The sequence below is a fragment of the Caretta caretta genome, chromosome 11, assembly GCF_965140235.1.
Source record: "Caretta caretta isolate rCarCar2 chromosome 11, rCarCar1.hap1, whole genome shotgun sequence".
NCBI lineage: Eukaryota > Metazoa > Chordata > Testudines > Cheloniidae > Caretta > Caretta caretta.
Window position 1 is genome coordinate 66041715 of NC_134216.1, and position 72089 is coordinate 66113803.

Sequence of the window (72089 nt, forward strand, 5' to 3'; positions counted from 1 at the left end):
TCTCCTGCTGGCAATAGCTCATCTAAACTGACCACTCTCCAAGTTTAAATCCAAGTTAAACCAGAACGTCGGGGGGGGGGGGGGTAGGAAAAAACAAGGGGAAATAGGCTACCATGCCCCTCTGCCATTTACATTGGTCAAACTGGACAGTCTCTACGTAAAAGAATAAATGGACACAAATCAGATGTCAAGAATTATAACATTCATAAACCGGTCGGAGAACACTTCAATCTCTCTGGTCATGCAATCACAGAAATGAAGGTCGCTATCTTAAAACAAAAAAACTTCAAATCCAGACTCCAGCGAGAAACTGCTGAATTGTAATTCATTTGCAAATTGGATACTATTAATTTAGGCTTAAATAGAGACTGGGAGTGGCTAAGTCATTATGCAAGGTAGCCTATTTCCCCTTGTTTTTTCCTACCCCCCCCCCCCCCCCCCCGACGTTCTGGTTTAACTTGGATTTAAACTTGGAGAGTGGTCAGTTTGGATGAGCTATTGCCAGCAGGAGAGTGAGTTTGTGTGTGTGTGTGTGTCCCTGGGAAAAAAAAAAAGGGGCGGGGGGAGGGTGAGAAAGCCTGGATTTGTGCTGGACATGGCCCACCTTGATTACCATGCACATTGTAGGGAGAGTGGTCACTTTGGATGAGCTATTACCAGCAGGAGAGTGAGTTTGTGTGTGTGTTTTTTGGAGGGGGGTGAGGGGGTGAGAGAACCTGGATTTGTGCAGGAAATGGCCCAACTTGATTATCATGCACATTGTGTAGAGAGTTGTCACTTTGGATGGGCTATTACAAGCAGGAGAGTGAATTTGTGTGTGTGGGGGGGGGGCGGAGGGTGAGAAAACCTGGATTTGTGCTGGAAATGGCCCAACTTGATGATCACTTTAGATAAGCTATTACCAGCAGGACAGTGGGGTGGGAGGAGGTATTGTTTCATATTCTCTGTGTGTATATAAAGTCTGCTGCAGTTTCCACGGTATGCATCCGATGAAGTGAGCTGTAGCTCACGAAAGCTCATGCTCAAATAAATTGGTTAGTCTCTAAGGTGCCACAAGTACTCCTTTTCTTTTTGCGAATACAGACTAACACGGCTGTTACTCTGAAATCTCCCTACAATGTGCATGATAATGAAGGTGGGCCATTTCCAGCACAAATCCAGGTTTTCTCACCTCCCCACCCCCCTACACACACAAACTCACTCTCCTGCTGGTAATAGCTCATCCAAAATGACCACTCTCCTTACAATGTGCATGGTAATCAAGCTGGGCCATGTCCAGCACAAATCCAGGCTCTCTCACCCCCCTCCCTTGCTCCTACTTAACACGGCACTCTTAGCTTTACCGTGAAACCCACAGCTTGAGTACCCATCTGTATTCATTTTTTCCTCCTGAAGTATAAATCCTGCTTATCCCGTTGCCATAACCTCACTAAGTCTATTTATTTACAGATTAGCTCTCAGCTTGATTATTCCCTTTGAGTGCCCGCAGGATGGGTTCAAAACAAAGTGTACACATGGCATATTCTAGATATAACATAATTATTAAGGAAATGCTGTGAAAAATCCAGGACACAGCTCTGAAGATGTAAGCAGGGGGAGAGATCATATTTGTTCATAGCTTCTGTTATTCAGGCTAATGAGGGGTAAATTTGGGTTGTAATATGGGAAGGTTGAGAAATATAGGTTCCAATAGACGTGGGGTCAGATCCTCAGCTGGAATAAACTGAGGAAACTCCACTGACTTCAGTGAAGTTATCTATGCTGCTTTACATGAGCTCAGAATCTGGCCCCTGGGTTGTAAAATTCATGTTCCAACAGCAGATAAGTGTTGCCGATGGTTCAGTTTCTGAAAAGGTCTGAGATGTCAACTAGATATACTCAGCCATTTAAAATTCCTCTAGAAGGACCAATTACAGGAGAACCCAGGAGTTTCACAGAGTTGCAGATTTTAAGGCCAGAAAGGGACTGTTATGATCATCTAGTCTAACGTCCTGTAAAACACAAGTCATAGAATTTCACCCAGTAATTATTCATGTGCTATGTCCATAACCTCTGGTTGCGTATATTTTAGACAGACGTCCAGGGCTGATTTAAAAGACTTCATGTGATACAGAATCCATCAAATCCCTTGGTAAATTGTTCCAATCATTACTTACCTTCACTGTTAAAATGTTCTGCCTTCATTCTAGCCCAAATTTGTCTAGCTTTAGTTCTCAGCCATTGGATCTTGTTTTGCCTTTAGCTGCTAGAATAGAAAGCCCTCTGCTCTCTGAATTGTTCCCCCACATATAGGCAGTTAGGGGTCAGTCATGACCCTTCCCTCATGCTCACACAAGGCCCGAAAAGCAGCTGAGCCACCATGGTTCTACTCTGCTGGGAGGTAAGACCATGGGAAGACAGCACAGACTCTGGGAAACTCTGCATCTCCTGTACATTGCCCATCAATGGTCATTGGTGGCACACTCCACAGCAACCGGGAGGGGGTGAAGGGGTGGCATTTTGCTTCTGCGCAGAAGGTCTGCAAAGGGCATCCCACAGTGTGTTCCCTCTGCTCTATGGTGATCTCCCTTTGGCTTGCAAAACTAGCCTTTCAGAGGACACAGTGGACTGCACATCTAGTCTTACTGCTCTGCTCACTGGCGCTTGGTTAAGTCCTCAAGGTCTGACTGTGGGTTCCTTACTAACGTTGTGTAGTACCTTACTTCTCCAATAGCAATAGCCCCATTGATTTCTCTAGGAGTATTAGTGGAATGATGTTCTACTCAATCTGAATAAGGGTCTGGTCCAAAGAGAATAATTTAAACAGGTTTTTGTATTTAATTTACTTGTTACTATTTTTAGTCATCATGGACAAACAATACATAAAATCAGTTAATGAGAATGGACACTCACAGTACAAAAGTGATATATTAACATAATGAACAGTGCTACAAACATAGTGATCCTGTTAATACAGAAGGCAAAAATCTCTAATGGAAGTCTTTTGATATGTGAACTGTTGTTAATATGTTTAACATAATAGTAAGATTTAATGTAACAATATACATACATGTTGTGATGGTGCCCCCCTAAGGCTTTATGTAAATATGCTTATGGATATATATGACATAACTGGAATATGTTCTGTGCTACATATGCTATGTAACATATCTATGTAAAGGTTATGCTCTACTGAATCTATTAATCCTATTTGTATGCATGTATCATTTTTGTATTTGAAGTTACGAATATTGGCCGTGTACTGGCTTGATTTCTAAATAACCTTCGTAGAGCATTTGGTCAGTTCCTGGAGAAAGGAATTCGCAAAGTTAAGTGCCCAGTCAAGACGCACTTAAGGAACAATGCATCTTGGAATGCTCCAATCCACATAAGAAGTCTTCCTGGAGACATTCAGGATACCATGTGGGCAATGGCTTCTGCCTGTAAAAACTGGGAGTCATGCATGGACATGTGACTTGCCCCGGTGACTCCAGAACTCCATGTTGGAGCTGGACTTTGCATAGGGGAGAGGAGGGGGTCTCCACCCACAAGAGAGAGTCTATTTAAGACCATGGGAGACCCCTCTATTTGGTCTTCAGCTGGCTAAGGAGATAGCCTCTCCACCCACAAGGATACATGAAAGAAACTGGAACAAAGGACAGTAACTACAGGGGGTGTGAGTGATTGCTAGACACAGACTAGAAAGAGACAAGTCTGTAAAAGAGAGCTTATTGGAACTGGTGAGGATTTTATCTGTATTCAGTTTGATTAGACATAGACTTGTGTGTTTTATTTTATTTTGCTTGGTAATTATTTTGTTCTGTCTGTCACTACTTGGAACCACTTAAATCCTACTTTCTGTACTTAATAAAATCACTTTTTACTTATTAATTAACCCAGAGTATGTATTAATGCTTGGTAGGGCAAACAGCTGTGCATATCTCTCTATCAGCGTTATAGAAGGCAAACAGTTTATGAGTTTACCCTGTATAAGCTTTATACAGGGTAAAATGGATTTATTCAGGGTTTGGACCCCACTGGGAATTGGGCATCTGAGTGTCAAGGACAGGAACACTTCTGTAAGTTGCTTTCAGTTAAGCCTACAGCCGTTAGGGGACGTGGTTCAAACCTGGGTCTGGGTTTGCAGCAGGCTAGCAGGTCTGGCTTAAACCAGACAGGGCACTGAAGTCCTAAGCTGACAGGCAGGAAAGCAGGAGCAGAAGTAGTCTTGGCACATCAGGTGGCAGCTCCCAAGGGGTTTCTGTGATCTAACCCATCATACATGTTTTCTGCCCAAGAGGCTTTCTTTCATTTTCTGCTGCTCTGGTAACTTAGATAAATGCTTACATACAATGACTGGAACAACTACAATCTGATCCATCTAGTTAAGGTGGGTTTACAGCTACTTCGCATTGGTGAAGCTCACAATCTGTGTATCTGGCCCGCTAAACTAACGTTACACAGTTCTCTAAGGCAATTAGCATGGTTTTTGGGATGACCAATGCATATGATGCTTCTTTTAAAATTAGGACCCAAGTCTATTCCCACTGAGATCAATAAGAATTTTGCCACCGACTTCCTTGAGGGCAGGATCAAACTCACTGTTGTAGAGCAAAAGTTGGACATCCACCTTATCTTTCCTTTTTTCCTCTCCATAATTCCAATAAGTTAATTGTTTACAGTTTTCAAATTAAAGTACTTTCTGACTCAAAAGAATGGGAAACATGTCGTTGGTTGTTTTTTTATCTCCCCTCCCCCCGGCTCCAACTTCCATCATTTTAAAATGGCCAAACTGATCCTTTGGACAATTTTGCCTTGTAGAAAAGGTATCTTTGTAGGTCGAGATGTTGACCATCAAGATTCATCCCCAGGGAAGTATGGGTCTGTAATGAGAACAGACACAGAGCACGGGTATGGAGAAAGTTTAGGACACATCCAGAAGGTATGTTGTGACACCCCCTGCATGGGCTGTCCAGACCTTGGATCTAGGCATACAGGAGTAAGGGGCTCTGTGGCCTGTCTACTCTTTCCTACATGAAGGGAGATGGCTGGAGGCTTGTCTCGATCCCTGCCAGTCTGCTGGGGGTAATAATTCACTGCTAGCATAGGCCAATGAGTTGAGGGTAGGAGCAAGGGAGGGAGATATTTTGGTTGCCTGAGTGCATTTGGTTCTTTGTTCGCCCCCTGGCATTTCTAGAAAGCTTCCAGTTAATAAATACCCCAATGGACTATGAGTCAAATATGTGTTGGTCCGCTCCAAATGTGTGTGTGGGGTGGAAGGGTAGTGTATTTCCCATACTGGACTAATTTCCCTAGTGTGTGTTGGAAGCAAATATTTTATGGATAGAGAATGGCCTCTCTAGCGTGGACCCTGTATAGCATAGGAATCTCACTAAAATGACCTTTGAATTTGAATTACAAAAAGACCTGGTCCCACGCACCTCCATGCAGACAAAGCTCGTGTTAAGGGACAGATTGTGCCTCCCTCACTCATGTTGAGTAATACAATCACTTTACTCTGCAATTAGACCCTGATTCTGCTCCCACTGAAGGTCATCCCAAAACTCCCACTGACTTCAATGGGGACAGGAATGGGCCTTTAATTCCCTTGGAATCGAATGCACGACTTGCAGCTAAGGTATCACTTGGCATAAGTATCGGTGGCTAAAACTGTTCCTGAATGAGATATGCAAGTCCAGGACCTAAGTCCCATTCATGATATAGCCATTCAAGTTTGAAAAGCTAACAATCTCCTTGTGATGGGTTCAATCACAGATACCTCCTCAGGACTGTCACCTGATGTGCTGAGACTATCTCTGAGCCTGTTTTCCGTGCAGTTTGGGCCTCCAGAACCCTGTCTTGTTGAGCCAGATATGGTAATCTACTGCAACACAGACCCAGGGTCTGACACACACCCCCAAAGCTGCAGACTTAACTGAAAATGGCTTAGCAAGTGCTCCTGTCTCTAGCTCCCAGATACCCAGCTCCCAATGGGATCCAAACTCCAAATAAATCCATTTTACTCTGTATAAAGCTTATACAGGCTAAACACATAAATTGTCCGCCCTCTATAACACTGATAGAGAGATATGCACAGCTGTTTGCTCCCTTGGGTTAATTAATAAGCAAAAGTGATTTTATTAATATAAAAAGTAGGATTTAAGTGGTTCCAAGTAATAACAGACAGAACAAGTAAATTACCAAGCAAAATAAAGAAAAAACACAAAAATCTAAGCCTAATACATTTAAGAAACTAATTACAGATGAAATCTCACCCCCACAGATGTTCCAATAAGCTTCTTTCACAGACTGGAGTCTTTCCTGTCTGGGTCCAGCAATCACTCACATCCCTGTAGCTACTGTCCTTTGTTCCAGTTTCTTTCAGGCATCTCTTGGTGGTGGAGAGGACATTTCTTGAGCCAGCTGAAAACAAAATGGAGAGGCTTCCAGGGCCTTTTATATTCTCTCTCTTGTGGGTGGGAACCCCTTTGTTCTTCTGTGCAAAGTCACAGCAACAAGATGGAGTTTGTAGCCACCTGGGCAAGTCACATGTCCATGAATGATTCAGCTTTTTGCAGGCTGATGCCATTGTTTACATGTTGTTTGAATGTTCCCAGGAAAGCTCAGATGTGGACTGGCATTTCTCAAAGTCCATTGTCAGTTAAGTATTTCTTAATTGGGCACTTACTGAGAATAGTCCTTTCTCAAGAAGCTGACCAAATGCTTCACTGAGGCTACTTAGAATCAAACACACTGAGATACAAGTACATAGCCAATATTCATAACTTCAAATACAAAAATGGTGCACGCAGACAGACAGCATAATCATAACCAGCAAACTACAGCCTTTCCATAGACACCCCACTTGACCGCCTCGGTACAAGACCTGCTGCAACCACAGGACCCTGGTTGCAACAATGATCTATATAGTCACAGTTCATGTCAATAACGTCACAGTCATGTTCTCTCTTTGATGAATCCCATCCTTTATTCTGGTAGCATCACAAATCAGTTTATAGTTTGGCTTCCTGCCATACTTAAACTCCTCCTAACTCCTAACAATGCAGTGCATAATAATTGTGAGTGCTAACTCCTGACATCACCTAAATTATGGAATCATAAACAGAGAACATTTGCTATCATAGGCAATATTATTTACAGTACAACAGTGTGTGAATGCTGAACTCTGTGAGTGATTTCTGATTGGATTTCACATTTTACTTAGGATAACTACCTTGATAAAAGCCCTGAGAGAATAGTACCGTCTTGTAGCTTTTACATGATTGCTATTGTATGCCATTATAAATCTTACATTCTTCATTTAGATATGCTAAGTAGGCTTTTTCTTCCCTTCCTAATGAAAAAATCCCCCCTTTTTATACAGTATTCAAAATTAAAATTAATATTAATGTTGCTCAGCTCTGTGGTTGGGGAGGGAATTTCAATGACTTTAATAAGAAAGTTAATTTCATTTTTGGAAGTGAAATGTTTGAAAAAAGAATACAAAGGAGAGTGCTTAACCTTTTCTCTGGTAGGTTTCAGAGTGGTCTGCAATAAATGGGACTTTTTTTTTTCCTTTTCAGGAAAAATCTTTCAGGAAGACAAAACCAGCACCTCCGAGATCTGGTAAGTTCTTGTTCTGTTAAATTCTTCTTACCTTGGGGTACAGATTTAAATACAATGGAACAGATCTGTCCTCGTAGAATCATTAAATGATTTGAGGGTTATCAGAGTTTGAAGGACTAAATCCTGCATTGATTTAGTTAGTTCATTCTTCTACATCATGGCAGAATTAATTTAGTTATCTTTAAATCATCTCTGCTAGATGATGTCAAGTCTAGTTCTGAATATTTCCAGTGATGGTGAATTATCTCCTGTGGTTTCACATCCACACTTGGCAGTTTATTCCATTGCTTAATTGCTCTTTTTGTCCCTGTCCACAATCGGAGAAGAATCATGCTGTCTAGATTCATGTTACAACCACTATCAAGCATCATTCTGGGTGCTTGACAGTCATTTTTGAAAACAGCTGTAACTAGCAATGTTCCAGCACATCTTGAGTGTCTCTTCCCTTCTCTGAAGAGAGATACTCTGAGAGAAGGAAATGAGGGCCACCCTTAACTTGAACCAATAAAACAGCAGGGAAAATGTACAGAGATGGAATGCCTAATTTTGATTAACTCTTTACACACCATATACAGCCTGAATTCTGGGAAACACAGGGTTTCCCACTGCATCTCCAGTGCCTCAAGAAAGTTCAGTGGAACACAACAGAGTTTGGAACAACTCCATTGTGGTGTCATTTTTCTGAACAGGTGGATAACTGTGTGCTCATCTGAAGTGCTCATCAGCCAGGGGAGTCTGAGCTGCTTACACTAGGGCTGGATTTGCTCCCAAGCATGTACCTGCTAGTAAATGATACTCAATGTCCAGTTTAAACCAGATATATTTATCTTAATTCCCATTTCCTTTTTTCCCCCAGTGAGTGAACCTGGGATTAGAGCTGTGGGTTCAGAGAAGTGGACCCTGGTGACGCCGGTGCCACATGTGAGTAATGGGGACAACTTTCTAAATATTGCCATTTGACAGGGGCAGAAGAGTGGTCGTGCGGCTGAAGTCCAGGACTCTGAGTCTGGAGGCCCATGATGTCTGTTCCCGGATCAACCAGATTTCTGGGGTGACCTAGCCCAGTCTCTCAGTGGAACATTTGCACCAAGGTCATGGTCCGCTTCCCTTTTTGCTTCCATTTTGGCACCCACACCATGAATGATGGGATACAAATCTGAGGGCTTGTGCCTCAGCCTGATTTCAAGGGGTATAATTCATAGGCACCTGCAGAAGGAAGGCTGCTCTTTAGAAAATATGGTGCTTGTTTTGTCTCTCTGCCTCAATTTCCTCCTCTGTAAAGAAGACCAGGAGTGTTGCTGCTGTCACTAATGGCTGCAGAGTGCTTTGAGATTCCCCAATGGAAGGGCTGTGTGGGAAAGTCATATTAGTATAACGATGATTATGTACGGTAGTGGCACAATATGGATCACTCACTGAATTATTCAGCTTTCCCTTCTCTCTCTCCCTTCTACTCCCCAAAGTGACATAAACAAACTCTGGTTTTAACTGGAGACTTTCATTTCTACCAAATGGATGTTACACTGGAGTTCAAACCCAGCAGCAGTGTTTAGGAAGTGGTGCGAGCTTGTTTCAAATCAATCGGTATATACTTGGGATGTTTTTCTACATTTTCAAATATATCAATTTCAGTTACAACACAGAATACAAAGTGTATAGTGTTCACTGTATATTATTTTTTATTACAAATACTTGCACTGTAAAAATGATAGACAAAAGAAATAGTATTTTTCAATTCACCTCATACAAGTACTGTCGTGCAACCTCTTCATCGTGAAAGTTGAACTTACAAATGTAGAATTATGTACAAAAAATACCTGCATTCAAAAATAAAACAGTGTAAAACTTTAGAGCCTACAAGTCCACTCAGTCCTACTTCTTGTTCAGCCAATCGCTCAGGCAAACAAGTTTGTTTACATTTATGGGAGATAATGCTGCCTGCTTCTTATTTACAATATCACCTGAAAGTGAGAACAGGCGTTTGCATTGCACAATTGTAGTATAATTGAAAATGCAGAAAACATCCAAAAATATTTAAATAAATGGTATTCTATTATTGTTTAATTTTTTTAATTGCTTGACAGTTCTAGTACATTTTGTTCTGTGTTAAAAAGGGGAAGTCTCTTTGTTCTTTAAGCTAGAGAAGAGCACGCTAAACATTGTTTGGGAACTGTTTACACCCCTCTCTCCAATACCATGCAGTACGTTAACTGGAAGAGCTTTGCTGAATTGTTGACTGGTACTGGGGATGAGCATGATGTAGCTAATGGTCTCTGCTGAGGAAAATACACCACTTTTGTATGCTGAACCCCACCCCATCCTACCCCACCCCACTGCTGCGGTTTACTCTGTGGATTTTGCTAGTATTTAAATTTCATTGCTTTGACTGTTCGCTCTTCTGGAGAATACAGAGAGAATTGGGACAGGAAGTCAATTGTTACTGTTGTGGTATGAGTTTAAGGGTTGACAATTGTCAGCCACCTTTCTTCTTGTGTAGTCGGGAGTGTTCTGCCCTTTCAGTGAGAATTTTCTGTGCAGAGCTTAAAGATTTGGTTAAGAAATTGTTCTTTAGGTAATTCTACTTCTACTCTGTTTCCCCTTAGTAGCTATAACTATTTAACTTGCAGTGAGGAGTCAATCATTTATATATTTAGATTTTAAAACTGTCCTGAGCAATAACCTCAAATGTCATTAGTACCGCTACTGTTATTTCTCACTTCTATTACATTAGTACCTGCAGGTTCAAACCGCTTTGATAGGTGCTGTACATACCCATAGCCAGTGACAGTCCCTGCCCCAGACTGTCCACAGTCTGTAATAATGCGTGATTGGCAAAATGCTGACACAGGGCTAGCTGTTCCAAGATCCCACTCCACTCCCACCCTGTTCACAGTTAGTCCTGGGGGGAAACCCAGGCCTTCCAATATGGGCCTCAGTGGACCAAGGATTAAAATAAACACTGGTGTCCCCAAGAAAGCCCAGTCATGATCCACCTATCATTTAAACCAGGGAGGTACTAGCTTGAGCACCTCTTCTCAGTCATAGTCATCGAGGATAAGGCCAGCAGAGACCACCAGATCATCTAGTTTGATTTCCTGTATATATCACAGGATATATACCAGCCCCATTTGGCTGCTGCACGCGAAACCTAACCTGCTACAGGAGAAAAGAGGTTGCTCCTCAGGTAATAGAGGGCCAAAGCCGTCAAAGAATGATAGGTCAAAATGAACACCTTCCCCATCCCCCTGGAAATCGGATGCTGGCTGCTGTGCATTGTGCTTGCGGCAAGACAACCCACATTAGTGTAGGCAACTGCAGTCCTCATGCACTTACGTTTTGGAATGACCATAAGGCATAATCTCTGGCAGTAATACGGTGTTGATCTGATGAACTGTAGGGCAAGGGCCACAGCTTTCTTGACAAGTGCTCTCTCTTTGTTTTCAAGACCCTGTGCCTAGCCTTGCATACTCTTGCTTGCTGCTCTTCTAGGTAGTGGTCTACAGAGATTTGCTCTGATCTATCCTTCCTACGACCGGTGAGGCAAATCCAGCCACCACCTCCACAGTCACAGACTACCTTGGGTGCAACAGAAGTCAACGGCATTCTGCTGTGCAGGGTGGGAAGGAAGGATCTGGGGAAATGGCCTGGCAGGATGGCAGTTCTTGAGCACCCCAACGTTCCGCTCTTTGTGGCCTGCCTGACTACTCCAGTGCAACAAGGGAAGATTGCGGATGGAATTCTGGGTTCTCCAGCATTCCATGCTAACAATCTCTTATCTAGCACGCTTTATCTGGAGATCTCTCTATGCTTTCCAAAAGAGGCCAGGATCATTATCCCCATTTTACAGGTGGGGAAATTGAGGCATAAAGGGGCAGTGAATTGTCAAAGGTCACCAAGCAGGGCAGGGAATAGAACCCAGGTTTCCTGAGTCCCAGTCTGGTGCTCTGTCCATTAGGAAACACTGCCTCTAGGGTTGTCCTCACACTGTCTCTACCACTGCTCCAGGGCTGCGGGACAGTGTTCCATTGCTCCCGCCATAACCCCGTCTTCTTTCCAAACTCAGCTACCCAGAAGAAAAGATGAGAATCTATCCTTTTGCCAACAGCCACCTACTTCCTGGGAAGTTTGTAAATTACAGAGGAATAAACAGACACTAATGTGCGCTTGCATGATAATGTGTTTGATGGAAATATAATCTAAAGGGGAAGAGGTTGCTATATTCATAGCACATCTCAGTAAACAAGTGCCATATTCTGTTAGTGGCAGGCTTCCTTACCCCTTCTAAAGCTTACTTCATGCTTTTCATTCTCTGAATGCTCTGTGCTAACCCAGCATGCTCATCAGTGAATTAGATGCTGTCTTTCAGATATCACCTCAGAGACCCAGCTGGCTCCATCTCTAGGTTTTGAGAAAGTGGCTGAAATGCCACTGATCAAAATGACTTTTTGAAGGATAACACTACATGTTTTCAGCTCCCTCAGTGATGGTAGATAAATAAAATAAATTCTGCCTCTAGCAAAGTGGACAAAACAGAGTAAAAAAAGGGTCTAAATGGGGAGAGCAGAATGATCAAGATCAAGACTGGTAAGATGGTGGAGCCTGCATTGTATTTGTTGGCTTTGTGTAATATCTGGCCTGTTGACGGCATTACATCACTCCTGGCTCGGTCTATTTATGTTGGGTGTAGTGATAAAGATCAACACATCCTGTGGCTTCTTATTTTCAGAAGTTCCCTGGGGTTCCTAGGGCTAATAAAAATAATCCACAGTAGGCAGTGGGATGTTGGAAAAGTTTGCAGGTTGTTAACTGGCACCACTAGTCTAAACACTCTTCTGCTGTTCAAAATCCCAGTGATTCCAGATTCCATAAGTGTCACACTGTTTGTGTGTCACTCCGAAGCCTAGAATGTCTGTTGAGTCAGCCTGAAGCGATGGAAACAGCTGCAAGCAGGCAGAGAGTTCTTGTTGTCTGGAATATCACAAGGTTCAATCATTGCTGGGATTCACCATCTGTTACTGCCTACAACTTTAAAACTGGGCAGAGTTATTGTAGCCATGTCGGTCCCAGGATATTAGAGACACAAGGTGGGTGAGGTAATATCTTTTATTGGACCGACTTCTGTTGGTGTGAGAGACAAACTTTGAAGTTACTCAGAGCTCTTCTTCAGATCTAGGAAAGGTACTGAGGCTGTCACAACTAAATACCAGAGTTACTCCCAGGGGAATTCTGCACCACTGCGCATGCAGAATTTGCACAGAAATTAATGTTTTTTGCACAGAATTTCCTTTTCCTCCACAGAAAGGGGCTGCAGAGCTGCTGTCCGTCATTAGGGGCCACTGGGCCTGGCCGAGTGCAGCTCACAAGTAGAAGACACTGCCAGAGGGAGCGGGAGGGGGAGGGTTCCCGGCAGCTGCAGTTCTCAGTACGCCCTGAAGGAAGGAGGCCACGTGCAGGAAACTTCACACAAGCCCGGGACCCAGCATCAGGCTATTTCTCCCTCTGGATCCCTGGGCTCTGGGAGGGGAGGGGGTGTGAGTTTCTGGGCTGGGGGGGCTGCAGCTGGGGCCTGGGAGTAAGGTGACCGGATGTCCCGATTTTATAGGGACAGTCCCTATTTTTGGGTCTTTTTCTTATATAGGCTCCTATTACCCCCCACCCTCTGTCCCGATTTTTTCATATTTGCTGTCTGGTCACCCTACCGGGGGGGGGGGGGGAGGTGTAAGTGTCTGGACTGGGGGCTGCCCACGGCTGAGCACTGTGGGACAGTGGGTGTGAGTGTCTGGGCTCGGGGGGCACAGCTGGGGTTTGGGGATGTGAGTGTCTGGGCTAGGGGGTGCCCCGCGGCTGGCCTCTGGAGGAGAGGGGGTGCGTGCAAGTGTCTGGGCTGGGGGTGCTCTGCGGCTGGGCTCTGGGGTGGAGGTGGTGTGAGTGTCTGACCCTCTTACTGGGCAGAGAAACAGGGTTTTACTGGGTTGTCGTACTCTACTCATGGAGGAATTTTTGTGGGTCTGTATTGTTACAGACATAGTTGCTGATAGGTATTTTGAAGTAAATTACCAAAATAATTGAAACGGGTGTGATTATATTGTGTTATTTTGACAAATGAACTATGCAAAATTTTAAAATATTGTGTGCTGAATTTTTAATTTTTTGGTGCAGAATTCCCCCAGGAGTAAAGATTGAACAGCTAGTTTAGAATAAGTAGTTAGTTTAGTCCCTTAGACTAGGTGCTATCTTTTCAATCTTGTATTTAGCTATGGCACTCTTAGTACCTTTCCCAGTCTTGAAGAAAAGCTCCGTGTAGCTCAAAACCTTCTCTCTCTCACCACCAGAAGTTTTGATAAAATATATTACCCCCGCTTCTTTCTCCAATTTTAAAGTTCTTGGCCATGTTGGCTTATTTACACTTTATGAAGTACGCCCATATGACAACATGGGTTGGGAAATGTTGTTACGAGGGTGGGAAAGTTTTCTGCTCCCTTTTCTGCAGCTTGTGACTCACCTATTGTGGGATGACTGGAGGCTTGTGAGCCCTTTAGCACAAGTTAGAGCAACCCTTGGAACTTCCCTAAATTGCACTGCGGCTTCAGTGGCCCCTATGGGCCGTTGCAGGAGCACTGAATCACTAGAGTACAGGCTGACCCCAAACATGCCCATCCCTGCTCTGCCCCTCCCATGACATGCTGAATGACAGCATCATAGGAAGGCAAGAGCAGAGCTGGCTGGACCCAAGGTCTGGGGAGGTAATGGAGGAGGTGCCAGTGGGTACATCTTCTTCCCCTTTTTGTCCATGTCCAGCCAAAGGACAGTTTAGCCCTGACGTAACAATGTTCAGCCACTCAAGAAATACTCAAGATGGAGATTACATTTCAATTCATTTAAGACAATTAATTATGAACTATAATCACTACAGTTAAAAAAAAACCCACACAAGTGGCTTGTCCATGCTGTGCTTGTCATAGAGAGGAGGAGAGGAATCTGAAGCAATCAAAGTCTGTGTTTAGCTCATGCTCGGTCAATATTTCGCTCTGCACATCACTGATCAGTGTACTGCTGGGTTAGCAACAAAACAAAAGCCAAAGCCCTTATTCAGCACAATTTTCAAGTGTAGCAGAAGTTTTTCATCCTGTTTCCTTTCTTGTTCATACATTTCCCCTAATGAATCATGGTGGACCTGTTTGTGCTTTTAAATGAGACAGGACAGCAGATAGGTAAATCCTCTCCTCTCTGGTTTCCTGAACTGCATCTCCATGTTCTGGCAGCATCTCTGGAAAGTAACAAAATAAATAGTGTTGACTTGTTGTTTTCCCCCCTTTGTTGCAAGTTGAATTTACGCTCAGAGAGCCACTGTAGGATTTTTCTATTAACAGTTAAAAGCTTAAATTTCACATCTCTCCTAAAGATAATGCTGATGTTCACAGCCTCTGAAAGCCCTTAGATCAATATACCGTGTCCATGTTACCAGCACTGAATCCAAAACATTACGGTACAAAGCTCATCCGCTACAAGGCTATTAGTTATATCCCTGCTACAATATAGTCTTGTTGTGGGTATAATTAGCTTCACCCTTGATTCATGAAAACTCCGACTATAAAGCACTTGAAACACAGGCGCTACTGCGTCTCCCTTGCATATTCAGCTCCGGTTTTCCCACTCCTGTAGCATGTAGTTGACAGAAAGAGAGCAAGTTATACCCCATCCTGTCAGAACAGGGCATATTCTCCTCTCAGCAGAGGCAAGTCCAGCCCTGTAGAACCAGCTCAGGGGAATACAGGCTCTGGAACATTTTTCCCATGCATCTTATTTTGCTGATTGGACTTTATATAGGTTTGGGTTGGGGCTGGAGACCCAGCTGTTCTCCACAACATGCTTCCCAGCAGACATACTGGATTTACAGTGGGATATCCATCAAGCATCATTAACTCCCACTGGGTCACCTGTCCTGAGCTGCTGTCAAGGTAGATGGAGGGGCAGGAATCAGCATGGCACATGGCTGTGGGCCGCTGTGTATGTCATGAGACATCTGCTTGTTTAGCTGCCAGACTTCCTGCCCAGTCCACAAGGGGTGACAACCAGTGATGAGCTGGCAGAAGCTCAAGAACCGGTTCCTTCACTTGCTCTGGGTCTTCGGCGGCACTGAAGGACCCGCCGCCGAAATGCTGCTGAAGACCCGGAGTGAGTGAAGGACCCACCCCTGAAGTGCCGCCAAAGGCTTGGAGTGCCGCCGGGTCAGTAAAAATTCACATGGGAGCCTCCCCAGCCGAGAGCTCAGGCGGGACGGACAGGATGGTCCTGCGGGCCACATCCTGTCTGTCCCGCCTGAGCTTCCCCACCCCTTTAACAACCGGTTCTAAACCGGCGTCAAAATTTAACAACCGGTTCACGTGTGCTGGTGCGAACCGGCTCCAGCTCACCACTGGTGACAACCCCTCGCCCCCTATCCCATGACAGACCTGGGAGAAAGAAACTCTGTAAATAGAAACCCTCACGGTTCCTGCTCCCTGCACAGATATTTCTCACACAAAGGAGGACGTGGCCCAATGAGTGTAAATGATAAAATACAGACTGTGCTCTTTTGCCATCATGAGCAAGGGACCACGGGCTAATGTCAGGCACGTGCCTTGCTCACTTTTCACTGGCCTTTTAGAAATACTGGGTGTGGCCTCCTGAAATTAAGAGTCATAGTCAGAGCCAAATCCCTTACTCTTGCTCCCCTCCAAGAGCAGCTTTAAAGAGGGAGACTAAGTGATTTAAAGCCACCCCAAGCCCAGTATAGATCACTTTTGTTGCCTTCCTCAAAGCCAGCTCTGTGAGAATGCTGCCCACGCTGCTGTGAGTGTGCTGTTATTGCTCCTTCGGGAGCAATATATCTGTGGACAAGACGGATGGTAAAGTGAAATGATGGCTTATTGGTGACATTTCACACTAACAGTCTGCAGCCTGTTTGTATAACCTGTTTGCCTTGTTCCGAATGCTGTTTCGTGTACAAGTTTACATGACTGAGTGTTGGGGCACTGTATCAGAGGGGTAGCCGTGTTAGTCTGTATCCACAGAAACGAGGAGACCGGTGGCACGTTAAAGACTAACAGATTTATTTGGGCATGAGCTTTTGTGGGTAAACTGCGGCACTGTGTCAGTCTAGATCAACCTACCTATTCATTTATCTAGCCACCTATCTCGTCTCCTACCACAGCCATACCCCGTTGGGGTGCTATGCTTTGGAGATGACCTCACTTCCTTTTAACATGTTGCTGATTAGTTTGACTAAATGTACCCTCTTCATATCTCGACTACCATTGTAACCAGTATAATGATCTGACTAGTTAAATGGGGAATCTAGACTTGCTGCTTAAACCAATATTCTGGTTATACTAGGAAATCAAGCAGAACAAGAATCTGTTTCTTGTTATAATCAGTATAACCAATATACCAGCTTCTCAGAGAAATCAGCTTCCTTGGCTTTTAATGCAACCAGTTCCCCATGATAAGAAGCTTATCATTTCCCTAGTAAACCAAAAATATATCTCCCAGTATAGCCAGTGTATTATTTCCCCCCACTATAAGAAACCAAATCACCTCATTTGGTTCCCACTAAACTGATGCCAGCTTCCCTTTATCCATATAGAGTATATAGCTAGATGAGTGTCACAGTGTTGCTGTTTGGGTATTGCCCATTTAAACATCTAGAAGCCTGCTGAGGCAGCTCTGATTTTTCCCAAGGAGACTTTACTTTTATTGTTTTTTCCTTCATCTAAAACCGAAGTTATTCATATTGAAGGTACATGGTTGCTTTTTCTATGCACAGAAAAACAGCAGTTGGGGTAACTAGTAATGCCAATTTCCAGTGTAACCAGTGCAGCCAGTGTGCCAGAGCAAGATCCCCATTTAGCACCTCTTAGTCGTCCACTACTTCAGTGCTTAGCAAAATGAGGGTCTCTCTCAGTGGAGCTGATTGCTATGGTTACAAGCCCTGTGCTGCTCATTGGTCTCCAGGTGCTGTAAACAAGGAAGCATTTATACTATTTGTGGAAATTCTGCCTCTTTCTAATGTGGCACATCTCTGAGCCTTTAAACTACACTTTTTGCATTGGTCCTCCCATTGCAAACTCACATGGTTTTGGTGGGAGAATACAGGGTTCAATTTTCATTGTGATGTTTGGACAAAGGTTTTGCAAGTAATCCCCCTCCCCATCTCCATAATGTTTTAAAGAGTGAATCTGGCCAGATTGTGCACCACCAGCCTCTGTATGGCTGCTTAAAAGGGTGGAACAAGGAGCAACCTCTTTTCCCTCCACAGGACAGCCACAATTTCTGTCCATGAGCTCACCTTAACACAATGACTGTTCAGATCTAGCATTGTTAGCAGGACCAGTGCCCCCAAAATGAACAAGAGTAGGAGGACCATAATAGTGGTCTGTAGTTTGAGGAGATCTAAAATCAGAGAAGATTAGAGTTGGAAGAGACCTCAGGAGGTCATCTAGTCCAACCCCCTGCTCAAAGCAGGACCAATCCCCAACTAAATCATCCCAGCCAGGCCTTTGTCAAGCCAGGCCTTAAAAACCTCTAAGGATGGAGATTCCATCATCTCCCTAGGTAACCCATTCCAGTGCTTCACCAACCTCCTAGTGAAATAATTTTTCCTAATATCCAACCTAGCTCTCCCGCACTGTGACTTAAGACCATTCCTCCTTGTTCTGTCATCTGCCACCACTGAGAACAGCCGAGCTTCATCCTCTTTGGAACCCACCTTCAGGTAGTTGAAGGCTGCTATCAAATCCCCCCTCATTCTTCTCTTCTGCAGACTAAATAAGCCCAGTTCTCTCAGTCTCTCCTCATAAGGCATGTGCCTCAGACCCCTAATCATTTTCATTGTCCTTCGTTGGACTCTCTCCAATTTGTCACGTATCTTCTGTAGTGGGGGCCCCAAAACTGGACCCAGTACTCCAGATGTGGCCTCACCAGTGCCGAATAGAGGGGAATAATCACTTCCCTCAATCTGCTGGCAGTGCTCCTATTAATATAGCCCAATATGTTGTTGGCCTTCTTGGCAACAAGGGAACACTGTTGACTCATATCCAGCTCCTTGGCCACTGTAATCCCCAGGTCCTTTTCTGCAGAACTGCCACTTAGCCAGGCAGTCTCCAGCCTGTAGCGGTGCACGGGATTCTTCCATCCTAAGTGCCGGACTCTGTATTTGTCCTTGTTGAACCTCATCAGATTTCTTTTTGCCCAATCCTCCAATTTGTCTAGGTCACTCTGGACCCTATTCCTACCCTCCAGCATGTCTACCTCTCCCTGCAGTTTAGAGTCACCTGCGAACATGCTGAGGGTGCAATCCATCCCATCATCCAGATCATCAATGAAGATGTTGAACAAAACTGGCCCCTGGATTGACCCCTGGGGCACTCTGCTTGATACCAGCTGCCAACTAAACATCAAGCTGTTGATCACTACCCATTGAGCCCAACGATCTAGCCAGCTTTCTATCCACCTTATAGTCCATTCATCCACTCCATACTTTTTTAACTTGCTGGCAAAAATACTGTGGGAGACCGTATCAAAAGCGTTGCTAAAGTCAAGATATATCACATCCACTGCTTTCCCCATATCCACAGAGCCAGTTATCTCACCATAGAAGGCTATTAGGTCGGCAGCATCAAGTGCCTGGAATTGTACTAGCTGGATCCAGTTGTGACACAGGCAGCATAATATCAAATAAAGGGGTTTATTTGATCCTCCTGGCTTGTGTCTGTGTTGTAGCTACCTCTGTGTCCATCATAAATATAAAGGGAAGGGTAAACACCTTTAAAATCCCTCCTGGCCAGAGGAGAAACCCTTTAACCTGTAAAGGGTTAAGAAGCTAGGATAACCTTGCTGGCATCTGACCAAAATGACCAATGAGGAGACAAGAGACTGTCAAAGCTGGAGGGGGGGGGAAACAAAGGTTCTCTCTGTCTGTGTGATGCTTTTGCTGAAACAGAAAAGGAATGGAGTCTTAGAACTTAGTAAGTAATCTAGCTAGATATGCGTTAGATTCTGTTTGTTTAAATGGCTGAGAAAATAAGTTGTGCTGAATGGAATGTATATTCCTGTTTTTGTGTCTTTTTGTAACTTAAGGTTTTGCCTAGAGGGATTCTCTGTGTTTTGAATCTGATTACCCTGTGCAGGTATTTACCATCCTGATTTTACAGAGGTGGTTCTTTTACTTTTTCTTCTATTAAAATTCTTCTTTTAAGAACCTGATTGCTTTTTCATTGTTCTTAAGATCCAAGGGTTTGGGTCTGTGTTCACCTGTGCAAATTGGTGAGGATTTTTATCAAGCTTTCCCCAGGAAAGGGTGTGTAAGGTTTGGGAGGATTTTGGGGGGAAAGACGTTTCCAAACGGGCTCTTTCCCTGTTATATATTTGTTAGATGCTTGGTGGTGGCAGCAATAAAGTCCAAGGGCAAAAGGTAAAATAGTTTGTACCTTGGGGAAGTTTTAACCTAAGCTGGTAAAAATAAGCTTAGGGGGTTTTTCATGCAGGTCCCCACATCTGTACCCTAGAGTTCAGAGTGGGGAAGGAACCTTGACAGTGTCCGATACAAAAGCATGGACATATTGCAGCTATGACCGCCCCCAGCTCAGCACCGGGCAGTAGGGCTAGATGACCATAAAGTAGAATCCACGCACTCTTAAGAAGTGTGTCGATGAACGTGTTCCCCACAGATGCCTAGAAGACAGCTGGTTGATTTTTTTTCTCTTTTTTGTTTTTTGCAAAAAATGCCATAAAATGCCCACTTCTCTCTCTCTCTCTTTAGGGGGTGGGGGGAAGGAGCAGTTAAAATGATCAAAAAGCTGAATGCCCCAAATTTTCTGTATGTCAAAAAAACGTTTTCCCTGTCATCCCCCCCACCCCAAAAAAAATCTGTGAAAATTTTTGCCCCAAACAAAAATACTTTGTTTCTTTTGAAAACTTTAATGGGAAATAAAATGTATTTGACTAGGGGCCATTGCCTCGCAGGGCTCTCCCCTATGGGGCAGTACAGCTTCACACTACTTGGATTTACCAGGTACGTCTATGCTGCAATCAAACACCCGCAGCTGGCCCATAGCAGCTGGCTTGGGCTTGGGCTATGGGGCTGTAAAATTGTGATGTAGACATTCGGGCTCAGGCCCTGTGCTAAATGAAGGAAAGTTACTGCAATACTGAGAGGCACAAAAAGAGCAGAAGTAACTGCAACAGGAGGAGTAAATTAGCTGTTTGGATGATTAACTCCTTGGTCACAAAAGGACACTTTTACATATTTTTGTCGGTCCTGGGGTGGCTGGCCCTTTAAGCAGAGTCAGGCCCCAGTGCTGTGTGATGGGCTGCTTTAGGGGGGAAAACAAGCCCACCTGTAAGCAATTAGCTCCTAGGCAGTCAATTGACTAATGAGCACCTGGTCCTGAAAAGACTACAGAGCTCAGATGGAAAGAGGTGCTCTTAGAGACAGGCTGCTCCTAAGTGCCCTGAGACCCCAGTCAAGGAATGCCGTTGTCTGCTGAGCAATCCTAACCCAGGGAGAAAAGGACTATGGTAAAAAAAGGGGCCAGCTGAGGTGCTGCTTGGAGGCCAGAATTAATGGGCATGACCCAACAGAGAGGGCTGGGTGTCCTGTGCCAAGATGGGAAAAGCTGAGTGGGAAATCCCCTCAGCCCCAAAGGAGGGCTGGGAAGTCCCCTGCACCTGAGGGAGAATCTACTGGCTGTGGATGCCAGGACTGAAAACCGTTGGGCTGGGAACTCCTGAACCTAGAGGGAGGGTTTTTTGGGGGAAGTGGATTAAATCAGCTAGACTTCAGGAGAAGGGCAGTATTGTGTAGAGACTCTGGATGACTGATTTATTTGTGAATCCCGGAAGAAGGAGGAACTTTGTGGAATGTGTGTGTACAGCCTTGTCACGCCATGAGGGGGCGCACTGGCGTCTCCCTGATGCAGCACATAATGAAATTTAACAGATTCCCCACTCTGGTCTTTCTGGGGTTAAAACATGCTGTTATATAGTGCTTGGGCAGCTCCAAGATCTGCAGTACAAACATCCCACAAGAGCCCTCTATAACTCCAGAGAGAGAGAGAGAGAGAAGGGATGGCAGTAGGGGAGAGGAACCCCCCTTATTTGTTGTTCATTAGCTGGCCACTGGGGCTGGTGCAGCTCTCTCACATGAGGTTTCTCACTGCCATTTTCCTATCCCATATCTCCTCATGTCAGTCTCTTTCTCCTCCCTTCTATTATCCCTGCCCTCTTTATGTATTGCTGAGGTACCTGTCCTAGTGACTCATTGTCTCTGTGGTGACCGATAGCAGTGTTACCAAATCTTGTGACTTTTTATCCTGAGTCTTACAATATTTGGTGGGTGGTTGGTTGGTTGGCGGTGATGGTGGTTTTTTTTTTTTTTTTTTTTTTTTAAGCTTCAGCTTCTACAGTCATCTGAATATGTGAAAACTCAACTCCTCAGACTTGCTGAGGAAAGCTTGGGAATATGACCTGAATTCACCCTAAAGGTTCAAACACCACAATGCAAATAAAGAGTCCCCAATATATTTTTTTTTTAATGAACTCTCCTGTTTCTAAGCAAATCTCATAATATTTGTGGGCCTTACTTGTGATCTTGGAATGCTTGGGTATGTATTGCAATATGCCTCTGGAGTTATGGTCACATTGTATGTGTCTGTTGTCCTTTCCAGTTAATGGTGTTTGTTTTTTATGTGGACATTACTAAAGACATCTGTTCAATGTGTAGCAGTGGTAATAATAATATTAATAAAAAAGGATGTATTAGAAAGGGGATAGTGTCATTTAGAATATTTTCCATATTACATTGCAGAATTGAGTGACACATCTGTCCCTGCAATACCATCTGTAGGCTTGGCCTATAGCTTTCATCACTGCCTGGGCACATCCTTTCAAAAAGGGCATATCCATTTCTTAAATGATGAAGCCAGTTTATGTATGTTTTACAGCAGGCCCTAGAAGCCCCAGCCATGATCAGGGCACTGTTGTGTTAGGCTCTGTAAGAGACAGTCCCTCTTCCAAACAGCTGTCAATCTAAATGGACAAGCCAGACGAAGGAGGTACTTCTCTGCGCTCTTCAGAGAGGTTAAGTGACTTGCCCAAGGTCACACAGGAAGTCTGTGGTGGAGTTAGGAACTGAACCCAGGTCTCTGGAATCTCAGTCCTGTGTCTTAATAACAAAACCATCCTTCCTCCCATTTCAAAATCCCTAGTGCTGGCGTGGAGGGTGGGAGATCCTAGTTCTCTTCACTGGTTGCAAGCTAGGAGCTAGAAGGCAGCCTGCCATTTCATATAGTCAGCCTGCTGTTGCCCTGATCTAGCATGACAAATTGGTGTTCCCAGAGTGGCAGCAAAGTAATCAGACTGTGACAAATGGTTTACTTAGAGCAATTTGTTTTCATTTTACTGAAAATTTCCGCAGTCTTAACAAAAGGATTTTTTTTTCTTTTAATGATATTTGAGCGCTGTTGGAAATGAAGGGCTATGACTAGCCCGGAGATGATAGAACAGCCCTGGGACTCAGGGGAGAGCTGTGTTCTGGAGCCTCATGGGATCTCTTGGTCCACTTGAGCCAATGATCTGGAGGGGCTGGGGCAGGTTATACTGCTCCCCCCCCATTACAAAGGGTGCAGTAGATTTACTTTTGTCTGCCTTCCTCCTGGAAACTGCGCTACTTGCCCCTAGAAGAGATCCACCTAGGCATGGATGAAGTGATGGGGGAGGGGAGGATACATAAAGGCCTTTATTTTCCTGTGCTGTCAGTCTGGTGCCTTTCACAATTTCTCCACAATTAAGCAGCCAAATTAAAATAAAGAAGCTGTTTCAAGTGATCATGAATGAAAGTGCAATGTTCCCAAAGTGAATCGGGAATGTCCCGGTTCTAGCCAAGACTCTGCCATTGCCTGCCTCTGTGACCTGAGTAACTTCACCCTATCTTCTTGTCCCTACCCATAACCCAACTACTGAATTGTATGAAAAACAGTAAGAGCCAGTTAGGCCTTCTCCAGGCTAGAATTTAAAGGGGGAGGGGAGGTAGATCCCGTTATCTAGTTTAATCAAATTAACACCTTCTAAAACCCCAGTGAAAACAAAGCAACTGTATGTTAGCCTGTTGCTAAACTGAGTTAGGCCTAGGAGGATCTCGAGGCATATTTAATACATACTAAAGCATAATTGCTTTGCCTTGACTAGACTTTTAGGTGGTAACATGATCTAACATCTTTAAATCCTAACGTAGAGGGGGCCTTAGGGCATGCCTGTGGTACAGTGGCACAACTGCAGATGTAGTGCCATAATGCATCTGATGAAGTGGGCTGTAGCTCACGAAAGCTTATGCTCAAATACATTTGTTAGTCTCTAAGGTGCCACAAGTATTCCTGTTCTTTTTGCGAATACAGACTTACACGGCTGCTACTCTGAATAGTGTCAATGTTTCCCATATCAATGGGAGGGTTTTGTCCATCGATGTAGTTAATTCCCCCTCCCTGAGCAGCGGTAGGTAGGTCGACAGAAGAATTTTGTCTGTCGACCTAGCTACATCTCCACTGGGGGTTACGTCTGACTTGATTTGCAGCACTCAGGATGTGTAATCTTTAAGCATAGACCAGGGGTGAGAGGATCAAAAGCTGCCACTGGGAGTTGAAACACAGGAATACAGGATTTTCCATGCTATGGCAGGATGCTGTACCCATGAAGCCTCCTATTCTAATTCTGGCAGTAATGGAGACTGAGGCTCAAGAAGAAGCGGGAAAATCTCCCCACGCCTTCCCAATTGTTCCCTACTAGTGGATAATTCCTTCTGATCCCTGTAATGATCATTTTATGCCCCGAAGCATGAAAATTCATTTCCCCTGCGGTTGCACAAAATGGTCTGTATATAGCCCCAGGTTAGGTCAGCCCCCGCACCAGCAAGTCTACCCATCAGCACGGGAGGCTTACGGTGGCGCTAGGGCAGTCACAACCCTACTCTGTGGGGGCGGGGCGGGGGCGGGGCGGGGGTTAAAGCTGGCCCGTGCTGCTCGGGGAAGTAGTTGGAACAGTGAAAGGAAGGACATGGCCACAGCCCCCGTTCAATATCTCTCTCACATGGCCTCATTACTCGTATGCCAGCAGCCATGATCAAAAACCGTATAGAGCACCAGCCATAAGCTAAACATGCCATCCCCTAGAAGAACCCTCAGGGCCAGGAGATGATGCAAGCACCACCTGCCCTCCCTCACAAGCAGCTGCCCCTAGGGTACAGTCTGCGACCCCTTCAGTGGCAGGGCTGCATCTAGCCCAGTAACTACAAATGTTCTATTCGTCATTAAATAAGCCCGATCCAGGAGAAAATGAGGCGTGAATAAGTATAAAAAAGCACCATTCCCTGTCCCCCACAGAGCCTGTGTAAGTGGCCGCGGAGTGATTGCACCGTTCAGGGAGAATCTTGTGGTGGCAGAGGGACTCCGACCCCACTGCCAACGTAGGGGTGTGGCCCGTAGAAGTGGGCTAATCTGTGCCTTTAAACACAGGCTAACTAGATGACCACCTGGGAGACATCAGTTAAAGCTATTCTAGGGAGACACACATAAGGGGGCCCTAGAATAGGACTGGGACCACTGTGGTCCTTTGCTGACAGGCCAGTGCCAAACCGAGCTCTTTCAGCTGTGGGTTTTCTGCTTCCTTCCCCCTCCAGAAGAGCATCTGTTTCTTAGTTCTGAGTCTCAGGTGTGCTCAGATACTGGATTTGTAGAGACTCCCATCGCACCAAAGCGACACTATAGCCAGAGCGCAGGATTCTGGGGTGTATTGGGGGAGCTAACAGCACCTTCTGAGGAAGCAGTTATGCCAAGCATGGCCCTGGTAGGTTGGTGGAAGGGAGATGCAAGTGACTGGGGGTAGTGCTGGGTACCTCAGCATCTTTCTACCATCTTGCAGATTGCTGCTAGTCAGAGCTGGTCAGAACCTTTCTCCCCTTTCCCCCCCCCCCCAAAAAAAAACAAAACAAAACAAAACAAAAAGAAAGTCTTTTGGAAAATGCCTTTGAGACTAAACCAAAACTTTTCACCAAAAAAAAAAAAATTGATTTTGATGAAAATGCTAAGGCAAAAAATGGGGATGGAAGAAAATCAAAACTGCCGAAGTGTCCCATTTGGATGGTTTTAGAATGAAAAATTTAAATTCTTTTGTTTTTTTCAAAATGACATTTCATAATTTATGTTTTTAAAATTTATAAAATAAAAGGGTTGAAATGAAATGTTTTGATTAATGACATTTTTCAGAATTTCATTGGATAAAATAATTAATTTTTGATTTTGGAGGTGGTCTTCCCCCCCCCCCCCCGATTTGGGATGAACTTTCTTTTCTTAATCTCAATTTTTTTTCATGGGACAAAAAAAAAATCTTTTTCCAGCTACCTCTGCTGCCATTTCCCCCTTCCCCATCTCTTTGTCTGCTGTCACACCTATAGACATTCATTGGAACTGTTACACTCATAAGGTTTAAGATATTCATTGTTGGGCTCAATATAGTAGCAAATGGATGGCATCCTCTAGTCTGTGATGTGCAGAAAGTTAGAATAGGTGACCTAATGCAGTTGTTCCCAAGCCTTTAACTAAGGCCTCTGGCATCATGTTTTGTTGTTTGTTTTTTTTTCAGGGGGACCCCCTATTATGTCATTTACTATTGTAATTTGTTTAAAAAAAATTCAAACCTGGAAGACACCTCCCCCCCCCACGTTGTCCTTTCTGCACTGCAAATATCCTTCAGCCCCTTGTGCTTGGCTCCCCCCCCCCCACAATCCCTTGCTCTCCCAGCCCCACCGCTTATTATGGATAGAGAACTCTACTGGGGTTGTTGCTACACCCCTGTTGTTGGTCACCACTTTACTTGAAAGGGAAGTAAAAGACAGGCTTCAAAAACATGAAAGAAAACACCAAACCACTCCCTAGGCAGTCTCTGTCCTGGGAGAGGATTAACATCTCAAAGATCCTTTTATATCTGAGGGGGGCTAACTGAAAACAACAGAGATGCCCCCCCGAGCAAGGATGGCCACCTCTGTGTCAACGAGCGGAGAACTTCCCTTCTCTTCGGCCTTCAAGCCTCCTGCTTGGCTACCGCCAGCCCCATTGCTTTCTCTGTCTCTCCCAGCCCTGCCCCATCCTGCAGTCCCGGCTGGCTGGGAGGCCCCTATGGAGCGACTGTGGTTGGAAAGCAAGTCTGTCCGCCCTCCCACCGCAGCAATGGCACCTGTGTCTCAAGGCCAGGCCCGGCTCCATGCTCTGGGCATTGAGACCTGGTGCACCCGGTCACAGTGCCGCTCAGTTATGGCCCAGCTGATCCTCCCCTCGGGTTTGGCCCAGCCTGACAGAGGAGCAGCTGGGTGCTGGATGGTGTTGAGCTCCCAGGTGTCAGGTTGCAGTGCCACTTGGTTGGGGGCTCCAGAGCAAACTGCCTCTTTTATCTGCCCTGGGGGGCCCTCATTGGGGGCGAGCGCTTCTGGGGCACGTGTAGGGCACGGAGTGATGTGGGGGCAGTGACAGGCGGCCCACCTATGTAGACCCTTCCTGCGACCCACTGGTGGGCTGGGACTCACCATTTGGGAAACACTGGTCTAATGTTCTTTTCTGAGCTTCGCATCTGTGGATAACTGTTTGTAGCATCTGAATTGTAGTTAGTAGGCAACTTGCAATCGCTAGCTAGCTCAGGACTGGGGGGAAAGTAGCGTGGCTGAGAACTGAACCTCAGGATTCTGATTCTTTACTACCTTGCACTTCTTGTGCAGTCTCTAACACCTGTGCAAAAGGAGCGTGAACTTTCACCATTCTAATCGGAGAGCTTCTCTTGACTCCCACCCCCCTTTGTTCCCCTGTAAATAACTAAACAAGGTGCAAGGTCATGGAACTCAGGCCCCAGCAGTGAGGCTTCAAAGGCACGTAAGCCTGACCTGACAATACGTCCTGGGTGTACATCCCAGCCTGGCAGAAATAGTTGGTGTGGGGAAACTGTAGATAGTACTCCTGTCAGCCAGAAGACGGGTATGTATCAGCATATATTGGTGAAAATGGCCAAGGTTTCATCTATAAAAATCTGAGTTTGGGCAATTTAGACTGGTTGTGTCTGGATTACTGTTCAGTCTTACTCCTGGGGGAATTCTATGCCAAAAAATTAAAAATTCAACACACAATATTTTAAAATTCTTCATATCTTATTTGTCAGAATAACACAATATAATCACATCAGTTTCAATTATTTTCATAATATTATTTCAAAATACCTGCCAGCATGTATGTCTGTAACAATATAGACAACAAAATGATTCAGGAAATGTCTTTTGACAAATAGATTCCATGCTAGGGCTATTAATACAGAACTTTGAGTAATAATTCATTTAAACTACAATACAGATATGTGTTTCCTGCACCCCTCAGAAGCAGTGCAAAGGCTTGGGGGAGTCAGGGGTAATGGAGAAGCTGAGGGAGAGAGAAGCAACCTGGGAGGGAACCTGGAGGCTTGTTGGGTGTGGGTGAGAGAAGTAGGGAACAATAGTTTTTTGGGGGGGATTTTTAGGGAGTTGGGGAGCCTCCCCCATGCAGATCCTGGATGTCCCCTAGCTTCTCCCATTGTCAGGCACATCTGCCCCATCCCCATGTAGCCCTGCACCGCCACTCCCTATTCAGACCCTGCCCCAGACTGTTCCCACCACCAGCCCTTCTGAACCCCAGTCTGTGACACCCCCCCCCAGGAGTCCCATGTGCCCTGCTCTATGCATCCCCCCCATATCCCATGCCTCCTCACCTGGCCCCGCAGGCAGGGCGCGGCGAGGAATGCAGCCTCTTCTTCTCCCTATCCAGGAGCGGCTGTCCTATATTCTGGCACCACAGCAGCCCCTTGTGGGTGAAAGGCACATTCTGCTGGAGATGTGTTGCAGTTACATTTTCTGCAGAGGAAAATAATAATAATTCTGCAGGAGACATGAATTCTGCATGTGCGCCGTGGTGCGGAATTCTCCAAGGAGTACAACCTGTAAACAGAATAATGCACGTATAAACCCTTTTTTGCATTTTTGTTGCTTCTTCCTTTGCATTATCCTGTGTACCAAAGGCTTGCCACAAATAGTACCACGTTACATATAGAAATGCAACTATTCCAAACACTATCACAATGCTACTTGTAGCAGCTGAGAGAATTTGTCAAATCCACTGCAAAGGTATGACAAAGGGAATGCCTAAATGAGTAGGAAAATAGTCCTGATTCTGCTCCCCTTTTGAGGAGCATTAGCAAAACTTCACTGGCAGCAGGATGAAGCTCAATGTGGATAATTTATGAGGCTGCTTGGCAATTATTTAGAAAAACTAAAAGGGCCAAGCCAGTCGCGCATGGACAGCCTCATACTTTAGGGCTGGCTTCAGGTGAAGTAGAAATAATAAACCACTGCTTTTTCCTCTCTCTGATTTGTAGCTGAAGTGCCACTGTTACACCCAAAGGATATCCGCTCCTATTCTGTCTAAGGAAGAGATACAGGCTGTAGAGAGAGAGAAAAAAGATCTCCAGTACCAGATGCTCACTTTGGTAAGTGCTTTTTGTGTTGGTTGCTATGGGAGTGCCATATAAAAGAGAGAGAACTCTGTGTGTAAGTGTATATGTAACTAGAGAAGTAATATAAAGAGCACCATTTACTAGTGCATAATAATATGTAACATTGGCTGTAAGTCAGTAGTTCAATAAGGTGGTTGTTACGCACTGTAAATGGCTTCCTGAATCAAGTTCCTAGCAGTGGCAACAGCTTAAGGGCTATAATTAGCCAAAAGCAAGCACACACAAATATTCCCTCTGCATTGTTAAACTGGTCCAAAACTTGGTTCCAAAGCCTTAATTGGCATAAAATTGGACAGCTTCTAGGAAAGCAGTGGGTAGTCTGAATGGAGAGCTGCTTTGGATACACAAATAGTGGCTTGATTTTTTTTCCCATGCAATGTCACATTTATTATTTGGAAAAGCAAAGTAGCTTCCCAGTAACCGTGGCATTTCCTGCTTGCTCCCAAAAAAGAAAGTCTTCAGTTTATGGACAAGAGTCAGTCTGGCTCTACTTGTGTGGGAGAGAAGGAATGAATGGCTAAGGACTCGTACCCCAGCTGTGCTGCACATAGGCCTAGCATTGCTTTCCTCCTTGGGCTAGAGTCACAAAAGGACGGAGGTGCCTCACTGCCACTTTAGGTGCCAAAATCTCAGAATCAAGCCCCACCGGGATTCACGAAACCCCTGCTCAGCTTCTGTCGAGCCCTTCAGGCATCTAAATTTGCTCAGCACACAGATCTTTGCAGGAAAAGCTTCCCTAGGTACCTATGTTTCTGCCTCTGAGCATGCTCACGACAGCCTTACTCTAGGCATCCGGATCCCAAAGCCCCAGAGCGATTCACAAAGTGGGGGAAGATCAGTGTTCCTCTAACTCGCCTGCAGGGCCCGATCAGGGAAGCCTGCTCAGAGCTCACCTATAGGATCAGGCCCCATAGGTGAACTTACACAAAACAACTGCGAGAAGAAGATTCTCATTATACATCCACAGTGGAATAGCTTCAACAGACAAGATGGAGGAGCCCTGCATTAGAATAGCCCAGTGGTTAGGGCACCCACCTGAGATGGCAGACCCCTGTTCAGATCCCTTCTCCCCATCAGGCGGAGGCAGAGGCAGGTCTTGAACTGGGGTCTCCCAATGGGTTGTTCTGAGGGAGGTCCTCCTCCTTGCTAAAACAGCCTAGGTGCCTAACACCAAGAGAGGGTTTGCAGCTGAGAATCTCAAGCATAGAGGGGCTATTCCCTGCAGCCTGGATTTAGGCCCCAAACTCCCTATGAGGGGCAGGGCTTAGCACACACCCATTGGTGCAGCGTTTCCCATTGGCTGGATTAGGTGAGGTGCTGCCTTGTGTTCTGGCTATTGTTAATCCCATTGTAAAGCGTCTGTGCAAGGAGACAAGGTGCTGAATTCAGGCTTGGTGAATCCCAGTGATTTCCGCCCCCCCTTGGTGCCTAAAACGTTAGGAGTGGTGCCACTAAGCATCACCATGCTTAAGTCCCTTTGTGAATCTTGCTCTTTGAGTTTCCTGGGCCAGGTCCTGGCTCCAGTGAAGCCAATGGGAGTATTACCACCGCCATCAATGGGTCTAAGATTTGTCACCAAGCCCTGGGAAAATTAGCATTGTTGTCACCATTATTCTGCCCAAATAGGCTCTTCCCTGGCAGAGCTGGCCTGGTACATCGGGAGCGCGCATTGTAACCTGTCAAATGATGTATCAGTGTCTGCCCTTCCCAGTTGCCTGCTTCAAGAGTAACTCTCTCAGAAGCTCCCATTGGATGTTGCACCTTTGCTTAGCCCCCTGCCAAGAGCTGTGGCTTCAAACCACATTTTAACCCTAACGCTTTACCTGGCTGGGTCACATCATGTGGGAAGGTATAAAAATGTGGATTTGGATCAGCCTCAGTTCTAGACTCTGTCTGCACTAGAAAAATTCGTAAGCACCATGCTAGTATAGAGAGTTCGTAGCACTGTGTTTTGAAAACCTGGCCACAATTGCTGTAGTTTTTCTACTGTAGATGCACCTTTCTTGTGGGGGGGTCGTACTGGTGAAGAAAAGGCAGGGAATTTTCCTTCTCCATCTCTAGAAGAGTGGTGAATAAAGGGTTATTTTGCACCCTCTGAGAGGAACTGTGTAGTCAGAGTTCATGGTACATGTGCTTTGGGGAGAGAAATCAAAATGCTGGATTGGGATTAATAAACTCAGACCCTTTCTTTGCATCACTAAATACCAATCTTCACAGCCCTTCAGGGTACCCAGTGATCTGTGGGGAAAAAATTATGTTTGACGCTTGGGACGGGGGAGGGAAATTGCCTGGCGTTTTGGCAGAATTATTGAAGGCCCTGTAGTTTAATGGTGGTTCATGCTAGTGCGGTGCTAAGACAACCCCTGTATTCAAAGCAAATACAAAGGGCCAGATCATCTGCTGGTGACAATCGGTGGCACTAAGTTGACTTACGCCAGCTGAGGGCCCGGCCCAAAGTCTCCAAGGCCGAATGAAGTAGCACACAAGAGTCAGCATATTGACAGTGAGAGCTGATGCAAAATCTGTTTAGAACGCTGAAAGCCTTTCTAAAGCCACGCTGGGTGGCTTGATTGGAGGTGGGGTGGGGGGAAGGGGTGGTATGAGAGAGATGCTGGGTATTTTTTGGTCCGCTTCGTCCTCTTATTACTCAAATAATACTCCCCAGAAAATAGCAGTAGTGTATCCAAGTTGCTGCTTGCACAGCTGAGCTGGCGAGAGTGACGCACAACTTAGTGTACAAATAGAATTACGGCAGAGGGGAGGAGAGCAACACCCAAAGCAAGGTGTATCATAGGCCTTTGCTGTGGATGAACCTCAGCATGTTGGGACCCCAGAATCCCAGGTGCCTAGTCTTACCTTGAGAGGCAATGTGATTAAATATAGACAGAAGATTTTGATGCTGGTGTATCTAGTGAATGTTGGTTACGTGTAGCTGAGCAGTGGGCCGTTAAAAGTGGTGGTCAGCGAACCTTGTGACAGGGAAGGACTAAGAGCACTGGGTAGGGTTAAGCATAATAAGAGGGTTAAAGCTCACCCCAGACAATTCTGAACATGCATCCCACTTGGGATGCGAAAAAAGCATCCGTATCCCATCATGGACGCAGAACAGAGGCTGCCAGGGATGCAGAAATGTGCCTTTGGGTTGTGGACAAATGGGAGCTTGGGAAACGTAGTTTTTTGGGGGCAGTGTCTGTCTTTGTGTGATGTTTGTGTGCGGTGTGCTTAGTCTTTTCCTGCTAAGTGTCATTTATTATCGGTATGGCAATAGCACCTGGAGACCCTAATTAGGGACTTCATTTATGATCTCAGGAGGACTTGAAATCTGCTCGTCAAGGGGGAAGTACTGCTATGCTAACCTATTATGCTACCTAGCACCCAATGCGCTTGATCACTCCTTTGCATCACAGCCAATGTGGAATCATCATCTATTAATGCTACTGCTGTACAAGTGTGTGAGTAGGGAAAGGCAGGGACAGAAATGTAAGTCAGGAGGTGGTGGGAATCAAGAAGGACAATAGGAGGTGTAAGAAACTGGGATGGGGTCGAGCCTTAGAAATGTGGGGCTGGAAGGGACCTTGAGTAGTCATTGTTAGAGGGCTTTCCCTTCACCCCCCCTCTCTGGTTCTTGTCACACAGAAAGAAAGCAGAAGACCAGAAGTCTGAAGTGCAAACCATGCAATGTTGGGAACTAACCCCAATAAACAAACATATCCATAGCGCTACATGTCGGCAGAATCTGTTTCCCAGTGTTCTGTTTCCAGCTCTGACACCACAGACCATTTACCCCATGTCCCCCTTTCCAGCTGTGGTGCCGCAGAGCCTTGCCTGTGTCCCCGTTCCCCATTCCCTATTCTCATTCCCCATTTTCCCTATTCCCACCTCCTCCTCCTTAGCAGGCCCAAATATACCTGCAATGCACAGAGTCCCACCCCTTACAGCTTAGGGTCATGTTCCATTTTGGGTATGGGGTCTTCATCCCACCTCTTTTGTACCCCATGGGAGGGGTAAGGAGTGAGGTTGTGTTGAGGTCAGGGGCGGGTATTTCTTTGGTCTTTTAGTGTTTTATACCTCCCCCCACAAGCTCCTTTGCACCTCCCGACTGGTTGCTTGACTGTGCCTTGAGATAGGGATTGAGGCAATCTTAAAAGTGTGCTCTCAAGTAACACTTTAATTGCTCTTATCTGTTCCCATTGTACTAACAAATCCAGCTGACTAGGCAGAAGCAACATCGCCATGTCTTTCTCCCTTGTTTACACATTTTAGTATAAGAGTATCAAAAAGTCAAACCCAAAATTTAATCCCAGGCTAGCAAACAGACCTATATACTAACAGTCATCAAGTCCAGTCCCCTGTGCTGAGGCAGGACCAAGTAAACTTGGATCCTTGATAGGTGTTTGTCCAACCTGCTCTTCAAAACTCCCAGTGATAGAGTAGTTGGGGTTTGGGCCTATCTTCTTGCAGAAAGTTCTGTTTGGCTGTAGAAGTAAAGGCTCCCAAAGTCATTGTGGATGCACAGTTTTAACTAACAGTAGGAATTTACCCCAAGGCTCTGAGTTATCACTAACATCTTCATTTTTCTTAGTACAATTATACAGCCTGGTGCCTCTAACAAGCTTTTGTGCCTTTGTTTGTAAACACAGTTAATTACACACACACACAAGCTCAAAATCAAAGGCTGGGTTGAGGCCTTTTTAAAAATCAGTCCTAAGAGCCCTTAGTAGGGATCAAAATCCGCAGCACGTTGGTTTCAAGGGAGGCTAAATTTCCCGAATCAAAAGCCACCGATTGATTGCAAGAGAGTTCTAATGGTCATCTGGGTAATGTTCAGACTGAGACTAAATAAAGCGGCTAGTGGCATCTGAAGTCAATATCTAGGCCCTCTTCCATTTGATGGCTGCATCAACGTTTCCAAAAGTGAAAAGCAGGTTCCAATGGCAAAAGTGATGGTCAGGATGTATTGTTTTTGCAACGTATCAAAAATAGTGTTGGTGTGGAATGTTTGAGTCTTGTGTCCTTTAAAGATGCTTGAAAAAGAGAAGCACGAAATACAAGTGTGTATAAACTGAACTGATTTTTGCCTTCATTTTGTCCAGGTCTAGTAGGACTAACAGTGTAATGATCCATCTGAAAAACCTTCATTTTTGCTATTAAAGTGAAAGCAGTCCATGTTGTCCCCAAAATGGGATGCTAACACAGTCAGTTGGCATATTACATTTGTTTTCTAGATGCACAAAAATGACCTTCATAGCTTACTCGAGGCTTTGTCTCTTTAGAGTTATGGTCCATTCCTGTGTTAGTGATAATAAACTATATTATATTCCACTGATGGGGTCCATCCACACAATGCCAAGGAAGCTTTTTTTTTTTAAAAAAAAGTCAGTGCATTTCACTGTGTTTTATTAATAAAGGATGTGAAGGAAAATGAGCTCCAATCGCTTCTCAGATGATAGATATATGTGGTCTTAATAAATGATTCGATTTTAATTAGTATTTATAAGTGTTTCACACACATAGTTGGGATATTATTACACAGTACATCAGGGCTACCAGATGTTCGGTAATCAGAATAGACATGTATCTAGGACACAAATCAGAGCCACAGAGAGCTTTACTCCTCAGCTGCTGAACTTGGTGGAAGGGCTTAACCTTGTCCATTTAAGTCAATGGCATTTTCTGATGCCTCAGGACTTCAAGAACTTTACAGGCTCCTTGGGATCCCCTTCCTTAAAGAGACCATATATCTCAGTTGCAGTGGGACAGGCCTATGTTTTCTTTTTGTTTGGCTTGTTTTTGCTATAGTGTTCCAGGAATGCCTGAAATACTTCCGTTTTCCATTTCATCAATCACAATGTTTGTAGGACTCTAAAAAACGTTTGCTGAACTTGTTCTGTGTTTAGCAGAAGCAAATGGCTCAGTGGAACGAGTGCTCAGTGTGATGAACAGGGTTTGGAGTGAAGAGAAGAAGCTGAATGAAGGTTACCTTGTCGAAGCTCTTGTTTCACTCAAAATGAGTGATAAGTGTTTGCTCAGTGTTTCATGACAAACTCATTCAGATACCAAGTTACTGGAAAAAACCCTGAACACTGAGGAATACGTATGTGTTTGCTGCTAAGTTGGTAGCTAGAAGCACCAACAATGGAACACATTTTATAAAGGGTACTTATGTCTTTTCTAGGAGGATTTTGCTTCCCTTAAAATGTTGCCATAAAGGTATCCTTTATTTTGAATTTAAAAATATGGTTATCTTCCCCCTCCCTTGAAATAAATATTCTTACCATCTACTTGTAAGTGATCTGGAATTAAAACTAACATGCCTATAATTAGAAAAATGTAGTAGTAGTTTTTTGGCTACTTATTTGTGTGTGTGTGTGTGTGTATAATGTGCACTTCCGTGACCAGAAACCCTTTCCTCCTATGCACCACAGACCTCCTGAGAATTGGCTAGTTTCCCAACAACTAAACCCCTTATCACTTAAGACAAAAGGAGGCATAGGTATTTTTTAAATAACCACTTGTCCGATTAATAAAGACCAGGATGAAATGTCACTGAGTGTGAGGGGAAAAAAATCCCAGTCACATGAATGTTGACATTGTGTCTTTAACAAATTCTTCTGAACCTCCTTAACTTCTCTCTGCACTATTGGCCTATACGACAGACCTTAATTAGCACAGATTTTTCACATTCATGGATAGATTGGAAATTTGGAGGCACTTAATGAAAAAGGTCTGTTACCTTGACCAGGCTGAAATTACAGTTAGAGGACGTTTGCGTGCTCCAAAGGCTGGCTGCATACAAATATATGAATATTAACATCCTGCAAACAGAAATCCAAACATAAGATCTTTAAAGAGGCAGGGATGGATCCTCAGCTTCAGTGGAGCATCCCCTGTTTACGCCAGCTGAGGATCTGGCCTGCAGTGTCTACTTTGGTTCTCAATGCATGGCCACTGCAGATAAAAATAACATCTTCTGATTTACCAGTGCATTGCATCTTCTTATCCTGAAGATGGGCCTGAAGATAAACCTCTGTGTGCCTCTGTATTGTGGGGTGGGGTGGATCTGAACCTGAATCTAGAGTCACCTTGACCAGCTTTATCCTCTTTCTCTCTCTACCTCTAGAGCCAAGCTTGATTGTTCAGGTTCATTTTCACTTCTTTGCTGCCTAGCTACAAGGAAATAGCAGCCACCTATCTCAGCCAGGTACTGTTTCCTACTTGTACAGCAGCATCTTTAGAGAGCACTCATTCTGATGGCTCTTGGCTAGGTGAAGCTATTTTTAATAAAGGCTATATACAATATCGTGGCTAGGATCAGAACGGAGCCCTTGATAATGCCCACCCACTTTACTCTTATATTCCATGGTCACTGCCCTCCCATGGGAAAGTGGAAACAGCTCCAAGACTCTTTTTCCCCCCTCTGTGTGTGGCTACTTTCACCTCTGGTAAAGTCTTGTCTAGAACACTCAAACTACTAAGAGGGGTGATCCTGAAGCTTATTGCGCTAGCATGGGGAAGAGGATAGCTTTGCTGAGTGGTTATGAGGTTATTAAGTGGGTTATAGCTAGATGCAGTAATAACATCGGCCAAACCACATCCTTTTGACATAGGAATGGTGAACAGTCAAGGTTCACAGACCAAATGCTATTACTACTTCTATAAGGCATCGTCTTCAAAAATCTATTGTTAAAGTAGGCACTGTGGCCTAGAGGGCAGAGCACAGGATTGGGAGTCTGCGTCCTGAGTGCTAAACCTAGCTCTGCTCCTGACTCATTATGTGACCTTGTCCAAGTCACTTCACCTTGCTGTCTCAGGTCTCCCAGCTGAAGAATGGGGATGATGATAATTGTGGGGGGTTAGGACTAGGAAGCTTTCCTTGGGGACAGCTTCTCCTGTAGCTGCCTGTTGCATGGTTTCTTGAACCTTCCTCTGGGGCATCTGGTCCTGTCCCAGTTGGTGACAGGATACTCGACTAGCTGGACCAACAGTCTGATCTGTTATGGCAGCGCCTATGTTCTTATACTCTGATTTCATTTTCCTGGTGGTGGTGGTTTTTGTTCCCATAGCATTATGATAGAAGAGGCCACTTCCTAAACATGTAAATATAGACACAGAATTAAAGGTAGCTCTGAGCAAGCAGAGAGAAAAATATGCAGAAATGGTGGGGGGGGGGGGGAATCATGTTATGTTGAGTAAGTTGGTAAGTAGCATGCAGGTGCCTAAGACACCGTGCAATGAGAAGTGCATGGTACATTTTTCTTTAGCTATTCTAGTATCTTAGATGATGCTAAGTTATGCTCCCCCCACAAGTACACAGCTGAACCCCAAAACAATTATTAAGTAAGGAAAGCCCAGATCCTTTTGTTTCTGGATCTCTTAGGTGCAGTAAATACACAATGGGGAAAAATATGGTGTGGGTGATAACTGTTCAGTTAGAATCTGACCACATCCTGGTGGCAAAGATTCTTATAAATTGTGAAACATGATTGTATGTGCATAAAACATGGCTTCTAAACACATGTGCGTTTAACACTAAAAGTGATAAGATTGCATTACTCTGCACCCTGATTGCTTAGCAAATGTCATGTTGTAGAACGTGAATCCCTCTTTCGGACTTATACAAAACCATGAAGTTCTTACAGTGGCAGTGACCTTTGTTTGTCTTTGATATCTCACATTCTAAGGTGCCTATGAGACCCAACTACCATGGTATCTGAGCACTTCACAATCTTTAATGCATCAGGAGCTGGTCAGAAATTTCCCCTCAGAAAATGCCATTTTAATTCAACTGATTTTGTGTGTGATGTATTAATTTCAACTAAATGTTGTTTAAAAAAGTGGAAGAAGGTTTAGAAAATGTCAAAATGTTGCTTTGCCATCAGAATGAAAAGGGTTTTTTTTTTATATTTTCATTTTGAAAGAACTTTTCATTTGAAAGAACTTTATCAAGAAAATGGTAAAATAAAAAAGGGTCACAACAGAAACCAAACACATAAAATTTATCAAAATAAAATGTTTTGACTGACCCAACAGGAGTTTTTTCCTTTTTTTGGGGGGTGGGGGGTGGGGGAGATTTTGTGTTGCTAAAACTTTCAATTTTTTCCATCTTGCATTGGGGCAAAAAGCCAAAATTTTGAATTTCCTTGTGGGACAGAAAATCCATTTTCTAACCAGTGCTGATCAGAATACCACCCCCTCTGTGAGGAAGGGCAGTATGGTTACTCCCATTTTCATAGATGGAGAAATGAGGCCCAGAGAGGAATTATTTTAGGGATGGTCTATGGCCTGTTATGCAAGAGGTCAGACTAGTGGTCCCTTCTGGCTTTAGAATCTATGTGACTTACCAAAGGTTACCCAGGATGTCTGTGACTTGAACCCAGTTCTCCCATAGCCTAGGTTAATGCTTTTATCATTGGACCATCCTTTCTCTCTTCTTACATGTATCTATACCTGGTGAAGCTGGCTTCTCCCCCAAGCTGAAATCTTGGGCCCTGGTAACATAGGGCTACATTTTCAGCTGTTCACCACCCACAGTTGGGGCCACAGTTTGAAGAGGTCATCTCTTATTTAGATAAGCAGCCGATTTTCAGAAGTGGCCAACACTCAGTAGGTCATATTGTAGCCTGATTTTCAAAACAAACTCGGGGTCGAGCTTGCTGAGCTCCTCTGAAACTATAGTCGCTTGTTTCAACGAGTAAATAGGAGCTGAGGGTTTTTTTAAAAAAAGCTGTCTGCACGCATGTACGTGCAATGTATTCTATGTACGTGTGCCGTATACACCACAGAGACAGGAGTGCACAGCTGTAAAAAGCTGGTATGTACACACATGCTGTGTGCACATAGATTCCCAGCTTTTGTATATATGTGCATGTATATCTCGGTATGTGTATTTATATATGTGTACATGCATCTATCCAGTTTTGCTGCCATTGATTTCAGTGGGAATAGGACTGTACCTGGATGTGGGTGTTTATGCACATGCACACACAAACCTATGTGACTCCGACTGCTTTGAAAATTAAACCAACCACCCATTTCCTTTGAAAAGTAACTTTACTTTCTAAGTAACTTTGCTCTTGGTTCCTCTCTGCGTAGGAGGCACGAGCAATGCGGACTCTGAAATGGAAGATGGATGTTTACCTGCCCGGCTACAAGAAGCGAGTGGCTGCTGTATCCACATCAGGTACAGCAAGCTTCTTGTACCATGCCGTGAGAGGGGCAGTGACCTATGTGGTAGGTTTAGGTTGTGACTGAGAGAGGGACGCCACTTAATCCAGCAGCCCATGCTGTAGCCACAGCCTTTCAGTTTACTCCTATTTTGTTAGTTTTTTATTACTTGTCTTAGAGAACAGGTACAGGCCTTGGTAGGCAGGCCTGTGAAGTCCGTGGGAATAATTGCTCCCAATCTAGGCTACAGTGACCATGTGTCCCATGCTAGGACTGAGCTGCAGCCTTATGTAGGGATAGCATGCCCCTTTTTTCCTATCAGTATGATCACAATCGAGGAAAGAGATGGGGTGCACAGGGCATAACTCACCGGCCATGGGCTTGGCCCCCTTTCCCCATCCTCCAAGCTACAAAACAGTCCTCTGTAGCACCTGCTATGGAGAATCCATGCAGTACAAAACCCGTGTTTATGAGGAACCCTGGGGGATGTAGCAGTAGTGCCCTGATTAGTGTGGTCTCTTCCTGTGTGTCTCAAAAGAGATGGATGGAATGTGGCCACCAAGCAGTCAGAGGATGATTCACTCAACAGCTAAGCCATGCGATTTCATTCACAGCACCATAGCTATTTAGTTATACTGGGGGGTGGGGGAGTGCATAGCCCCTAGCACATTGACTTTACCTGTCTGTAACAGCACATCAGCCTGGCACTGCACGCTCACATACAAAAGTTACACACGCATCCACCTACAGCAATCCTCTTATCACACAGGGCACACTCCCTCCTTCCCCAACACCTCCGTTGCTTCCCCTATGGGGGAGTTTCTATCTGTGAAGAAGTCCCCGTGGGGGAGAGATGCATTTCTTTTCAGCATCACCCCTCCCCCTTCTTCCTCCCCCAACCTTGAAATTAGTTAAATGATGTCATGCCTGATTTTATCTGATTTGGAAGCAATTCATCACCCTTTTTCTGGTTCTTTTAGTCCAAGCAATCAGCATATTAATTCATTTGTGAGACGAAGCTCAAGGGTAATTACGGTGAGGAAGCTTAATGCCTAAACGTGTTAATGTCTGTAATCAGAACTATTTTTCTCAGTGTGGAACAATTGTTAGACAATTACGGTTGGATATGATTGCCCTGGTAGACAACAGACGCTGTGTCAAGAGGGGAATATCAGAAGCTTGTTTTGCAAGTACTGTATTATCAGCAAATTCATTTTCTTGCAATCTTTTTGTCTGGATTTTTGCATATCTCTCCCGTTCCTCAGGTTTTGCATTGTTAATTAAGTTGAAAAGTCATTTCTTTTTTTTTCCTGGGTAAATAGGTGCATGGGGACAATAGAATCTTTTCCTTCTTTATAACGTAAATGTCACAGGCTTTTGCTTCTGGTACCCTGGTTTATGTCTGGTGGAAGGAGGGGTCAGGGGGGAAACACCAGTTTAATCAGTTGCCCTTCATCTCCCATAAGTCCCTATTTCATCATCAGTGATTTTCTAATCAAAAGAAGTCTAAGAACAGATGAACATGGAAATGAAATTCTTTCTCTTATGCTAATATGGAGTGATTCCCAAAGGTCAGTGGGTTGAAATGAATCAGGTAAACACAATGGGGTAAATGTACTACCATTATAATCCTGAATCTAAAGAAAAACATGGGCCAGATTGCGATAGTCTTATGCTGACTAATGCCAGGCCCCATGGCTAGTGCCACTTGTGCAGTGAAGTAGGGTAAAGGTATCACAATTTGTTTCTGTGGGAATTCATTCTCCATGGCTTTTAACTTCTCTCCATCAGAAAGCACTGTCAATAGACCAGTTAGACTAGAAATATCTATTGTGTTCTTCTACATCTCCTGCATTCTCCCTGTATTTCCAAACAAACAAATATTTCCCAGCAAGTCCCTCCCATATGTTAGAAAGTGAATAAGGTTTAAAAATCACCCCATCGGAAGACAGAAAACCAGAAAGTTGTTTAAATAAAACAAAACAGAACCTGCCTGCAGAAAATCTGGAAATAGTTCAGTCCCCCCTGCCAGTCTTAACTCTGCCCCTCTGCTGTTGCTTGGCCTCCTGGTTGAAATCACCACTAGTTCTCTTTCAAAATAAATTGATGTGGTCCCCATTGTGCAGAATATAGGCATTACAATAGAATCGCCAGCAGCTCTGTGCTTATGTTATGGTGCACCTTCTAGCCTACATCCAGATAGAGGGCAAATGTCACGTCCATATTGCAAGGGTGTCTGTGGTATTGGGGGGAGTGATGGGAGGTGCCCAAGTTGGCTGGGCTATGAGTGAATTCAAGCTTGACTTGGGGGCACAGGCAATGTTCCATCTCCATTGCAAAAAAGGACTGGATTGTACCTAGAATGGGGAACAATTGTGGGGTATCCCAGTCTCCAACATGGCAGGATTTGCAGTATATGTGGGGCCATGGCAGAATGAGAGGGAGAGCTATAGGTTGAGAGAAAATGAAGACTAAATAGATACTGCAACATTGGGCCGGTTGTACTGAGCAATTCTGCCTTATACAAATGCCGCTTCCTTTCTGCATTGTCCCCTCTGGACTTTCATCTTTTGCAGGCAGCTCTTAAAAATGTCTCCTTCGATTCTCCTCTTTCTCTATAAATTAGTCTCTTGAACGTGTAGATGAACTTGCTGTCACATTAGTGAACCGAGTGGTGTGCAACTGTGATGAGCAAAGGAAGGGAGTGGATTGACAGTACTGAAAACAAAGCTTTCCTTTAACTCTGCTAGCTAGTCATGCTGTCTGCCTCCATATACCTTGCTGCAGAGAGACCTTCATCCTCACTCAGAGAGACCAGTTGTCTTTCCTTTTGACTGGCGAGTGATTTCTTTCCAGCTCCTTTGGGAGGCCCCTTTCAGCAGAAAATGTGCATTGCGCTGAGCCACTGCATGAATGCTCATTTGGTATAATGTCATGTACACCACTGGTCATTAAAAATGCACTTCCCAGCTATGGAAGCAAAGCCTCCAGCTGAATTTGAATGGCACCATCCTCAAGGGCCCATGTCTTTTTCCTACCACACTCCCATCCTAGTCTTTAAGAGGCAGATAAGGAAAAGGCTTTACTCTTATATTTCCCGCAGCCGCCCCAACGCCTGTGCGGATGACAGCCCCAAGAACAGCCTCCCGCACCAATGTGTTTGAAAGGCTATCAACACCCGGAAGAAGGTGAGGAAAAAAAAAGTCTAATACCCCTCAGAATTAGGGCATGATGAACCCCAAATTGTGCCTGGATTCAGTGCCGATTTCACCTTTTCCTATTTTATGTTACTTGATGAAATGATCCTGTCCCAGCCTCTTGGCAAATGTACAAACCGTCCTCTACAAAACATACATCCTGGTGATTTCAAACTAGATCAAGATCAGTATTGACCTCCTCCCTGCCCACACAGCTCAACAGGACTGGTAACATGCTCCCCTCTCTAACCTCCAGCCTCCTCCATAGTCTGTGATAAAAGAGAGTCCTCGAGGGTGCCCCAAAGGGCCACCAACTAGAGCTCTTTCATAACTGCATGAGTGGGATAGGTTGCAAAGCAATGAGAGACAGTGTGGGCTCGGGCATGGAGCACTGAGATGTGGGGTTCTGTTCCCAGCTCTGCCACTGACCTGCTGGGTCACCTTGGGCAAGTCACTTCACCCCTCCCTGCCTCTGTTTTCCCCTCCAATCCTTTGTCTGACTTGGGTATTAGACTGGAAGCTTCTCAGGGCAGAGAGCCATCTCCTACTTCATGTCTGTACAGCACCTAGCACAATGGGGCCTCGGTCTTGGTTGGAGACTCTGAGCATGATTGTAAGATAAATAACAATAATAAAGTCATGGTGCACTCACTGAAAATGCCTTACTGTCAGCCCCTTCCCCATTTCAACCAAGGTACAGTTCATATGGGCACCTGAGCTGATCTTAGGTGCCATGAATGCTTTTGTCTGGGGTTGAACTTTCATTGCATTCTAATGGTCAGATCTTCAACGGAGTGCAGAGCATTGGACGCACATTGGGTGTGGAGTTATTTAGAATATCTGGCTATAGCCATGTCAGTGTGGGGCTGCTCTTTAGAAAATCTGGCTCTGATGTGGGTGAGTACAAGGGAGTTGTCTCACTAGGATCTTAGATACTCGAAGCACCCAGGCCACACTGCCCCGTCTACCACTTGAATTTTTAGCAGAGTAGTGTCCTGCTGTCTGCCCACTGCAGGAGTCTTTCCCTGGAAAAGACTGTCAGTGGGGAAGGCTTTGCCAGGGCGGAAGGCATCAGGACAGACTTTGGCAGCTCTGCACTGCCTCCCCTCTGCCAGAGTCTTTCACTCACACATGTAGCTACACGCCACAGTGTGGAGGTGGTGTGCTTTGCACTGCAGTGGGTAGCTACATGTATGCTACACCACTTTCGGCAGCGTGTATAGTGTAGACATAGCCTAAGACTTAGCATTAAGGTCAGGCACTGGTAGCTTTAATGAACACTTCCAACCACACAAGATATCACTGTAGAGATGACTGCATGCTCCCCAGACGAAAGTTGCATTGATAAAAAAGGAAAGTACTTTCTTAATGCTCTGTTAGAATGTGGAACTCACTACCACAAGATATAGGTGAGCCACAGGTTACGGTAGAATTCAAAAAAAAGAATGAAACATTTTTATAAATGAGTATATCTGCTGTCACAGTACATAGCATGAAAATGTATAAAGGACTATAAATCTTCATGCTTTAGGCTATAAGCCACCTATTGTGGGGGGAGGGATAGCTTAGTGGTTTGAGCATTGGCCTGCTAAACCCAGGCTTGTGAGTTCAATCCTTGAGGGGGCCATTTAGGGATCTGGGGCAAAAATTGGGGATTGGTCCTGCTTTGAGCAGGGGGTTGGACTAGATGACCTCCTGAGGTCCATTCCAACCCTGATATTCTATGATTCTATTAATGACCTGTGATTAGGAAGTAGCTTCCCCTGAAGGCATATACAATTTCATTATAGGGGTTTTTCTTAGGTTGTTAAAACACAGTATCCTGTCTCTGCGGGCACACAGCTATCTCATTTTGGGTATCATGTATAATCTGTGGTGTATTCTGTAGGATGATGGGTGTCTTTGTTTCAGTTGTCCCAAAGTCCTGATCCTCCTTGGAGGTGACATCTGAGTTCCAGTGCTCTTCACAGGTGTTTGCATAACTGTGGCATTTTCCGTCAGTACAGCAGGCGTGAAAACCCTACATTTTAATTTAGCTTTTTAAAAACAAAAACTCAGAGAAATCTTGGTGCTATTCAGATTCAGATAAGGTCTTTGACAATAGGGACGTTAAGCACAATGGGAAGTTATGTTAAGTCTTTTCTAAAAATAGAATTTTACATATTTTCTTCCCCATTATGCTGGAATACCCTCTTAGCAGCATGAAAATAAAATGCTTCCCCCCAATCCTCTGATCTGTTCTTTAGGCAGAACTTGGAGCATACGGCAGCCATAACTCGGGATGGTTTTCTGGCGTCAGGTTTTCTTCTGGTTTATGGGTATCATCGAGCATAAGTGCCACTGGGGATGACTCCTCCCTCCTTTCCAATGACTCCTCCCACCTTTCTGTTCTTGTCCAGGTGAGGTGCAGATAGATTGCACTTCTGCCTTTCGGAACTGACTATTTGTCTATCTGTCCAGGAACTTATATGCCCCTTCTCACCGTAGTATCTGACTGCCTTGCCAGTGTTACTGAGTTTATCCTTGCAACACACTTGCAAGGTAGGCAAGTATTCTGAGAGCAGCTTGGTCTAGTGGATAGCACTGACTGGGGCTCAGGAGAGCTGGCTATGCTACTGATCCACTCGGTGACCTTGGGCAAGTGACTTGCCCTCTCTCTGCTTCTTTCTCTTCCTATTCTTTGTCCATCTTGCCTATTTCAATTGTAAGCTCTTCAGGCAGGACTGTTGCTTACTATGTACTGCTCCTAGCAGAGTGGGAATCCAGTCTCTATTACACAGTTAGAAAACGGAGGCATGGAAGGCAAAGTGACTTGCCCATGGGCACGCAGGCCGTTTGTAAGAGAGCTGAGAACTGAACTATTGTTACACAACACAATGCCTGCAACTTCTTAGCCTGTTTCTCTAGTCTCTTGTGACTAGCAGCGACGTTCCATGGTGCACATGGCCCTTAGAATGCAAACATAAGAATGGCTGTGCTATGTCAGACCAATGGCCCATCTAGCCCAGTGTCCTGTCTTCCAACAGTGGCCAATGCCAGGTACTTCACTGGGGGAAATGAACAAAACAGTCAGTCATTGAGTGATCCATCCCCTGTTGTCCACTCCCAGCTTCTGGTAATCGGAGGCTAGGAACACTGACAGCATGGGGTTGCATCCCTGACCATCTTGGCTGAGAGCCATTGATGGACCTGTCCTCCATGCAAAGGACATGGCTGACTAGATAACTATTTCAAAGGTGGAGTCAAAACTATCCGATGTGTGCTTCTTAAAATATTCATCCATTCCCATTAATACAGGGCATATTATTATCACAGGTATGGAATACTTATCGCCAAGGGAAGAATGACAGTCCATTGTTTTTCCACTGTAGAGCAAAGTTGCTCAACTGCATTGATCTGAGACAACTCCCATCAAAGTTGTGCTTGTTATAAAGGGCCCTGCTGAAATTGGAGTTTGTTGTTTTAGCCACGACACTATTCATGAGCCTTATGTTAAATTTATTCTGACCATCTGATGTAAGACCCTCTTGAATATTTGACATCCAGAACAACGCATGGACTCTAATAAATTTCAAAATGTAATCAATTAGAAGATTATATTTCACCATCCTGTTCCGACCGGTAACAAAATTTACAAATCACATAATCAATGCAATCCATTAAAACTGACAAAGGAGGTGGTGATGGAGTGGAAAATCTCCATCAAGGGCACTCAAAAGATATAATTAAAAATACATTACGCCTTGAATGTAAGGCATGCTGCTTGCTGCCGCTGTTTCACTTTGCTGTGCTCAGGCTTCCAGCACACAGACTTGCCTTGTAATCCCACCTAGTTGTAAAATATCCCTATTATAACCTCCAGTTTCCTTGGTTCTAAAATACAGCTTCTGTGGAGAGGTGGACAGGAGATTCGCATTCTGTGAGTGAAATCTTGGCTTCATTGAAGTCCATGGCAAAACCCCAATTGACTTCAGTAAGGTCAGGATTTCCCTCCTTTACTTATAGCTGCTTATCATTCAAAGCCAGTTTCCCTTTCTGAATACCTGTCTACATGTCCAGCGCCCTGCACCATAGCATTTGAGCAGTTCACAGGCATGCATGCGTTTAGTCTCATAACACCATGTAGCGAAAGGAAGTGTTCTCCTCTGTTGTAGGTGGGCAACCAAGGGAACAAGACCAAGTGTGTTATCTGCACAAGGTCACACGGGATGTCTTTGAGCCAGGAATTGACCCCAGGCCTCCTCAGTCACATGCAGCGCCTTAACTATCTCAACCCTCTTTGATTTCAGTGGGACTGCTTGTGAACTAAACTACTACTCACTGTGAACAGTGAGTCAGACTTTGGTCCTTAGAAAAGTACAAAATTAGAATAAGCAAAAACCTCTATTCTTTGTAGCTTATCTCCCTAGCCATGATTTATGGGACAAAGCCATACTTCTGTCTAAGGTACTTCTACGGCCCCATTACCCTATTGTCTGGGCATCTCGCAATCTTTAATGGTTCTTGTTCTCACAACTCTCCTATGAAGTAACATTATCCCCATTGTACAGATGGGGAACTGAGGCACAGACAGACCAAGTGACTTGCCCAGATCTCCCAAATCCCAGAGAGGGAGAATTATTTTTCCTAGTCACACTGCCTGGAGTGCTCGACTGCTCTTCTGCGAGCATCGGTACAGAAGCACTGTTGGGCTTAAGGCAGCTAGAGACTGAGTGGGCTGTGAGGAAAGGGATAAGAGGAGATCCAGACACAAGGACATGCTACAGTAACTCAGCAGTAAGCCCTGGATAATCTAGTTGCATGTGGGGAGGAGAGAGTGGTTTCTTCCTAACGGGTGGGGTTTATCCCCTCCTTTGCTGTCAAGGGACAGAGTCAGGGTAACCATCTAAATAGAAAGCCAGTGACACAAATGGAATACAAGTAGATCTGGACTGGTACATTAAAGCTGGCTGAACCGGGAGAAGGGCAGTATGTTTCCTATGTGCAGTGGACCAGATCGTCCACTTGTATGATTCAGTAGAGCGCCATTGACTTAATTGGAGCTATGCTAATAAACACCAGTGATGGATCTGACCCTTCACTGCACCATTACAGGTGTCAAATTTGTTTCTTTTCTGAGGCCCAAGCCTGAGCCCATTGAAAGCAATGGCAAAACCCCTGTTGACTTCCACGGCACAAGTGCAGGCCCATAGGAGGTAGCCTGCAGCTCTCATGCTGCCCTTGAGGCTTCTCATGCTGGCTGGGGCCATGCTAAGTATGCCCTGGGCTAGTAAGAGAGAGTCACTGCATCCATGTGCCTGTATCACTGTGGTGCTTTTTTCCCTGCACGTATAAATACTTCCAATCAAAAGGAACATGTTTTATTCTCCTCCATAAACAAATGAAAGGCAGAGCAAACATTTCATTGGCCGTTGTTCCTTCGTTCTGTGTAATTTGGCAACGCTGCAAAGAGCAGATAAAACTGGAGAGAAAGAAAGTCCATACCTTATTTCTCTTCCCTGCCCGGTACAGTACATACAATGGCCGGACAGCTGCGCACACAGCTGCCTTATTCATCTCTCCAGTATTCACTCAAAAGCAGTGTTAGTTCCTCATTCAGTCAAGGGATCAAGAGAAATTCAACAATGGATCAGGTAATACTACTGTCAAACTTGACACAACTCCCCAAGAACTGAAAGCTTAGACAGGAATTTTCTCTTCTAAGGGACCTGAGAGGGCTCCAGCTACCAGTTTACAGTCCAACACTTCACCGTTAAGAGTAATGCCTTGTTCTGAATAGACTGGGGCGAGGAAGCGGAAGGATTGTACTTGGGACTGAAGGGTCACCAACCACTAGCAGCACCTACTGGCCGTCCAGAGTCCAAAGGCAGGGACGGTCTGATAATGGCAGGAGACTGCTCTGCCGTGCAGCTGTATCAGTGGAGGTGGAGTGGAGGTGGACCCTGGATATCCGCCTTGCTTTGTACCGAAACTGCAGCTGCCTGAGTTCTGAGGGAGCGCCAGCGGCTATGTGGGTGATGCTGGTGGCCCTTGGGCCTAAAGCTGTTGCAGTGCCTGGTATCGGCACAGTCCCTCATGTATTAACAACATACCATGAACAGTGGCTGTATACATGCAGATGAGAGCTGCTGGAGGGGAAAAACTGGGGAAATGCTTTTCCTTGGAATTTGCTGGTTTGTTGAAATTTCAGTGTTTCATGGGACCATGCTGATTTTGATGAAACACCACGGAAAACCACGCCCGGCTCCATTGGAAAGCTGCCTGGTTTCCTGCCACCCCATGCCCAAATGCTTGTCAGCCTGCCTGGGGGGCTGATGGGGAGCCAGGAGCCTGGAAGCCCTGTCTCCCAGGCTTAGGGTTCCTCAGTAGCCCAGGGTCCCTTGCTACTCCGCAGCCTGCCAGATGGACTGCCTCAGACCTGTGGCTCCCAGATTCCTCGCTCCTCTGCAGCCCGGAGCATTGAGGGCTCTGGCTTCCTGAGTTGCCCAGCTCTCCACTGGGTAGTTATCAAGGCTCCAGGCAGCTGTTTCAAAATTTTTGGTTTTCATTTGGAATCCAGATTTTGAAATCTTGAAATCTTCCATGAAGCAGAATTACCATTCTCCACCCAGCTCTAATGGAGACACCACAATTATCAACCAGGATCAAATTCAGGACCTTCAGCCTCAAAAGCAAAGCTCCTGCCACTTGGAACTAAGCAAGTAATTCTTTGAGGTGGAAGAAGTAGCAGGCTGTTCTAGTCACCATGGATAGCCACTAGAGGGAGACATGACTGCATGCACTAATCCATGCTTATTTGCATTGTCACTTCTGTTCTATTAGCTTAATACCTTGCCTTAAATCCTTGGGCAGCTCAGAGGTCTCTGTCACACTCCTCTTGAATACTGGTGAAAATCTGCACAAAATTCAGGTTGCACGTGAAAATATTGACTAAGGGGAAAGTGCTGCATCTCATGCATTAGGTTGCATTGCCAACTCATTTTTGTCTCGCTTACCATGGCTTGTCATACAATAGGTATGGCCAAACCTGCTCTTGACTCTCAAAAGCATATCCTGGGAGATGGGAGAGAGGAGAGTTGAACTGATGAGAGGCTAGGGGAAATTAACTTCTCTTTGCTTCAATATATGATGTAGTTTTATATATGTAACACAGTGAGTTCTTGCTAAATGTTCACCATTCAAGACATTCCTCATGAGAGACTGGGTTAGGGTTTGTCTACATGGGAAAGTTTTACCAGTTATAGTGTATAACTCCCTGTATGTATACTTATTTTGAAATAAGTTTTTCCCCCCTGTTTTAACTTAACTTAGACTCCTTCCAAAGCAATGTAAGCTAAATTGTAAAAAAAAACAAAAAACCCTCACAATAAGGGCATCCACCTGGGAGTTATACCAATGTAACTATACACATTTCATTTATACTAGTGTAACTTTTCAGTGTAGGCAACCCCCTGGTTTTAGCGTGTCTGCCCATTCCAGTTTTCCCAGGACAATCCAGTTTTCGTAGAACCATAGAATATCAGGGTTGGAAGGGACCTCAGGAGGTCATCTAGTCCAACCCCCTGCTCAAAGCAGGACCAATCCCCAACTAAATCATCCCAGCCACGGCTTTGTCAAGTTTTCAACATGTTCTCCAAGTTTGGCATGCAGCATGCCACAGAGCCCTAAGATATCTTCAGGGCAGTTGTAACATCACCACACGGTGACAGTGAATCACAGAGGTGTGTGGTACAAAGCAGAGGCACTGAGTTGTGACATGGCAGCCCGTCACATCCTCTTGGCACCTCCATTTCTTCAGCTGCTGTAAATCAACGTGGCTACACTGAAGCCAGTGGAACTGCACCAGCTGAAAATCTGGCCCCACGCTCTTCGTAGAACTGGATCAGCATACTGTGTACCGTGTGCTTGTTTACCAGACCAGGGCACGCTCATCCATAATTCACACAATCTGGAAAATAAAAAATACAACTGCTTATTATTGCTATTGTCTGTACTTTGGTAGCAACTAGATGCCCCATTGTGCTAGGAGCTACACAAAAGAGTTCATGTATTTGTATTAGAGGCCTATGACTTTTGATTTAATTTGACAGACTGTTACCACATACTGTCTCTCACACACCATTAAGGCCTTTTTTTAAACTCGGAAAACAGGTAGTTTTTAACCACGTTAAACAGCTGTTAAGTCCCATCACCACAGCTTTAGAAAAACCCACGATATGTTGGGTATGGTCAACAGTAAGGGCAGCCATTGCTTTTGCCTGCCTTGTCAAACTCGGGCTGTGATGTCGTGGTCCAAAGCCTTACAAAGGTTACTTAAGAAAAAAGAGGGAAGTCAGGGCTTGATATTTGTGGGATACAAAAAGCAAGCAGGAAAAAATCATATCAAACAAAATGATATATTTGGAAGCGTCCTTCACCCATAACAAAGGAGGAGTGAAGGGCACAAACATCTTACATTTGCTGCTCTGCAGTTCGCCTTTAACATGGCTGATCAAAAGCCAGAAGGAACTGAAGAAGACAAGAAACAAGGACTGCTCTGCTATGAAAAGGCTGCCAGGCTGGTTCCTTTTAGTCACAGCGGTGAAAATTAATTTGCTAAGGAACTTAACTGGTGCCTTCACCATGCAAATGAGTTACCTATAGAATGTCAGGGTTGGAGGGGACCTCAGGAGATCGTCTAGTCCAACTGCCTGCTCAAAGCAGGACCAATCCCCAGTTTTTGCCCTGGATCCCTAAATGGCCCCCTCAGGGATTGAGTTTACAACCCTGGGTTTAGCAGGCAAATGCTCAAACCACTGAGCTATTCCTCCTGCACCCCCAAATATTGCCTGACAATACAGTTCAGCAGCTGTTTGGAAAACAGCACGTTTCCCTTCCTGTATCTGGCAAAAAGGGACATCCCCTCGATGTAGGGTTACTGTGCCACCCTGACACAATGCAATCAGTGCAATGCAACACAATGCCAACATGGAAAAACGCAACACCTCCCATTTTCCAATGAGACCCCTGTATCTGCAGGTGCCTGCCTTGTGTTTATCATAGCAGATGGCTCCGGTGTGAATGGCTCAGTGCCTGAGTTGACCGGCATATGCGCTGGTTCACTGCTAATCCTGAATTGTGTTTGAATAGTTTGGTACGATCGTCTAGTGTCAGAGAGAACCTTTTGTACTGAAGCCGCATATGTGTTTGCCTTTCAGGTCACCTTCCCCTTGTCATGCTGCAGCGTGCAATGCTTTCAAACGGGTAGCTACAAGGGAAGGATGGGGGAGCTCCAGAGTTCCAAACTCCAGCCAGGCCAGGAAGATGAAGGGAAGCAAAACAAAGAAACACAGAGAGATGTGGGTGCAAAAGTAGCAAGTCGTGAAGGAGACCAGTATGCCTTTCAGGCAGGCAAACAATACTACAACTCCTCCTTGCTTGCTTCCCAGTCCCTGCCTTGCCAAGAGCACGCACTGGTATAGAGGTCTAAGAAATCGGGAACATTTCCATTCTTCAGGAGTAAAAGGTTTTCTTTGTTCTAATTCCTCTGATCTACTCCTTGCAATGCCCTCACATGGCACACTACAACATTTGCCTTATATAACAAGGACAAAAGCAGATTGCTCTGGGAATAGCTGAAAGGAAACCATGTTTTGTTCCCTTGTTGCAACAGTCTTGTTTACTAGCTGGTGCTGCACAGGATCCAGTTCAGACAGATTTTCTTTGCATAGTAATAATAAAGGCTTTAAAAAAATAGCAGCCATAATGAATGTGAAGTTGTTTGAGTCGGGGGATGATGTATCACGTAAACTAATTCGGCCTTGCCAGAGACAGTGATTTATGGCAAATGGAATGGTCAATTTCTGTTTTCTGGATTCCATATCCCAGGTTTGTGGCCCCAATTCAGCAAAGCATTTAATCATGTGCATAACTTTAAGCCCATGAAGCAGTAGGCATTTATTATTATTGTTGTTATTTATCACGTTCTGGACAAACACAGAATAAGAGACAGTCCCTGCCCCAAAGAACTTTTGTGCTTCAGTGCCTTGCTGAATCAGAGCCTGTATCAGCAGCTGTGATTCCAGTTATTTACTAGTCTGGTTTTTCCCCCCTGTGAATGGGAGAGCAGACACAGGTCGAAGTTCAGTTATTTCTAAAAGTGCCTGCATTTTTCAAATGCATTTTCCTGCTGTTAAAATATATATATATATATATATATATATATATATATATATATATACATTCTTTATACAAGCGGATACATTCTTTAGCCCACACACCCTATTGCCACCCCTCTGCCCTGGCAGCAGAGCAGGCCCTAGGCATAAGCAGAATAAGCAAGTGCTTGTGGCCCTGAACAGCTCAAGGGGGCCCCCTATTTGCTTTTTATTGTGAGAACTTGCCTGGTTTAGTGTTGGGAGGGGGGAGGAGGAGAAATATTCCTGGTTAGGGCCCCCAGTGAACTAGCACTGATCTGCCCTGGCAGCATGCCCCTGCTGTGCACCAGATTGCCAATTCCCCAATTGCAACTGCTTGTGTTGTAAGCATCACAAAAGAAATGGGTAATTTAAAGAACAAAACAGAACTGGCCCACTTCAATGGAACTGAGGTAAATTACGCCAGCTGAGGTGCTGGCCCACTGGGTTTTCTTGGTCCTCTGTGCTTTCTTGGCCATCTAGATCCTCTGCTGTGCTGTACGGAACCTGCTGCATGCTACACAGAGCAGAGGAGATTCTCTTCTCTGCTCCGTTGAAAGGAACAGACTGGCACAAAGCGGTCCCAGAAGCTCAGGATCCAGCCCAGAGAGCATTTTCCCTAGTGAGGATTTGAAGACAGCCATAAAGCCACCTCCCATAGATCCCTTCACAAGCCATGGTGAATTAGGAGAGCTGTGGTTGTGGCTAGCGACATGAGAGGGGAGCGTGGCTACTGCATGCAGCACTTCAGCCCATAGGGAAGCCCTGGGAGCCTTTGATTTAGGCTTAATGGGATGGCATATTCCCCCACCTCTGGGCCCTGAGTTCTGGGATCACCACACTATCCCACACAGAAGGGCTACATGTGCCAGAACCATGTTAGCTCCCTTGCAGCCATGTGCTAATGTCTCAAGGGTACAACTTTAAATAAACAAAAAATAGTTCTTTTCCATGGGCCATAGCTGGGAGAATGGAGTGCAATCCCTCTGAGTTTGGGAACAGCCACGGGCATTGGGTGATCTGGCTCTAGCAGCAATTCCCAGGAGTAGGGAATCAGGAGGGGGATTACAGAAGGCCGGTGGCCACATTGAGTCTGTGGGCTAGATCCTCAGCTGCTGTGTTTTGGTGTTGCTCTATCGAAGTAAATGGGGGCCCTGCTTCACCAGCTGAGGGTCTGGTCCTGTCACTTTAGAGGATTGGCAATAGAGGGCAGTGATCTCTGATTATTTTATCCAGTTGGAATTGTATTTCCCTCAGACACCAAAGAGGCATTCTGTGTGTGTGCTGAGTCTAATTATAGCTCCCAGTGAAGTGAGCATTGGGAGCCCATGTCGTATCTAAGGGTAACTGCGTCTGAGCCCGTGGATGCTGAAGAACATGCTCTTGAAAGCACTGGTGGAAAGGAGGGAGAAGAATAAAAAAATGATATAAGTGGGATATAAAAAGGAACTTAATTCCTTAGTACAGCTCAAGAGAGCATCCCCAACCCTTTAATGGTGCTGAAAATCAGGGATGTAGCTGGCAAATATTGCAGCTACAAATATTGAAGAGCTTGTGACAAGCCTGCTATAGTCAATCATGTTACACAAATCAGAATTAGCAATAACCAAAGGATTTTAGCATGTGATTAGCAATCAGCCTTAGAAAAAGTAACTTTTGGGGCATACTAGCAACTCCTGAAATAGTGAGGGGAAAGAATAAGTATGATAAAGAATGATTGAATGAAGAGTCAGGATAGTTCAGAAGTATTTTCCGTAGATTCTGAGACCAGAAGGGACCTTTAGATCATCAAGTCTGACCCCCTGTCTATCGCGGGCCACAGAATTTCACCCAGTTACCACTGTATGGATCCCAGTAACTTGTGATAGACTCAAACATCCTCCAGAGAGCATCCAGTCTTGATATGAAGACATCTAGAGATGGAGAATCCATCACTTCCCTTGGTAGTTTGTCCCACTGGCCAGTCACCCTCACTTGTAATCTCTGTAGAACAAGGAACCACTTTCATGGTAGAGAAGCAAACACATTCCCTATATTTTTCCACTTGTGGCTGTTGCAATTGATTTGGAGCTCTCCTATGGTAACTGATGAGGACTGTATGTCCGCTTGGTTATTGTGGTGGTGTTTTCTATATGACTATATAGGTAACTCAAAGGGAGTCTGGGAAAATAGGCAGACGAGAAAAGATTGACTCAAGATAAGCCACCTCTGAGCAAACACTTGTGAGTTGTTAAAGACCAATGCCCAGAGCTATTTGCCTTGATGTTTTTGCCTCCTCTGCAGCCAACCCACAAAACTGGTTTTGACCAGATCAGGAAAGGGCCCATGAACACCAAAGAACAAAGGAACTTGGGCAGGTTTTTAAAAGCAGCACTTAATCGAGAGAGGACAATAATTATCTGCGGGAACCAATGATGACCCAGCTTCTTCTCCAAGAGAAGGTGAGACTAGGTAACATAGTGTGACCCCTTGGTGTCAACTGGCTGAAGCCTCGCAGATAGACTTTATTTTGAAATCCTTTTTCTCTAAAGCTTTTTTTCCACTGCAAAATAAGCAATACGCTGGTTTTCACAGGGCTGCCAGATCACAGACTCCTGAGGGGAAGAGCTACGTGTGCTAAGCTCAGTCAGACCGTCTACACAAACACAGTCGACACACAGGACACTGTAACCTAGGGACTGGATCTTATTACACCTCCAGCTGCCGTGTAGAGGTACCGTAAGAGTCAGAGAGTTGGGGAATTGCACCCCAGGAGAGGCAAAGGCCCAAGACTTGAAGCCTGAGGGCATGCATCCAGAGACACCAGAAAGGGGACAGAGGTGCAGCGAGTCCTGTAGCCAAGACAGCCACATCCTGGCGTTATTACTCAGGGTTCTACTCAGCCCGTGGACAAATCTGCAGCTGGTGTAACTTGGCAAAATAAGTGACTTACCCTAGCTGAGAATCTGGCCAAAGGTTTCAGTGAGAGTTTGCCTGTGTAAGGAATGAGTCCAGGCCGTGGGCCCATTATGTATCAATTAGAATTTGAAAGGTGTCGGATGTGCTGTATAAATAGGCTGCCAGGTGTCAAGTGAAACTTAACAGTGACAAACATAAAAGTAATTCACATTCACTCCAAAATAATGAAGTCACGTACAGAAGGAATTGAAGTGCCTGAGAGCAGCAGGACTTTGAGGGAAGAGTGGACTGTGAATTTCATTTGCCCCTTAATACACAGGAACCAAGTTAATTGCTCTGTTCTTGCACGCATCTGTATTGTCTACCTGACTGTTTATCATTGCAGTTTAATTGCCTAGTTATAATTCTCCACTTACTGAAGGAAAATACATCAGAACTTCGGAAGGTGTTTCCACGCATTTGGCTTATAATAATTAGAGACTGAAAACCCAAAAGACCTTATTCAAGTCATCAAGGCCACTGCCTTGTGATTCATCAGATACTAAGCTGATTCTGCAGTCCTCTTGGGTTGGGACATATGTCTCAGTAAGCAACATGGTCTAGTGCTTAGAGCACAGGACCAGGTATCAGGTGACTTAGGTTCTCTTCCTGAATCTGCTGTGTTCTTACCGTGTGACCTTGGTCGAGACACATAACCCTATCTGTGTCTGTTTCCCCACCTGTAAAATAGGGGTAAGTACTTACTGTTCCCATCTGGGCAAAGTTGTCCTCAGTGGGCCTGATCCAAAAATCAGTGGAAGGCTCCTGTAGATTTCAGTTGGCTTTTGATCGAGCCCTGTAAGAGCATAACATTCTCACTGGGCTTGTTGACTCCATGCAAAGGACATTGGTTTAATAAAGTGACATGGCTGTGGGGCCATCGGATGGCACTGGGAACAAGCTGTTCCTACATGGTGAACCCAGCATTGAAGGCTGGTACGGTGTTTTTCTCGTCAACCCCAGGCAAAGTGCACGCGGGTCCATCCCTCTCATTGCCATATGGCACCTTCTGTTTGAGTGAAGGCTTTTCTGAAATATTGCCAGTGTCTCCTTTCCCCTAAGGTAGAGCATGGGAAAAAATCCTCCCTTCCCCAATGTATGTATATTAAACGCTGCAGGGAAATGTACTCTCCTGCCCATCATATGCAATACATCTTGGGGGGAGAAAGTGGGGCACTGTGGAGAAATATTTTAAATGCCATGCAAAAGGCACCTGGTGAATTGTACTCCTGTCTCCCTGGGTGATTCACAGCCTCTAGGGCCATGCATAGGCCTCATGGTGCAGGTGCTGTGATAAACCTTTTCAAACTCAATTTGTGTTTCATCAGATTGCACTTAAGGCAGGCGAGAGGCACAGTTTCAGTGTAAATCAACAGAAAGGGTTTTATTAAACATAAATGATTCTTAGCAGGGCCCTACAGGTAACAGGTATGATGGTCTGCCTCATCCTGCCTACTTGCTCCCTCGTCTCTGGGAAGCTGTTTACTCAGAATACTGTTTGGCATTTGTACCAAGCTTGGCATTTGCCAAGTGCTTCATGAGCATTTGTTAATTAGTCTGCAAAGCACCACTCTGGAGGAGGTAGGTATTATCCCCGTTTGAACATAGAGGGGAAACGGAGGTAGAGCATGTAACTTACCTGTATCTACCCAGCAAATCAGTGGTAGTCCTGAGTTATGCACAGATCCTGAATTCAGTTTAGTATTCTATTTAAACTCTGCCCACAGAGAAGCTCAGGTGAGGGCAGGATGTTAGTTACCAGACTTTCTCGGGGAGAAAATGACCAAGGTCTCTATGGTGTTTAAATGGGAGGAAGGATATTCTAGTGAATAAGGCACTGACTTGGAATTCAGAGCTCTGGGTTTGACTTCTCAACTCTACTATAAATCTTGGGCAAATCACTTAATCTTTCAGCTCCCATCTGTAAAATGGGACTAAGAATAATTCCTTTTTCTGTCTTGTCTGTTTAGACTATGGGACACAGAAGCCCATTGATGGCTCACTCCTCTGTGTCATCTGCTCTTGTCAGACCTGACATAGTCACTGCACCTAGCACACTGCTGTAATAATCTGCATCTAAAAGGTGTCAGGTAAATAATTCTGTGACGCATGGCCAGAAAGGGTTAAACATCCTGAAAAATAAATAACCCTCGAAAGACATGTGGGGAGATAATATTTGTGTTTTTGTGTATTTACATATGTATGAGTAATCAACAGTCCCTGTCTATGCTGTATTCTGATAGTTCAGAGATCAAAAGAACATGCTAACATTTAAATGAATTGTAAACACGGGATATCTCGATATTCATCTCTCTTAGAAATGAACTGTGAATGGTGGAGGAACAAGCAAATGGCCTTCTGTTAATTCATATAGCTAAGTACAGGTGATGGACCTCCTTCAAAGTCATCTTAATTACCTTTGGTTCCCTGAGGAACTCCAACTATTAGTATTGGAATATTAGTACTAGTATTGGAATATTCACTAGCTTTTTGAGGATTGTCTGCTCCCTTCTTTGCAGTTCACCCTAATTGAGTGACCACAGCTGGCACCCCAGTAGGACTCCAGTCACAGTGCTCACTGATCATTAATATTCTTTCATGATGTATGGACTGGCTGTGTACAAAGAGTTATGAATATGTCCTCGGATTATGTTCTTAAAATCTGTTTGGCGAGCAATGCATAAACACAGTCTGCCTTGGGCAAAGGAATATGTATTTGTTTGTCTGACCATCCTGGTTATCAGGCAGGAACAATGAAGGCACATAAAAGGTAAACAAAGCCAACAATCTAGTGAGTGGGGAAGAGAGCCTGTTAACTATAAACACAGGGGGTCTTATATCACTGTGAAAAGTAGGTATTAATATTATATAAAAATTATGAATACTCACTAAAATTATGCTTCATAAAGTCTGTGACTAAAAATTGTTTAAACTAGGCAGGTCAGGGAGAGTTGATAAAGAGGTTTTCTGATTTCTCCCAGACAGGTGGGTAGGGAGTTGTCTACCTGTCTCCAATTAAGTTAAGCAAGGTTTGACCAAAAACAATGGAAACCCCATTTACAACCAAATCAGCAAGGGGATGGGAAGTCCAGAGGAAGGGAAGACAAGGATGAGGTCATCTTGAGTCTGGGGACAAAACAGTGACTTTGGGAAGATGTAAGGAGGAGAGAAAAGACACTGTCCTGGCATCCATCACTAGACAGACACAAGGGCCCAGAACTTTCACAAGCTGAGAAAGATGGGTCCTTCTACCCAGGGGGTTAAAGTCTCTGGGAACTGAATACAGGTTACAAACCTGCTTAGGCATAAATCTTTCACCAAGGAAGACAAGGGAAGCCTGGTATTTCTGTGGAAGATCCTGATAGAGAAAGTCAGCCATGGCTGGAAAGGAGAAGATTAGTAAGAAACCTACCTTGAACCAAGGCTGTAGCATGTTAACTCTAAGCCGCTAGAAAGCATATTTTACTTTTATTCACTTGTGACCATTTTGTCTTGTCTGTTACACTTGAGCTCACTTAAAAGCCTCTTTCTTTTTGTTAGTAAACTTGTTTTACTTTTAATGTAAACCAGCCTAATGCTGTGTTTGAATTGAAGTGATTGTTAACTCCAGTGAAAGCAACAAACTGCTGTAGTTTCAGAGTAGCAGCCGTGTTAGTCTGTATTGGCAAAAAGAAAAGGAGTACTTGTGGCACCTTAGAGACTAACCAATTTATCTGAGCATAAGCTTTCATGAGCTACAGCTCACTTCATGCTGTAGCTCACGAAAGCTTATGCTCAAATAAATTGGTTAGTTTCTAAGGTGCCACAAGTACTCCTTTTCTTTTTGCTGTGGTTTTGTCTCTTTAAAGGAGCAACGGATCCTTATTACTCATTAGTATGTTCCATGAGAGGGCTTCAGTGTAGATGGTTTTGGGGAAATTCAGGACTGGGGATGTGTTGGGATCCCTCAGCTAGTAGTAATCAAGGCTGGTGGAGACCAGGGTGGGGCTGTTGTAGGCAGGCTGCTGGGGTTAGGGTGCTGAACTAGGGCTGCACAGCATATAGACACTCAAGGAACTAGCCCACGGGCTTACTGTTGTGAAAATAAATGTGTCTATATTTAAATGACTGCTTGAGTCATGCATCTGCCATTAATCTGATATGAAACTATTTAGGAGGACTCATGGGGACAGCAATTCGGTTCAGAGGTGTTTGTAATCAGCATGCCAGTCAGAAGTAGGCAACTTTCTTTACAAAATTGTTTTGTTTTCTTTGCCTATATCTAGGGCCCTACCAAATTCACGGTCATGAAAAACACGTCGCGGACCGTGAAATCTGGTCTCCCCCAGTGAAATCTGGTCTTTTGTGTACTTTTACCCTATACTACACAGATTTCACAGGGGAGACCACCGTTTGTCAAATTGGGGGTCCTGACCCAAAAGGGAGTTATAGGAGGGTCATAAGGTTGTTTTAGGGGGGTCACGGTATTGCCACACTTTCTTCTGCACTGCCTTCAGAGCTGGGCCACTGGAGACGGCAGCTGTTGACCAGGTCCCCAGCTCTAAAGGCAGCACCCCGCCAGCAGCAGTGCAGAAGTAAGGGTGGCAAGACCGTACCGTGCCACCCTTACTTCTGCACTGCCGCCTTCAGAGCTGGGCAGCCGGAGAGTGGTGGCTGCTGACTGAGGGCCCAGCTCTGAAGGCGGCACAGAAGTAAGGGTGGCAAAACCATGCCATGCCAGCCTTACTTCTCTGCTGCTGGCAGCAGCTCTGCCTTCAGCTCTCCCAGCCAGCAGTCACCGCTCTCCAGCTGCCCAGCTGTGAAGGCAGCGCCGCCACCAGCAACAGCGCAGAAGTAAGCATAGCAGCACTGCAACCCCCCTACAATAACCTCATGAGACCCCCACAACTCCTGTTTGTGGTCAGGACCCCTACAATTACAACACTGTGAAATTTCAGATTTAAATAGCTGAAATCATGAAATTTACGATCTGTAAAATCCTATGACCGTGAAATGGACCATGAATTTGGTAGGGCCCTACCCATAGGCCTCTGTATCTGATGATCCCCCTGGGCTTGCTTTCTAAAGTGACTAGTGATTTTGAAGGCCCAGCTTCAGAAACTTGTCTTATGCTTATATGCTCTAGCTCAACCACAGTGTGCTGGTGCTGGAGTCCCTTTGAGTATCTGGGCCCTAAGCCCTGTACCTTTCCTCTCTATTTCACTCCCGACTTGCTTAGTTGGCTCCCTGCTCAGCTTATTGGGTTCTGAGGATCCCTTTCTTGGGTGCCTAACTCTCCCCATGCATTGTATGGGCAGCCTGGCCGACTCACGCAGGGTTGAGAATTCCACTAGGTGGCAGGGGGCCTGGGGGTTAAGTCTAACTACTTTTAGAATCTGGGCCTTAGAAGCCCAAGTGTTATTGAAAGTCAGTGGGACTTAGGCTCCTGTTCTGACTCTCCCTCTGGCCCAAAGAATATTTATTTTACAAAGTAGAAGAGGTGAGAGATTCACCCCATAGTACCCTATAGCCTACTCAGCTGGGAAGTAGGAGACCTGGGATCCAGTTGTTCCGTGCAGAACACAGGGCCTTCACCAATGCTTTCCATGTTCATCAGTCACCTGCTGCAGTCCTAGCATCTTCCCATAGCATTTTGTTAGCTTTCAGTTCTGCTTCTGTTGTGCGTCTCCATATTATCCTTGGTCTACCTCATCACCTCTTGCCCTGAGGGTTCCAGTCCAATGCCTGTCTTGTTATGTTCGAGTTTTTCCTCTATGGTATGCCTAGCCACCTCCATTTTTGTTTTGTAATTTTCTGTCCTACTGCTTTTTATTTCATCCTCATTCTGGGTTCTTTGTGATTTTTTTTTCCGGCCATCTGATATTGAGGATTTGTCCTAGATAGCTGTTTATGAAAACTTGGAGTTTCGATAGTAAGGTCTTAATGTCTCCATATTTCAGCACCACATAGTAAGACTGTCTTTACAATGGTGTTAAATAGCTGAAGTTTAGTATGGATGGCCAGATTTCTGCTTCTCCAGATCTGCTTTAGAGTTACAAAGGCATGTATGGCTTTTGTTATTCCAGCTTTGCCTGTTCCATCTGTTGTACTCATTGTACGTACAATGCTGCCAAGATATGTGAAATATCAGACCTCTTCCAAGTCAGTCCCAGAAAGTGTTACTGGTGTTTCTTTTGAGTTGATTCTCATAGTTTTAGTTTTTGCAGTGTTCATTTTCAACCCTACTAATTGTGTGTAGGTAGTTTTGGCTCACATGTCTCTATGGGTATGGGACAGCAAACTGATGTAATCTGCAAAGTCAAGGTCCTCTAACTTCTGTGTGAAAGTTCATTGTATGGCCCTTAGTTGTGATGTGGTCTTTCTCATTACCCAATCCATCACCAGTGAAAGATCGTGGATCGTGAAAAGGAAGACACCTTTCTCTGATGCCCATAGTAACCTCAAATGGCTGACTCAGTTAGCTGTTACATATTACTTGGCGTGTCATATTTTCATATGTAAGCAAAGTCAGGATGAGCTCCACCCTGATATCTGGTGGTGAGGTGTGGCAAGTTGTGGAAAAGAACTTCAGGGGCCGATCTCATTTGCATAGGCACACCCACCCCGCCTAGAATGAGGCCATAGCTGCCCAAATGGTCACTTTGGCTGCTGTGGGATCCCCAGTGTCTCTGTTATTGGGGCAGGAAGAATAAATTGTTATTACCCTGATTATGGGAACTGTGCTTGGAACTGTACGTGGCCTTTTGTTATGATGGAGGGACTCACCATCAACTAAGTAGCAATTGCTAGGCAAGGGTTGTCATGGGTTCCAAAACTCTGTGAATTGAGAGAGGCTGGGGACAAGTATTAATACTTGGTGGCATGGGTCCCCTGATGAGGGCCTTACATGCTAATTGCACTTCCTCTTCTCTCCACTGTGGAATATCAGAGCTAATTTTGATTCCATTGGGAGTCTAGTTACAGGCTGCTGAGCTCACTTTGGGCTAACAGTGCACCAGCACTGAGGCTCCCCTACTACAAGCTGAATTCACCAAAGAGCTGAACTGACTAAGAGCTGAAATCACTGGGCATTGTGTTAAGTAGTGGGGGAGCCTGAAGATATATTGTGGAGCAGTTCGTGGACCGGCTGGTGGAGCAGTTTGTGGGATGGCGGAAGCTGCTTGTGGGATGTGGATCAGAGCAGTTCGTGGACTGGCTGGTGGAGCAGTTTGTGGGATGATGGGAGCTGCTTGTGGGACGTGGACTGGTGGAGCGGAGCAGAGCCCTATGGAGCTGCGGGGCAGTCAGCTTCAGATCATGTAAGGTGCCCCTTACCTCCCTCCCTACCCCCCCCCCCCGCCCGATCTCCACCCAGGTTGGGAGGTAAAGCTCTGCAGATAAACTTTCAAACTCTGGGGCTTCCCTGACCAGGGACAGAGACTTTTGGCTAATTGGACTTTTGGGACTTTGGGTGATTTTGGGTTGCTGGACTCAAGAACCAAAGGGAAAGGACACAACCCAATTTGCTTGGGGTGGGGTTTTGCTCATGGGTTGTGTTATGAATCCTGTTGGTGGTGTTTCCCCAACATAATGCTACATTGTTTCTCTCTGTTATTAAAAGGCTTTTTGCCACACTCAGACTCTGTGCTTGTGAGAGGGGAAGTATTGCCTCTTGGAGGCACCCCACGGGGGTGGTATATATTTGTCCCACGTCACTGGGTGGGGGCTTGAGCTGGTTTTGTATTGTGTTATTGGAATGGATCTCCTAGATATTGAACCCGGCCCTTGTTGCTGCCAACTCTGACGGGCAGAAGGGTTACACATACAAGCTGTGAATGATGCTCACAAATTACTGAGGGATTCCAGAGGGTCATAGTGCCACTATGCAGCACAACACCCTACGTACCTTTCAAAATCTGGGCCAAGGATCCCATTGTGATGGGTGCGGTCTTAATTCCTAGGTTAACTGGATTAGACAGAAACATTCTTATTATCACTCTGTTATTTCATTCCCTTCTGGCAGGTGTAATGGCTGAGCCTTGCAAACAGCATTCAGCATAAACTCTGAGGACAATGTTTACATATCATTAAAACACTCTCTGTGGCTGCCTTGGAACTGATAATTGGGTGGGAGGGTCCCCCTTTCTGCCCTGCACAACCCTCATGTTTAAAGATTGCAGTCCCCCTGAGCTCCTTTCAACAGTGATCCCCAAACCGTAGCATCTGTTTCCTTTGCTGGTTTTTCAGACGGATAGCACTCTTTTGCGCTCGGGACACAGCTGGTGTGGAGTAGCATAAAGCTCCAAACGTAAAGTGGACATGTAATTAGAAAGAGAAACAAGCCCTAAAGATGAATAAAGAAGCCACCAGGCAGTTACAGACACTGCCATATTTCTGAGCAGAAAGAGGGACAGCACTCCTCATCTCCCAGTCCAGCTCCCATTGGAAAACAGCAAGTCTTTTCCTGGACTTTAATGGAAGTTGGATCCTGTCTCAGTGTGCACAGTCTGCCAATGATTTCTTTCAGAGGCCCAGGTCCTCCAGAGTATTTAGGCTCCTAACTTCCCTTGACTTCAATGCGAGTGAGGATACTTAATACCTTTTACGGTCAGAGTCCTTCCCCTTCCTTCCTTGTACATTTGTGGTAAACAATTAAAAGACACCCCTCAGATCCCCATGTACCTGTATCTCTGGAGAGAAAAGGACCATTCAGACATCAAGCTTTGCATGGCTGTTAAAACTGCCAGCAAAGGGGAACAAACCATGCCAGTTGCAGGATGTTTTTTTGGGACATAGATCACTGTCCTTTAGGAAATGGAGTGAGACCACCAACTCATTTCAGAAAAGCTATCAGTAATGGCTTTCAGGGCCAGATCCTCAGCTGAGTTAAATCAGCATAGTTCCATTGAGTTTAATTCATTGGAGCTATGCTAATTTGCACCCCCTGAGGATCTGGCCCTCCCATCTTCAGTCATCTGGGCAGGAGTTGAATTACTGACCTAAAGGCAAAAGCCTTCATAAACCATTGCTAGCCTTCCAAGCCATCATATCCCACAGAAATATAAGCTTTTGTTTTGTTTGTTTGTTTTTTTTGCACTGGAACCAACAGCACTCCTAAACGGCAAGGTCAGCAGAATAAGGTTACTGAGTGATGGTCGTCTGTACGTGACGGCGAATAGTCAGGGCTGGGGGGAGGGGAAACATCTGTACATTGAACCTGATAGGGAACCATTGTGCCAGAGAGCCCACCTGGTTAAAACCTGGGTTGAGGGAGAAGCATGCGTTGAAAATCAGAGCAGCGTGTTTCGAGCGAACATCCCCAGGCATGGGGTGAGTTCCTCTCCAAAGATGTCTTGTAAATGCGGAGACGTGCTATGTAACCCGCAGATCGGGGGTGTTATCTCCATTGTGGTGGTGCTCAGAGGTCTGGGCGCTGCACAAAGCACCCACGAAAAGACAATCCTCGTCCTGAAGCGTTATAGTGATAGGAAGGTGGGGTGGGGTGAAGGTGGGTGGGGTAATTGCAAAAGGAACAGGATTTTCCAAGTGGAATCCCCAAATCCTCTGTCTTCAGCTCCAGAATATAAACTTCAGGGCTAAAACTCTGCTGGTGTAGATCCGTTGACTTCAGAGGAGTTGTTTCAGCAGAGAGTTTGGCCCTGAATGTTTATACTCTGGGTCTGGATCAGAAAAATATGCACCTGCTAGTTGTGTGGTTCTGGTGGCAGGAAATCATCCTAGGGATAGCATATTGCTTTTCCTCTTATGGTTTCACTTTGAAGTTTATCCTTCAAGGTGAATATCTTGCCTATCCCGCTGCTTGAATTTCTTCTCTTGCCTCCTACTCCCTGGAGAACCACACGGTGTTTGTTTTTTTTTTAACCTTCTAATCTCTCCTTCCCTGCATGTGTATAAATATGTACGTACATTTCTAGTATATAAGCCCAGCATATATTGCTGTTTCTGCATATTGAATAGACTTTTTCTCTATACTCAACTCATCCTTATTCTAGAAATGCACTGAAAACTCAATACAAAGAACATTAAAAAAAAAGACCATTAGCATTATCAGCATAATTAGTATAGCTCAAATTAAATCCTACTGGATGCAGAGCTAGACTCAGTGAGATTTATATTTGCATAGCTCAGTGGGTAACACTAGGAAGCACTGTGGTGCTGTATCTCTATGTTCAAGTCTGGCATGCTGTTGGTTTAGTTTTTGAATAAATCTCACCGTAGTTATTGTGCATTGGTTGCCCTTAAAACCTTTCCTTTTCCCTGTTTGCTAGGGCTGATCCAAACATTTTGGACAATACAGGCATGTTAGTGAATTTTCTGATTTATTTTTCTACCAAACCACTGGAACAAAGAAAAAAACCCACCCGCCACTAATTTAAATTGCATTCCGTTCTAACTGAAAAGCTTTAGCTTTCTAGCTCATTGAAAATGTTTCATTCTGAAATTTTTGTTGGAAAACTCAGTGAAAAATTTCTCACCAAATGAAGAAAAATCTCCATTTTGTTGGCAATGTTTAATGGGAAAGATTCCAACCCCCTGCTTTCTTTTTTTCTTCAGACCAGCTCTGCCGTTTCCTATAATAGTGCAGGCAGGGCCATACTCTATTTATACACATAGGGAACAGCTGCTCATACAGGTGATATCTAATGTCAGCAACCTAAGAGGAAACTTGGGAGCTTTCATTTGCTTTATGCCACACCATCTCCATGGCTGAGTGCTTAATGGGCCCTAGATCCACGCCATCTTTCCTCTCTGCTGCTCACTTGCCTTTGAAGTGCAGTACATTTCAACCACTGGGGTGTGCTTCATAGGAGAATTGCACCCCACGAGCTGACACAGTACCAATATCCTATGGTCACTGGGACCCATCAGGAGTGTAAACAGAGGCTCCACCCTGCTGCTCCTATTCCATCCCTCAGCCACTTCCAAGGTAGCAACTCAGTCCTCCACCCCTTCCTGCCATACAACCCGAGGAGAGAAAGTGGTGTTTCTGCTTCCTGCAGTTGAAGTCAGGGGTAGAAGGTGGAGCGCAACTATCCTGGGCTTATATAGCCCTATTGTATGGAGTTTCTGCATGGTTAAAATACTTAGCTTACACTGCTTGTGGGACTGTGCTCTCTCTCTCTCTCTCTCTCTCATGATCCCTCTCCTGGAGATATCAGGAGGGAATGGCCAATATTGTCATCTACTGCTAAACCTCACATCTCTGCCTTAGATGTTGAATGATCCTTTATTTCTGATAATTAAGTCAATCTCTAGCATCTGCAGCTGATTGATTCCAATTCCATTGTCATACGTTGCAGAGAAAGGCTGTCCGTCTCTCCATTTAGGCCTTCATATGGTCACCCATCACTGTGGTATCAGGGCACCGTCCATGAAAATAAACGCCAAAAACCCAGTGAGGCTGGCATCTGCTTAGCTGCTCCATTTAGCAGTTGTTCCACAGCATGATGTGGCTCCGTCTGAAAAAGCTAGCAGCTTCCAGCTTCGGTCCCTGCCAGCTACCTGGGGTGTGCTTATGGCTCTCAGGGAGTCCATGTTGATTCCCTCCATATTTGCTCTCTGTTTGCCTGAGGCCAGTCTGTCACAGCCTCTCTGTGTCAAAGCTTGTGTGGTGCTCAGATGCTGAAAACGAATGGAGCTCAGTTACTGCAGGTAGTCTCCTCTCTCGTCTAGGTCATGTGTGACAGTCTTGTTGCCAGGCTATTATTGTGAATGCCAAGGATGAGCCCTGGAGAACTGGGAGGAGGAACCGATAAGAACAGTAGGGCACTATAAAAAATACCGGACTGATATGGATGGCTACATCTTACTGAGATTTACCAAGCAGTGGAGTATTGTAACAAGAAGCCTTAAAAGCCCCTCAGTCCTGCAGGAAAGGTGGGGGGAGGAGAAAAAGAGGGGCTTTTTGATAGGAGCTCGGTGTTAATAGATTCACGCTTTTGCATTGGAAATCCCAGGACAAATGGAAATTAAGGGTGTGATGTGGCACCATCAGATCAGCAGGCCTCTGTGTTCTAGATCAGGACTAAGACTCAAGGACAGGACTATATATGGGTTCTTGTTGTCCTACCACTGGCCGGGCATGGCATGTAGAAATCAAACGTATTCCCTAACGGTGTCTGCTTGGTCAGCGGTATATACTTCATCTTCATCTCCACTTGGTGCACACAAGGCGCTGGTGACCCTTGTTTTGCCTGTCAGGCCTGTTGCCTTCGGATTGGCCAGTGTCAAACTCCATTGCCTTGTAAGATCCATGTAACAAATGCTGACAGTTCAGAATGAGCTGCAGGATCGCCTGCAAGACAGACTCTCCAACTACTACAGCCAAGAAGGTTTGCTGTTGTCCTTAGCACTGACATGGCAGGCTTATTTATCCACCACACTGTGAGAAATTAAACACCTAGTTCAGCACGGTTGCAGCTTCCCCCTGGGCTGAGCGGCTAGACCTGTGGCTTGCTTCCAGACTCTGTAGTACCAATGAAATGTTATTTATGATGTTGCATGCTAAGAGTGAATGTGTGTTAAATGCCTTGATTTTATGGTTACAGGATCTTAAAACGCTTGTGAGTAGTAATGAGGAAGTTACACTTCAACAGTGCAAGCATGTGTGAACTCACAGCCTAGCACCAGGAACTCTCCTGTGCTTGTAAATGTCACCCCTCTGCATTGCTGAGTGATTTGCCCTGAGAAGCAACTCACCAAGTGGCTGAGGCTGGGCCGGAATAGTGCTGAGGTCCAATTGGCTGTGCTCTGTTATCAGCTGAATTGGTGTAGCCCGGTCTGCTTTTGAACTGGAGGAATGTCTCTGCAGCTGCTTTGCTGGGGCAAACAGAACGAGATGGATTGTCCCTGGCCCCAATCCTGCACAAGGGCCAGGGTCAATCAAAACTCCTGCACATGGAGAAACACAGGAATTGTTCCCTTCCAGTGTCCTTGCAAGCATGTATCAACCCTGTACGGATCACAGAAATTGATGTACAACAATCAAGTGCTAATTATTATGGGCATTTGGTCTACCAGGAGTTCATCATTGTTCCTGTATACATATGTATACACATCAACAGCACTCAGCAGGCATAGAACTTGCCAAAAAAAAACAAACAAACCATCTATCACCCTCTCTTGAGCTAGTGTGGAATCTGTTGTTCTTTTACCAAAGAACACGGGGGAACAGAGAGGTGACGGGTCAATGGTTGCAGCTTTATTCTGTCTGGTCCTTTCATTTCCATCAGCACAGAATAGCTTTCCTACCACTAATGGATCCAAATGCTGCAGAGTTTGAAAGTAGCCAGCTAGCATACTTCATAACACTTCCCCACTCCAGCTCAAACATCAGTAATGTCTTTCTAAGATTATCAAGAGTACCAGATTCTGGAGTATCAAAGTACTTCCAAAGGCCTGTAATACATTGTCTTGAATACTTGTATCAAAGGCACTATAGATTGAACATAAACTAAAATAGTACAGGGTCAGGGCAGACTAACTAAACCTTTAAATTAGTGGTTCTCAAACTTATTTGATCTCACCCCCCTCCCCTTTTGTGTCTGTAGTAGTTTATGCCTCCCACCCGGGCACACAAGTACATATATACCAATACGAAAACCAACATGCAACTCTCACTAAATATTAAAACCAGCAAGGCTTTGATTCAAACAGAGCCAACAATCCATTGTAATACGAGCAAAAGCAAAACTGCGATTTTGGTCGACGGTTGTGCACATCGTGTCATAGCCAAGGGGTTACCGTACAGATGGCAACGACTTTTTATAATGCTGTGCAAGCCTAACAGAAATCCATCAAAATGCACAGCACCATCTAGAGTCAAACGCACCGTGCCATCTGAGGACCTGTTATGTCTGGAGGAGTCAGCTTTGCTAGTGATTCATTGCTGTGTCCAGTTTTGGGCCCCACACTACAAGAAGGGTGTGGAGAAATTGGAGAGAGTCCAGCGAAGGGCAACCAAAATGATTAGGGGACTGGAACACATGAGTTATGAGGAGAGGCTGAGGGAACTAGGATTGTTTAGTCTATGGAAGAGAAGAATGAGGGGGGATTTGATAGCTGCTTTTAACTACCTGAAAGGTGGATCCAAAGAGGATGGATCTAGACTATTCTCAGTGATAGCGGATGACAGGACAAAGAGTAATGGTCTCAAGTTGCAGTGGGGAGGTTTAGGTTGGATATTAGGAAATACTTTTTCACTAGGAGGGTGGTGAAACACTGGAATATGTTACCTAGGGAGGTGGTGGAATCCCCTTCCTTAGAAGTTTTTAAGGTCAGGCTTGACAAAGCCCTGGCTGGGAGGATTTAGTTGGGATTGGTCCTGCTCTGGGCAGGGGGTTGGACTAGATGGCCTCCAGAGGTCCCTTCCAACTCTGTTATTCTATGATTCTATGCTGTGAGTAATAAGCGCACAGTACAGTTTTTCCCCCTAAAGCTTCTCATGCCTCCCCCCACAGAATACATTCCCACAGCCCCCAAGGGCGCCCGCCCCCCAGTTTGAGAACCTCTGCTTTAAATCCTTACATGTAGTAAAGGAATGGTTCTGCCCTGTCATTTACCTCACCCATTTTATGCATAATCTGTTTAATCATCTCAGAAATAGACTGGCATGCTTCAAAAACACTGAAATCCGTGAGTGCTCACGTGGTGAAAAGAACTGGATAGTAGCGTAGTGCTTTGTGTTTCTAAGACCAGTGGGTCTTAGATTTACTTTGTGCTTTGATCAGGAAACGGGTATATTTTCTTCTGTTACACCTCGCGGCTGGAAAACTGGAATCTGGGAGAACGGGAGCGATAGCAGGTTCTTGATATTCACCATCCTCCCTTACGTTCTGAGTTCACCCTTCAGACTCTGGTAAATCAGTCAGGGCTAGATTGTAACCACGCAGTCCAGCCTGAGCCGGGGGTGCACATAAGTAAGTTACCTCAGGAGCTGGTCTGGAACCAATTCATGACTCTAAGAGGTATAGGTCAGACCCCGCCTGGCTCTCGCTCAGTGGGCGGAGAAAGCTGCACCAGCCCGCGTCCTGGCACAACTCCGTATTGGCTCAGCTGTGCTGGCTGACAGGCGGGGAGGATGGAACAAAGGCTCCACCCATCTGCACCCGGCAGGGCTAGCCGTGCTGCAGTAGTTGCTCGCTTCTGCACAGGACTTGACAATACAGGTATCGAATGCAGGTGAGTAAGAGACCTCCTTACACCCCGTTAGCCTTCTTCATGAGTGTGCAGCCAGGCTCGTGACTGAGCCCGCAGCCAATTGCCTTTTCCAGGAACTGGAACACATGACTTATGAGGAGAGGCTGAGGGAACCGGGATTGTTTAGTCTGCGGAAGAGAAGAATGAGGGGGGATTTGATAGCTGCTTTCAACTACCTGAAAGGGGGTTTCAAAGAGGATGGCTCTAGACTGTTCTCAGTGGTAGCAGATGACAGAACAAGGAGTAATGGTCTCAAGTTGCAGTGGGCGAGGTTTAGGTTGTATATTAGGAAAAATGTTTTCACTAGGAGGGCGGTGAAGCACTGGAATGGGTTACCTAGGGAGGTGGTGGAATCTCCTTCCGTAGAGGTTTTTAAGGTCAGGCTTGACAAAGCCCTGGCTGGGATGATTTAGTGGGAGATTGGCTCTGCTTTGAGCAGGGGGTTGGACTAGATGACCTCCTGAGGTCCCTTCCAACCCTGATAGTCTATGATTCTATGAAAGGTCTCCTCCCTGGACCTGATAACATCACCGCTCCCAGATTTTTTTTAACCTCACTTTGAATTAAAATGTCTTTTTTTTCTCCACATCTATCATCACAAACTTGTACTCGGTCTTCAACTCCTACTATAGGCCTTGCTTCCTTCCCAGATATGGTGACCCTAATCATGTGATGGAACTTCCAGTCTAGCATGTAAATATCTTCCAGTTAGGTGTTTGGCCGGTGTATAGTTTATAGACATTCACAGGGAAGTAACAGCTGGTAAATTTGCACAGTGGCTTAGTCCTAAGCAGGACTAGACCAACAGAACATATTATACCAGTGCTTTCAACCTACACTGACTCCCCCAGCAGTAGTTTAATCCATTTTAGGATTCTACTGCAGAACTACAAAGACCTTAATGGGCCAGGACAATATGTGAAGGGCCTCTCCCGGGATCTGCAGAGGCAGCTGGGATTCTCCAACCCAGTGCAGAGTCTGGAACCCTCCAGGTGTCCACTTGAGGATTCCAGAAACAGAGTCTTCTAACAGCACTCCCAAACGTCAGAAATGATCTTGAAAGGACATCAGGAAACATCCAGTGCTAGCCAGCCCCAGGTCATGCTCCACCAAACCTTTTACGATCACTATAGCAGAAGAAAATCAACTGCACACTCAAAGGTAGAAGCTAAGCCAAGTAGAAGGATAGAAAATTGACTCTCTC

The 72089-nt window shown here is 45.0% G+C and overlaps 1 long non-coding RNA gene across 1 annotated transcript; it reads left to right on the plus strand.

The window, feature by feature from the left end:
• The first annotated feature begins 7497 nt into the window (after window positions 1-7497).
• LOC142068468 (uncharacterized) lies at window positions 7498-39444 on the plus strand. The gene is made up of 4 exons (XR_012664297.1): window positions 7498-7605; window positions 8462-8526; window positions 29077-29187; window positions 39307-39444. It is a non-coding gene; the product is annotated as an uncharacterized LOC142068468 (long non-coding RNA).
• The last annotated feature ends 32645 nt before the right edge of the window (window positions 39445-72089 follow it).